The sequence below is a fragment of the Coffea eugenioides genome, chromosome 11, assembly GCF_003713205.1.
Source record: "Coffea eugenioides isolate CCC68of chromosome 11, Ceug_1.0, whole genome shotgun sequence".
In the NCBI taxonomy this organism is placed as follows: domain Eukaryota; kingdom Viridiplantae; phylum Streptophyta; class Magnoliopsida; order Gentianales; family Rubiaceae; genus Coffea; species Coffea eugenioides.
In genome coordinates this window covers 27,069,160-27,141,248 of record NC_040045.1, presented here as the reverse complement: position 1 = coordinate 27,141,248, position 72,089 = coordinate 27,069,160, and the positions used below count along the sequence as shown (strand labels likewise).

The 72,089-nt window shown below is 35.3% G+C and overlaps 1 protein-coding gene, 1 non-coding gene and 1 pseudogene across 2 annotated transcripts; 1 reads left to right on the top strand and 2 right to left on the bottom strand.

The window, feature by feature from the left end:
- Window positions 1-20,194: 20,194 nt before the first annotated feature.
- LOC113752159 lies at window positions 20,195-20,972 on the bottom strand. Its single transcript, XM_027296291.1, has 2 exons — window positions 20,922-20,972; window positions 20,195-20,593 (listed from the first exon to the last, which is right to left on the bottom strand). Exons 1-2 carry the CDS (start codon window positions 20,970-20,972, stop codon window positions 20,195-20,197), a joined length of 450 nt encoding a protein of 149 aa, XP_027152092.1.
- A 31,991-nt stretch (window positions 20,973-52,963) lies between these two features.
- Window positions 52,964-53,070, bottom strand: LOC113754585. Its single transcript, XR_003465267.1, has one exon. It is a non-coding gene; the product is annotated as a small nucleolar RNA R71 (small nucleolar RNA).
- Window positions 53,071-55,740: 2,670 nt separating this feature from the next.
- Window positions 55,741-68,843, top strand: LOC113752158 (annotated as a pseudogene).
- Window positions 68,844-72,089: the final 3,246 nt, after the last annotated feature.

Below are 72,089 nucleotides of genomic sequence, written 5' to 3'. Positions count from 1 at the left end.
TCATCTTCAGTTGCCCAGGTTTTGTAAACTGGTGCCTTACGCTGCTGCTATAAACTGCTTTTACGATATGGGCTGTTTGTTCGTCTCCTTGCTATCCTAACCAATGACCGTAAGGCCCAACGCCTTTTGTTTTGCCCATCGTTCCATTCTGGTGTAGGAACAGTAACTTTTGTTTCTCCCCATCTATTTTCATTGCTCACAATGCTTATGCGTCTCTTCAGTGCACCAATGACAATGGTATTATATATGTATTATATATGTATATTAATTTATGCAATATAATTAATATTATGAATTATACTAATAATTATACATATCTACTAATAGAAATTATTAATTAGTTCGAATAAGTTTAAGAATACATTTGTACTAATATATTTAATTAGCCAATAACTATCAGTTACGATTAATATTTTTTACATCATTTGTACATTTCCATTGGAGTTTACTATTTTACGTAACTTGTTGGCACACGATTAATGAATTTCTTATTATAACAATTATGCAATGTCCGCGTCATGTCCGTAATCTAAATTGCTATTAACATGTTGAAAAAATTCCACATGTTTACTGACACTCCATCCGAACAACTTTGATACCTCTGATGCTTTTTTGGTGACATAGTTAAACAAAAATTGGTATACCCTGTTGGAACAATCCACTTAGGTAGCAATGCTTCGTCAGCCTCCCTCACACTAATTACTGTACAACTGTGTGGAAGCTGGAACACACTAATTACTGTACAACTGTGTGGAAACTTGAACTCATGATATAATGTTGGAGTTGCATTCATACAAAAGGCTTTTCTGTCATGATATAAATAAGTCCGAAAAATGTAATGCAGTAAGTATGATAGATTTATAGTAACAACAACTTGCATTTAAATTGTTTTGTTGTAAATATTTCACTGCAAACTTCAATTGTAGGTGAAGAACAATCTTGGACAGACAAAAAATAAGAACAGGACTATAAATTAGTTGTGGGAAATTGACGGTGACAAATTTTCTATCGAAGCAGTGAAACGGTACAAATTTAGAGAAATAAGTTCAACGTTACCAATTATCTGTGAACTGTTAACATTTTCCGTGTTGGGTGTTCAAATTTTAAATTGTATTAGAAGTACACAACAGACGTGGCGATTGCTCACAGCTCGGCTTTGTTGCTGGGGACTCCCAACTAGTTTGCATGCTCATTCCTCCGGCTACACAACCTTTTTTGCGGTTATGGGCCATGGGTGCTCAGTCTTTGGCATTATGAATTCCCTGACATTCGTGAGCTTTGCCTCTACCAAGGTCTTCCGTAAATGTCTCCGTCCCAGCACTTGTGTTCGGACGCTTAGAAAGACAGGATTCCCAGCCACCAATTCCACCGCGAAGGCAGCGTTTCCCTGCCCCCTTTTGGAGCTTCAATGCACTTTCCAAAATTACCTGTATTTGATGTAGCCTTTGGTCCACCACTTGTGAGTTGGCCGACACATTGGATGCCAAACGAAATATTTCTGCACTTTTTTCTAAGATTTTCTTTCTGAGGCCCATGCACTGAACAAGCAGGTCCTCGTACCAGTGTCTAGGCACCTAAGCGGAAACAAGACAGATGGCTGTATTAATTTTACACAAATTGCTAAAATTAAATGCCGAGTGAAGTACAGGGCGAAGAATGCCATACCACATCACCAACAGCACATGGAAGAGGCAACCCTATTACATCGCCACCAACTCTGTGAATGCCCTCCTGCTGCAGTGATCCATCAGTTTGTATGCACAACACAGACCAGGGAGGGTAATTAATTGGATGTTTCAGTGACGGTGTTGTAGCCTCACTTAGTGGCAACTGGTCACATATATGAATTACGCACTCCTTCCCACTGGGTGGCAACGTGGAGGAAGTCATTGGTTTCATTAGCCTGCTGCGCACAAACTCGTCATACGTAGCATATGGAGGGGGATCTGGGTATAGGCTTGCAATTGGCAGTCCATCAAGCACATCCTGTAGCGTGTTTCCCGAAATTGTATCAGCGCTGTACATATCTGATGGCCGATGGGGAGGTTGCTTTGCACATACACCTGCATACACCTGCCTAATAACCCTCTCGCCCAGGTAGTAAAATCGTCCCATGGGGCCATCCAAGAGCAATCTCGTTGCAGTTAGTTCCTTGGATTTGAGATACCGACTAGGCAATGACATTGCAGGGAAGGGTAGCCAGTTGACCTATGACACACAATTAACAAGCGATGTAACATTGGTTTGTTGAACAGGCGGAACAAATTCATAACAACTGTTAACACGTAGGCGGTAGAAAATGTAAGATGTCGTAAGTACGGGAACTAACGTTGTCCGGGTTAATGGTGTCAATTGCACGGCGAAAATGTTCGATCGTAGACGGTGATTGTCGGCTGGCTCTATTACACGAGCGCCATCGCCACATTCTGGGCAATACGTCCCTCTCGTCCTGTTTCAGTTTATACGGACTTAACTGAAGAATTTCATAAGCCCACACCTACACGTGGTTGTACAAATTATATCCAGCGTTGGAGATGAACACTAACTACCTGAAAAGTTTATTTAACGGAACAGGGTAATGTCGAATTGACACAGAGTGAAGGCAATTCTGGACTTACCTCCCAAACGAAGCTGTAGCCGCCAAGGCTTTTCGTCGGCGTCGGGAGACGGCGGACATAAATCTGTACAAGGTTGCCATCCCCGCCCCTCCCCAGTTATAATCCCCTATACGATCTACGTCCTCCAGCGCAGGCAGACAGCACAGGTGAATTGTTTCGGCCGTGTTGCTAAGTAAAGTGCGGCCAAGCATGTAGAGAAAGAAAGCTCTAGTTAGATGTGCCAGCTGGACGTCGTCATTCTCGTCAATGGCCTTGTCTTTGTAGAATGACAATATATCGGTAACTCTGATGGCACCGGCAGAAGCAAAAGCTGGCACCCAACCCAATTGCTCGTTGATGTAATTGGCATTTTTCCTAACATTGTAATCCCACGGAATGGCCAACCCGCCCACTGCAACACCGGTTATACAGGTGAAGTCCAAGGGTGTCAGTGTCATCTCTCCGAAAGGCAAGTGGAACGAGTTTGTTGAGTCCCACCATCGCTCCGCAAGTGCGACAGGCAACTTCCTATCTCTATCGGCCACGGGCAAGTGGCTCAGAAAATCCCCAAACCCAGCAGTAACAACTTTCGCGGCCACCTTACGAGGCAGCCTCTTCCACCACTCCATAACTTCGACTGACGATCCTCTAGGATAAATTGAATAGACTTCCTATGCATTAATGTAGAACCAATTCAGGCAGTTATATATAAGTATAAATCAAATGAGGGCTTAGGGCAAAATAAGCACAAGTAATTGTCGACATTGATTCTGCAACATGTACTCCCTGTGCACGGAAAATGTGTGATATGTGGGTTTTCCGATCAACCAGCAGTTCTTGCGAGTGTTCTTCATCAGGCGGTGGCCGGTACCGATGGAGCCTGCCCATCGCACGGCTTTTTTGGAGTTGGATTTTATTCCGAATATTGTGATGGCGCAGCTCTAGTTATCACAAAATCCCTGTCGCCCCACCCGCGATTATGAACAGCTTTGCCGTTAAGTGTTGCGGCCTTGTAGGTGCGTAGGCGTCTTTCTTCGCGAGAAATTTGAATTGTTAGACATTTTGGACGGCTGTCGCCAGGTTGGGCGTGCAATGGGCTTGTACCTGGTAATTAGGGTTGCAAATTGGGAAAAATGTGTTACAGTGACGGTCGGCGCGTGTGCTATGCATGATTTCATTGGCCTTGACATACATACCCTTCTCAGTTTTACTTGGACGACTAAGGAAACAGTGTTGTGGCCAACCTGCGCGTCGTAAGCAATGAAATGTCTCCGAACGTTTCATTATAGCGAGGGGGAAATTTGGATCAGATTGCCATGAAATAATTTGAATTTATAAACAGAAACCGCAACCCCAAGACATTAACAGCTAAAATTGAAAAGCACCCGTAATGGATGGTCCGGACGATAAACGAATACGGGTTGCCAGAACTGCAATGACACTATGTTGACACGGGCTGTGCAACGCACAGGCACGGCCCTCTAGAACATTAGTTAAATACATACCACCGGCAGTTTTAGTGCACAATGAATAGAAATATAGGAAAAATATTAAGTATAAAAACAATTAAAATTTGCTGTGAAAAGAACTTTCAGACGGTAATGTTAACCCCAATTTATTGTGATTTGGAAAAAGGATTTGTAACCAACATTATGTGTACGTAATGATACCAAAAAAGAAAACAAAGCAAATCCATTATGAGTGCATGATCGGTTTAAGAGCAGCATAGTTTTAATTGTAATTAAATAAACAGTTGTCATAATGTTTCAGAAATTTAATAATTAGAAAAAATATAGAAAGGCACAAAAACCTGTGACCAGCTTCAACATCAATCAAAAAAATACAAACTTGCATATTTTTCTTTCTTTTTTGAGAGAAATAGCGAGTTAATCTATCCATTTAAATCATGTCTAATAGCATTACAAATAGATGAAAACATTATCTAACCAAATAGTTATAGAATATGTATAGCAAGTTTAAATAAAAACATGAATTGCCATATTTGTAAATCTACATATGCAAATTCAAATTCAACAATTTGTTTGATTGCAATAATGTCTTCTTAATGAAAATAGAATTTTCTAATAATATTTTGTATAGTGACACTCTAAGCTAAAAGCCTCAATACTAACTTCCACCACCAAATGCATTCCTTTGAAAACTGCAACTGTTTTAGCTAGTCAAATCAACAAAATATTATTAACTTCTTTAGCCAAATAGTAATGACATGTCCATTTGAAGTTGCCTAACAATCATCTCAAACTCTAATTACATTATCTATCATTATGGGCAATAAAAAAGGATAAGAGTAAGTCATATAGAACCAAATACATAAGTTAAAGATTCTGAAGTCTAATTTTGCACTTTTTTTATTTCCAAGCTATCATTTGCTAAAATTAAAACCATGAAAATAAACTACCTATCATGGATAGAAGCTAGTAATTCAAAATGTTGAATGAAGACATATAAAATATTATCTTCACATTCTAAATTGCTAGCCCCAACAAATATTTTACACGTCATCCACAGTAACCCCAGTTTGTAAGAATTTTTCACAATTGATAAACTTTATATAAATTAAAATATAATTATCTATCCATCAATTAAGAGATTGGGTTAATTTATAATTTAATAAGCATACTTTTTTTCTTCATGATGATCGTTTACCTTGGATTTTCATGTATTAGATTTTTTTCTCCTCTATTGTAGTACTATCACCCTATTATCAAATAACAATTATGTTGGTGAAATTAGAAATAGAATGAATCTGCCCAAATCACTGTTTTTGATACCTCTAACAATTCTTTCATTGTTAGCGTAAAAATTTTTCATGTAATCACCACTCGTCCTGTTGTCAACCTTAGTTTACTTTTTCCAAAAATAAAAATATGAAAAAGTAGTGTGGCCATAAATAAAAAATGAAAAACTAAAAAAAAGTTTCTTTAGATTTGGGGAAAATATTCACAGCATCACATACGTCTTTTGGGAAAAGAAAGTTAGATGAAGAAGAAATAGGTGACAAAACCAATAAGCAAAGGTTGCTCATCAAGACGGAAAAAATGACAAAAAAATACTATGAAATAGTATATACCAAAAAGAGACATTAAACGTAGAAGAGTATGATTCATAATTTTTGGACTACGGACGAAAGGAAATTTCAAACCCATTCTTGATCTCCTTAAATGAACTCATTCATTTAGTTATTTATGGGGGAAAATGAAAGAAAGTGCATGAACTAATACAATAGAGAAAAAACAAGTTCAAATGATTAGGATGATAGGGGAAAAAACGGAGTACAAAGTAGAAAGTATATAAGAAACATGTAGTTCACGTGAGGATTTGTTTAATTACCTTTATCTGCAATCAAAAAAGAGAAAGGAAATAAAGCGAACAAAAGAAAAAACTAAGCAAAATGAAGAAAAGAAAAGGAATGGACCACGTGTCAAAGAAAAAGAGATCCACTTGGCAATCATTGGAGTTGCTATAGTAACTCCACTCTGTTCTTATATAATAGGTAGATTTTGTGGTACAAAATCTTGATTATTAATCAAATTTGCCATGTTATCAGTAATAATTACTATTTATGTATAAAAACTTACTACTACTTGAATTAAACTTACTAAGGTATATTATGAGTGCTTACTAACTAAGGTACTAAGTTTTAATCATTAATAAAAACATCTTATCATTATTTGAAATAAACTTCGTAATACTACTTTGAGATAAGGTTTTAATGTAAAAATTGTACATGCATTCCAAAAAATGGTAAATTTTGATCCTTAATCATTTTTATTGCCATGTTATTAGTAAGAATTACTATTTATGTATAAAAACTTACTGTTATTTGAACTAAACTTACTCTTTTAAATGTAAGTTTGGGATATCAAGTAGTAATCTATTTATTTAAAAATTAAGTTTAATATTTATTCCAATTTACCTTTTGAGGTATAAAAGTTACTAATCTATTACACTTAACTTACTATTTTAGATAGGAAACTTACTTCCATAATTTTAGGTGTTATTTTATTTAGGCGAATATGTTCAACAATAAATCAAATGATCGCTAAAAGTGCAACAACGTGTTATATCAGGTAAAAACTATTTCGCTATCATAACTATCGTTTAGTATCTATATCTAAATGTATTGCTGGGGGTTTTGGATAAGGAGCTTCAAAAATTATCAAAAGTCTGAATGCTATTTGAATAGAATTTTGCATTTTTTTAATTAAAAAATATTTATCTCTTAACTAATCATGTAACCGGCCCTACAAATCCTATAATCATACTTATATTTTTTCCACATTTCCCTTATGTTTTTTCCACTACCCCATAAAATTCAAACTCCTAAACTTTAACTAACGGATAATAACCACCCCTGTAAAATGATATCTGTAAATTCCAATTCACATCTCACATTTATTACTGACACTTACCATATCACTTAGAGTAATAACTAACCGTTAATTTAAGAAATTCGCAACTACGAAAGTCAAATATCCAAAATATAGGAGCCTGTTTAAATTACAATTTTCACAATTCAACGTATCTTATTGTCATAATATATTTTACTCTCACAATCATTCACAAATTATAAAGGCATTAAAAATAAATAATTTTTTTAATAAAAATTAATTCAAAGGTAGTTAATTCACACGCACACACATATATACATACATATATATATTCTCATAATGCATAAATATATAAGATTATCAAATCGAATGCATAATACTGGTAAGTATTTCATTTTAAAATAAAAAAACATGCAATTACATTTATTTCTATCCATATATCATTCATTTTCTAATATAAATTATTATTATTACTTTAAGATCCATCTTTTGCAAAAACACAATTCTTGAATGATTTACAGTTTTTGTCATATTTTGAACTATTGTTAGACAAATCTTAAATTTTAATTATGTTGGTGAAGTTTTTTAACTTTTTTGAAATTAAAATGGTATAATTTTTTAATTTATTTTAATAATGTAAGTACCGTGCGTAGCACGGATATTCACACTAGTTGTCCTTGTATGACCGAGCCTGAGAGTTTGAGCATGTTTTGGTTGAATGTTATAATTCAAAATTTGGGGTTTGGAGGGAATAGGTTATATCCATTGTAATCAAAACTCAAACAAAAGTGGGGATAAGCCTGGTTGTCACAACGAACTATATAAAGTGGATTTTTTTCAATAAAAATAAACCCATTTTTCAATAAAATCCTAACTCTTTATACCTTTCCTCTATTATAAGAACCGTGAACCCATTTTACCATAAGACAGGTGGTCAATCATCATCTTCGAGGAATGAACAAGACATTGTTAGTAGACCTCGAGAAGACATGAAACACCATCACCCAGCTCAGGTAACCGGTCCTTTTAATAGTCTTGAACCAAAATTTGATATTCACTAAAAGTTTCTGACCAACAGAAATGTAAAATGTCATTTTCATTTGATTTATAATCTGTAGTGTTGATAGTATTGGTTGTAATATATTATTGCTCGTTTTGTATTTGTAATGACAAATTGGTTTGTTATTTGGTATACAAATTTTGCTATATCTCAATATTGACATTAATGATGATACCTCTTGCTAAAAAAATGGTTGAAAAAAAATTTAGCAACTACAGTCACAAAGCTGCTTTCGGCAACTTTCTTGCAAGAAAATCATTTAGCTGCATTTGATCGTCTTTGGTAAGGGGTCGATGGTTTTCAATAAAACACCAGGTCTTTGTGACTTTCCTCCATAAATTTTCTATTTTTCCTTTTTCCCCTGAAATAATTTATTACTTGGATAAAATCAGAAACTCCATTATAAGAAAAGGTTTGGAGGGAATAAGTTGTAAGCAATCCATGACAATTACCGTCTGATAGTAACATGTGAAGGAACAGGGGCTATGACAATTTGCTATATGTACTGTGCAAATCTTATCCCATTGAAAATCACATTGAGAGGTGGGCCAGCATTTTGCTATATCTCAATATTTACATTAATGAGTTTATGTTTATTTTATCCGATAAACAAATTCCTTTTTGCCTTCAAAATGAGTACTCTATTCTTATTCTTATAATAGAGGAAAGTCATAAAAAGCTGATGTTTTATTGAAAAAATGGGTTTATTTTTATTCTATCTGATAAATAAATTTGTCTAACAAAAAATGGGTACTCTGTTCTTAAAATAGAGGAAAGTCATAAAGAGCTGATCTTTTATTAAAAAACGGATTTATTTTAATTTTATCCGATCAATAAATTTATTTATGAAAAAATGGGTACTCTATTCTGATAATGGAGGAAAGCTATAAAAAGTTGGTCTTTTATTGAAAAATAGATTTATTTTTATTTTATTTGATAAATATTTTTATTTATGAGAAAATGGGTACTCTATTCTTATAATGAAGGAAAGCCATAAAGAGCTAGACTTTTATTAGAAAATTGATTTATTTTTATTTTATTTGACAAGATAATTTAATTATGCAAAAATAAGTACTATGTTCTTATAATGGAGAAAAGCCATAAAGAGCTAGGCTTTTATGGGAAAGTGATACTTTACGGAAAGTGACCAGGATTTGGTTTATGAAATAATCCCAAATAAAAATTTAGAATGAATTTATTTGTTTTGAAAGTTGTATAACGGTCGTTAAAACTCCAAAAATATTAGTTTCATTTTCAATACAATCCCAGGCCTAGAATTGAAATGAATACTTTAAAAGAAAAATAATATGCTCTAGAATAGTTTAAAAATATGAAGGAAAAACAAGGTCCACATACCATTAAACTATTACTATTATTTGTAAAGGGAAAATCCATAAATTATATAAAAAATAAAAAATGGAAAAATATTTAGAAAAAACCCAATCCACCCCGTTTTTAATTCAGTCGGTGTCAAAGTAAAAAGTGCCATATAATTTTCCAAGGATTCAAGAAAAATCATTCGCCAAAATTGGCTAACGGTTTCTAAAATTATCCTTTGAAATTAGAAATACATTGGTTTGTTTTAGTCCGAAAGGTTGAACTTGATTCGTTTGTATTGCTCAAAATAATTTTTTTGTAAAATTCAAAATAAAAAATTAGAAGAAAACAAGTAAGGACATCACCAATTGTAAAATGTCATATACACATTCCTTATAATTCTTTTTGAGACCTCTAACCAGTGCTTATTGTCCAAGGACAAGAAAGAAATCTAGTAGCTTTACTTTTTTTTTCTTACATTTTCTTGACGAAACCCAAGAAGCTTGACGAAATCTAGTAGCTTTACTTCTCACATTGGAATTCACATTGGAATTCACAGTGGAAGGTGGGCCACCGGCAACGAAATGAAATGTGGGCCACCAGCAATGAAATGACCGCTCACATATCTGTCCATCCGTCCACGAGGCTGTAATTCTTGTGCTATAAGCAAGACTGACGCCAGTCTACCGCCAGTCTTGTCATCTTCGGGACTAACCCCGCCTGTGAGGACGCGCAAATTTCTTGTATTTTTCTCAAAAATACCCTTTTATTTGAAAATTATTATTTATCAAAGGCCACTACCCAAATATTTCACACTAAGTGTAAATAAACCTAGAAAATAGGGTTTTACGCTTCGGTTTCAAGTTTGGAGCAAAATTAGGGTTTTCGCGATTTTTCGCCGGATGAATTTTCGGTACAGAGTAAGAATTAATTTGGGGATTAAAAGTGACTTTTAAGTGAGAAATAATATGTGACTAGTGGCAATGATATAAGGTTAGTGAATGGGAAGAAAAAACCCTAGTACGTGAGTTTTTAAGAAAAACGGCGCGATCCGGCGGGTCCCGCGTATTACCGATTGAACGCACTGCTTGACCACCATTTTTCTTACCCAACAAGTTTGTTGACTTTTGTACATAATATCTTCTTAAATTGCAGCAAGGTTGACCGAAATTAGTGGCCAAGAAAGGCAAGAAAGAAAGAGAAAAAAAAAAGAGGTGGTGGTGGTGACACTTGTCACCACCTCATGGCTTCTTAACCAAGACAATTACCATCCATTTAACTCCAACACTTAGCCAATTTCTTCTTCATTTCTGCTGTTGCTGGCCGTGAGAAGCAAGAAGAAAAACCCAAAGGAAAACATTTCATTTCATCTTCAAATCCAACAACTTAGTGAGAAAACAAACAAAATAAACCGATTAAACTTGTTCTTGAGTGACTAGTTAGTGACTTGTGGTGTGATTTTTGAAGGAGAGAGCTTGGGCTACTCTTAGTGACCTTTATTCAAGGTAAGAGAGTTTATCTCTCTAAGTTTTGCTTTCAATTTTGTTCAATTAAGCTTGGCAACTTGATTTTGTGGTGAAATCATGGATGATTAGCATGTTTTAGAAGTTTTCCCCAATTTATTTGATGAACTAGGGCTTGTGGAAATTCTGCCCAAATTGTTGTATGATGCTTATATGTTGCAATTGAGGTTTTATAAGGTGTTGTGGTAGTGATTAGACCAAGAAATTAAGGAAAGATTCACTAGAAACTAGAAATTCCAGAATCTGGAAAATTTCCCCAACATTCTGTCCGAATTTTTATCTGTGTGTTAGAGGCCGAATTGGCCTTAGGTCAAAGAAGAAACGTTGTAGAGAATGGCATTTTATAGGTGCATACAAAATTTCAGCTCAATCGGAGCAACGTAGGACGTGAAAAGTCTAAAATACCCTTACTGTTCTAAGTATTTCCCAGCAGTCCGTTTCTTCAGTTAAGTCCAGTTTATCACGTTTTCTGACCAGGATCCATTTTGATTTAGCTTTGGGCCAAAACATGAAAGTTGTAGTGTTCTGAAGTAGCTTTAAAATGCCTCTAAGAACACCTGAATTGGATTTTTGTACACTGAATTATGACCATTACAGTGTTCTGCGATTAAGCAGCCGATGAATTGGTTTCTGGTTTAGTAATTCGAGAATTTGACCAAGTTACATTAGAAACTGGACTAAGTGACCTTCATGAACATTGTAGCCCTGAGTCTTAGCTTCGAAACGGCATAGGTTGCGTCTTAATCCGATAAGCGTAGCCTCGGATAAGTTATTTCCGCTTTCATACGTCAAATCTGTCTTTTGCTAAATTGAATTTCTGCACTTGTTATTACTGTATTTCTTATTCTTATGATATTGTGAGCCTATGGAATGGCTCTTGACTTGAATTGCTTATGTGTGATGTTGGGTTGTGGTTGAGGAAAAATAATGAAGCCAAAATGGCTGGAAAATTAGGTAAACACAAAGGGCGTGCTGCCCAAATTTTCGCTCGAGGGCTAGGTTTCTATTTGAACTTGTATACTTTTGTTTGGCCAATACCATGACCGGTTTTCCATTTTAAAACATGATTTTTCATCCTTGGGTTCAAACAACCCTCTTCTTACTTGAAAGTTATCTTTACACGTTTTACTCCTAATTAGTCGGGTTTCTTTGTTTCCCTTAAATGTTTTGCTCGATAAACTGTAATATGTTCTCTTGTTCAACCTTAGGTTTCATTGGTGATTAAGGGTAATATCCGGAAGGATATTTTGCACGATATTTTGCATTTCTAGGTGAGTGTTCCTTATTTGATTCTATGGCTTGTTGTTATCATTTGCTAATGTGTTAAGTGCTTTTAATGATTTCCAAAATGAGCTTCCTAGGCGAGTGTGTACTTTATCGCACTCGACCTAAATAACTGTGCAATTTTCAAGGATTTAATGATTGAAATGTTACTTGCGCATGAATGTAAGCCTTTTGGGCTGAACTGGCCATTGCCCCTTGTTACCGGTCGTCTCGAGCCAGAAGCGGACTCGGTCGGGCGATTAGGGACTTGGGTGAACGTTTGGTATACTCGAGTATTACCCTGTAGGTTGGTGGAGACTGGCCAATGGCCAGGACGGGGGTGAATGAATGAATGAATGAACGAACGATCGAACGAGGGTTATTGATAAACGAAAAATGCAGTTTCAAATGATTGGAGGAATAAGGGGAAATGTCAGGAGAACGAATGAACGAAATAACGAATTGCTCCTTGTGAGCCGTATCCTTTTAATGAATGTGTTACTATCGCTTTCCATTGAAAATGTTTCTTGAATTATTGATACTCCAGGTTTAATGTATTGGATTGATTATCTGATTATATGTTCGGAACCTCATTGGGCTTTTAGCTCATCCCTTTAGTTTTGTTTTCCTTACAGGGGAAGGCGAGCGAGGACGTGAGCTTGAGATAGACTAGCCAATCTAGTTTTGTTTCTTTTGTTTCTTTTGTAGTGGTTCTCGTCTAGTGCTTGGCACGGGCTGGACGTATGAAGGATTGAGAACCCTTGTATATTTGATGTTTATATTCTCTTTTGGGTTGGCAATGTATATAAGTTCCGCTTTAAGTTTGGATCAATTTCCTATTTATTCTTGTGATTTATTTCAATTTTTAATTGAGAACTGTAGCGAACGACTGAGTCCCGGCGAGAGCTGGGCAGGCGGCCCGCCGAACCCTCTGGTACGCCTTAAGGGGAGGTGGGGTCGTTACAAGTGGCAACCGAGCTAAAAATCTTGGCGCCAGTCTTTGTTTACGTGAATTGAATTAGATTCGCTTTGATACCTAAAAATGGGTGCTCCGATTACAATGGAGCAAACCCAAGAAAACCGTATGTTGAAGTGGACAAGGGTTACTTTATAAGTCAAATACATAATTTGGTGGTGTATGAGTACCGTCATCTTATAACTGTCGGGTTTATTTTCTGTATAGGTTTGTATTAATTGAATGAGCATTATATCTAAAGAAAAAGATTAATAATCAAAACTGAAAATCTTGAATAGTTTAGGCATCACTTATTTTAAATTTTCTGTATATGTATACATATATACGTATGTATATATATTTTATTAATTATTCTGTAGCACAATATAAAAAGATGTAAAAATATTATTTTCATTTTCAATACAATCCCAGGCCTAGAATTCAAATGAATACTTTAAAAAAAAATAATATGGGAAAGTGAATAACATTGCACACCCAACCTGGCGACAGCCGTCCAAAATGTCTAACAATTCAAATTTCTCTCAATATAATCATTTTTTATTTGTTTTGTATTTAGAAAATGGGTATGTTGCTGTGAAGGTTATAGGAATGAAAAGTGGTTTAATTATGAAGACCGGAAAAGAGAAGCAAAAGCAATCACAAGGACCGGGTGTGGGGCTTGCTTTCGCGTGAAATATGACACAGAATCGGTAAAGTATGTGGTGACACGTTTCATTATGGAGCACAATCACCCGCTGGCATCAGAGGCAAGTGTGCAACACCTTAGGTCGCATAGAAAAGTGAGCGATGCAGAATATGCGCAGGCAAAAAGTCTAAAGTTGGTTGGGGCCAGAATATGCCAGATAATGAAACATTTTGTTATCAAAGCCGGAGGGTATAGTAACGTGGGATTTTGCATTAAGGATCTGTATAACCGAATGGACGAGGAACGTAGAAAAGATATTTTTAATGGCGATGCAGAAGGGGCACTTGGGTTCTTGGCAGCGAAGAAGGATGCCGATGACATGTTCTTTTATAAATATCATGTAGATAACGAAGGAAAATTGGCAAGGTTGTTTTGGGCAGATTCTAAATCTCGTGTGGACTTCAGTGTATTTGGAGATGTATTGGTGTTTGATACAACATACAAAACAAATAAATACCGCAAGCCACTAGTTGTACTTGCAGGGGTAAACAACCATTTGAACAGTACTATTTTCGGCTGTGCACTGTTATCAGATGAGAGGATTGAAACATATGAATGGGTGCTAAGTACATTTGTAGAGGCTATGAAAGGTAGAAAGCCAGTAGCAGTGATGACAGATGGGGACAGTGCAATGCGAAGAGCGATAAAGAATCTTCTCCCGGATGCTTGTCACAGGCTATGTTCGTGGCACTTGCATAGGAATGCACGGAGTAATATTCGCTGCGAGGAGTTTAATAACAGGTTGTATGACCTGATGGCGAGAAAGTTTAGCACTCTTGAGTTTGAGGATCGCTGGGCTAGGTTAGTTAATGAATGTGGGGTGGTAGAGAATGAGTGGGTGAAGAAGTTGTACCGTAGGAGAAGGTTATGGGCAGAGGCCTATTTACGCGGTCATTTTTTTGCAGGTATGAGAAGCACTCAAAGGTGTGAGAAAATGAATGCTTTTTTGAATGAGTACTTGAATGAAAAAATGCGACTATATGAATTCGTTAGAAGTTTTGATTTGGCAATAGCATGGCTTCGACATACTGAGAGCAAAGCAGTTCACACAAGCGAAAACACAAAACCAGTCTTAACCACAATCCTGCCCGAATTAGAGGGGAGCGCAGCGGTGGTGTTTACAAGGAATGTGTTCTTCATGGTGAGGAAGCATTTGCAAATTTTTGCAAATTTTCCCAATTTGCAACCCTAATTACCAGGTACAAGCCCATTGCACGCCCAACCTGGCGACAGCCGTCCAAAATGTCTAACAATTCAAATTTCTCGCGAAGAAAGACGCCTACGCACCTACAAGGCCGCAACACTTAACGGCAAAGCTGTTCATAATCGCGGGTGGGGCGACAGGGATTTTGTGATAACTAGAGCTGCGCCATCACAATATTCGGAATAAAATCCAACTCCAAAAAAGCCGTGCGATGGGCAGGCTCCATCGGTACCGGCCACCGCCTGATGAAGAACACTCGCAAGAACTGCTGGTTGATCGGAAAACCCACATATCACACATTTTCCTTGCACAGGGGGTACATGTTGCAGAATCAATGTCGACAATTACTTGTGCTTATTTTGCCCTAAGCCCTCATTTGGTTTATACTTATATATAACTGCCTGAATTGGTTCTACATTAATGCACAGGAAGTCTATTCAATTTATCCTAGAGGGTCGTCAGTCGAAGTTATGGAGTGGTGGAAGAGGCTGCCTCGTAAGGTGGCCGCGAAAGTTGTTACTGCTGGGTTTGGGGATTTTCTGAGCCACTTGCCCGTGGCCGATAGAGATAGGAAGTTGCCTGTCGCACTTGCGGAGCGATGGTGGGACTCAACAAACTCGTTCCACTTGCCTTTCGGAGAGATGACACTGACACCCTTGGACTTCACCTGTATAACCGGTGTTGCAGTGGGCGGGTTGGCCATTCCGTGGGATTACAATGTTAGGGAAAATGCCAATTACATCAACGAGCAATTGGGTTGGGTGCCAGCTTTTGCTTCTGCCGGTGCCATCAGAGTTACCGATATATTGTCATTCTACAAAGACAAGGCCATTGACGAGACGACGACGTCCAGCTGGCACATCTAACTAGAGCTTTCTTTCTCTACATGCTTGGCCGCACTTTACTTAGCAACACGGCCGAAACAATTCACCTGTGCTGTCTGCCTGCGCTGGAGGACGTAGATCGTATAGGGGATTATAACTGGGGAGGGGCGGGGATGGCAACCTTGTACAGATTTATGTCCGCCGTCTCCCGACGCCGGACGAAAAGCCTTGGCGGCTACAGCTTCGTTTGGGAGGTAAGTCCAGAATTGCCTTCACTCTGTGTCAATTCGACATTACCCTGTTCCGTTAAATAAACTTTTCAGGCAGTTAGTGTTCATCTCCAACGCTGGATATAATTTGTACAACCACGTGTAGGTGTGGGCTTATGAAATTCTTCAGTTAAGTCCGTATAAACTGAAACAGGACGAGAGGGACGTATTGCCCAGAATGTGGCGATGGCGCTCGTGTAATAGAGCCAGCCGACAATCACCGTCTACGGTCGAACATTTTCGCCGCGCAATTGACACCATTAACCCGGACAACGTTAGTTCCCGTACTTACGACATCTTACATTTTCTACCGCCTACGTGTTAACAGTTGTTATGAATTTGTTCCGCCTGTTCAACAAACCAATGTTACATCGCTTGTTAATTGTGTGTCATAGGTCAACTGGCTACCCTTCCCTGCAATGTCATTGCCTAGTCGGTATCTCAAATCCAAGGAACTAACTGCAACGAGATTGCTTTTGGATGGCCCCATGGGACGATTTTACTACCTGGGCGAGAGGGTTATTAGGCAGGTGTATGCAGGTGTATGTGCAAAGCAACCTCCCCATCGGCCATCAGATATGTACAGCGCTGATACAATTTCGGGAAAACACGCTACATGATGTGCTTGATGGACTGCCAATTGCAAGCCTATACCCAGATCCCCCTCCATATGCTACGTATGACGAGTTTGTGCGCAGCAGGCTAATGAAACCAATGACTTCCTCCACGTTGCCACCCAGTGGGAAGGAGTGCGTAATTCATATATGTGACCAGTTGCCACTAAGTGAGGCTACAACACCGTCACTGAAACATCCAATTAATTACCCTCCCTGGTCTGTGTTGTGCATACAAACTGATGGATCACTGCAGCAGGAGGGCATTCACAGAGTTGGTGGCGATGTAATAGGGTTGCCTCTTCCATGTGCTGTTGGTGATGTGGTATGGCATTCTTCGCCCTGTACTTCACTCGGCATTTAATTTTAGCAATTTGTGTAAAATTAATACAGCCATCTGTCTTGTTTCCGCTTAGGTGCCTAGACACTGGTACGAGGACCTGCTTGTTCAGTGCATGGGCCTCAGAAAGAAAGTCTTAGAAAAAAGTGCAGAAATATTTCGTTTGGCATCCAATGTGTCGGCCAACTCACAAGTGGTGGACCAAAGGCTACATCAAATACAGGTAATTTTGGAAAGTGCATTGAAGCTCCAAAAGGGGGCAGGGAAACGCTGCCTTCGCGGTGGAATTGGTGGCTGGGAATCCTGTCTTTCTAAGCGTCCGAACACAAGTGCTGGGACGGAGACATTTACGGAAGACCTTGGTAGAGGCAAAGCTCACGAATGTCAGGGAATTCATAATGCCAAAGACTGAGCACCCATGGCCCATAACCGCAAACAAGGTTGTGTAGCCGGAGGAATGAGCATGCAAACTAGTTGGGAGTCCCCAGCAACAAAGCCGAGCTGTGAGCAATCGCCACGTCTGTTGTGTACTTCTAATACAATTTAAAATTTGAACACCCAGCACGGAAAATGTTAACAGTTCACAGATAATTGGTAACGTTGAACTTGTTTCTCTAAATTTGTACCATTTCACTGCTTCGATAGAAAATACAGTATGACAACATCTTGAAGGTGTGCCTTTTCGACCACAACCGGCCCCACCTCGACCCCAGCACACTTCCCCCCCTTATCCATCTTATTTATTTCTTCAACTTTTCTATTCGCGTCCCCAGTCTCACCAATGACAGCATCAGAGGTATAGGATTTCTTCCACATCCAACCACTATCTTCAGCTTTGAATGCCAGTTTTTTGAAGTACGATACTCCCATATTTTGGGCGTAAAATCCTCTGTCAACATGGTCAGCCAAGAATGGCACATTAAAGCGCCTAAAGAGCCTGGTCAGCAACATACCAAATGGGAGATGTGTTCTCTTATTCTCCCTGCTCTTAATCTTCCTAATCCTGTTGAGCATTGTTGCAATGATCAAATTGGCTATGTTGACGGGTTGTTTGTGTAACATATGCCACAATATAACTCTTTCTAATGCACTAATGGAAGTGATACTTCCGACTTTGGGTAAAATGTTATGAGTTATTATCAGATGTAACAGCCGTGGCAACACTTTCATATACGGCGCATAAAACTTAGTTTTTTTCTCCGTGTTCATAACTCTGTCACCATTTTGCCTAATCTCTCGAAGAAATTCTAGGTCATCGTACCCCTTCACAGCAACCTTATCTACATTCTTTGCGCTAATCCGTTTATAGTCAACAGTGTATCCACTGTCAACCAACCCAAACTCTGAACACAAAACCTCAGTAGACACTGACACTTCTACATTCCTAACGACTGAACGCAGAACTGACTTCTGCTTATTTGCCCTACAGTTAGCATAGAATTCCCTAACCATCGCATCATAGCACTTGTCATTATTTGCCAGCAAATTTAACAAATTTTGGGCATTCAGATATTCCGTGATATCAATACACTCACCAGCGAGACCTTCTACGTCGACCCACATGCCTGCATACACTGGAAGACTCATACAGGCCTCCATGTTACTGCCTATGCTTGCTCCGGGATGCGATTCAATTGTTGAGTACTTTGAGCAACAGAGGAAGCGAACGCGATAAATCTACTTCTTTTTTGACCTTGCCGCGAAAAACTTTTCGAAAAGCTCCAAATTTCAGAAGGGGGGGGAAAGCTTTAACCGAAACTGTTCAGTGTGTTTACACAACAACGGAGCTTTTGATGGGCTAAACAGGAGAAACGATGAGAAGTTCAAGAAAGACAAGCTTTTTGTGGGATAATTGATGAGGCGGGGACGGGCGTGGAGGGGAGGCAAACCCGATTTACATATTCGAAAATCAACCCGTTTCGGTATTGGAGCGTGTATTCGAATCGGGTTATGCGGAAGCCAAATTACTTTGGCAGCAGATTACAATCTATTGATAATAACAAATGTAAATATGTTTTTATATAATTTATTAATATTATATACACATATATTATAAGGGATACCCTCAGAAACCTCCCCCGAATTACCTTATGGAAAAATCATGAAATGGATAATTTATGGACGATAGCCAAAAAGAGCTCCCGTTTTATTCAAGAACTTGTTTATTTTCATTTAATCCGATAAATAAATTTGTTTACGGAAAAATGGATACTCTTTTCTTATAATAAAGGAGAGCCATAAAGAGCATCACTTTTATTGTAAATCGAGTTCCCTCTTTACATTATCCGATAAATATATTTATTTATCGAAAAAAGGGTACTCTGTTATTATAATGCAGGAAGAGCATAAACAACTGGTGTTTTACTACAAAGTGATACTTTACAGACTGGGACCACGATTTGGATTATCAAATTATGCAAAGAAAATTATGTCATTATTATATATATTTTTGTTATGCATTGTATAATTATACTAATATATTATATCACTATAAAGTATATTATACATTAATTAAAATTTTTTATAAATGTATATTATAAATACTGTTATAATATATATTTACATATTACTATTTAAATATATTTATAAATGTATTTTATATGTGCATATAATTATAATATATATGTGTATATAGTAATATAAAATTAAAGATTAGCATAATTATATAATGCATTATATGAATATGTATAATAATTAATTAATTAAGTCGACAAAATCATTCAGCAATTTTCTTTGGATAATTTCATAAATCAAATCGTGGTCTATTCATCGTAGTATCACATTGTCTTAAAAGACGAGCTCTTTATGGCTTGCCTCCATTATAAGAACAGAGTACCCTTTTTTCCAGGGGTAAATTTTTTTGCAGTATCTAATCAACCACCATTTCGTTTGTACTTAGTAAACTTCTCACTTCACTACAGTATCCGTCACGTAGATCACTGCTGAGGAGTTCCCTCTTTACCTTCTAACTATCATCCTTTATTCTTACATTTCATACACGTTTGTCTACAACGGCGTTTTATCGACAAAAAGTCAGAACATACAAGGGCGTAGATAAGCTATTTATGTTTTCATACCAGTAATATTAAGAGAGTAAGAAGTAGCGGTCAATTCAGTTGGCAAACATAAAAAAAGCTTAACGATGTGTTGTCAACATTCAATCTTACACACTAACGATATGGCAGGGCAGCACAAATTGCTCGAATTTCTTCATCGCAAGCGCACCCTTCACACGTACTCTCCTCCACTTCATCGGCATCCATAGGCCATGAAGATGTTTTCCTCTCATGTGTCATGGCACAACAAATGGGCGTTGGGTTTAGAAACACAGCATTCTTGACCCATATCATCCTCAGCAGCGCTGGCAAATTCTGACGGCAAAGATTCACTCTGCCTTTAAGAATTCTGGATTTCATGAGCAGTCTCATACCTTTGCGCTTTAACTCGTCCCCACCAACAAAGATGTAAATTATTCCCAACGCATATGCAGCATCGGCATGGCCTGAATTAGCAGCTTCTTCCAGGTTTTCCAATGCTGAGTCCTCGTGCTTATCCGAAAAAAAATCAACCTAAGCAGTTCCAAGGTTGATATTACAGTCTTGCGAAATGTATGAGTAACGAAAAAGTTTAAAAGTGCAGGCAGAACAGTGGCGGCGAGACAACAGTTATTTACTGGGGCCCAAAGCTGCAGTAACCTGTTGTAGGCCAATCTTTTGGGTGAAGTGTGCTGACCAAAATCACATTGAAGTTCAAATGAAAGAGATGATGTGAGCTTGGTGTAGAAATTTTGTAACTCAAGTATGGTTATGGAATGTTAGTTCATTACTATTCCATTTAAAACATTACCGAATTTTCCCATAACTATTGCGTCTTACGTTCCAAAGCAACCCAACTTACCACTCCTTTTCGGTACAAGGCTTCTGGATTTTTGCGAACCAGTACCTTCATAAATAGGAATTATTTATGGGAAAGAGTCATAAAAACACCTAAAATGATATAGTTATTACTCTTTATGGTCTTCCTGCATTATAATAACAGAGTACCCTTTTTTCCATAAATAAATATATTTATCGGATAATATAAAAAATAAACTCGATTTACAATAAAACTGATGCTCTTTATGGCTCTCCTTTATTATAAGAAAAGAGTACCCATTTTTTCGATTACAAATTTATTTATCGGATTAAATGAAAATAAACAAGTTCTTGAATAAAACGCGAGCTCTTTTTGGCTATCGTCCATAAAATATCCATTTCATGATTTTTCCATAAGCTAATTCGGGGGAGGTTTCTGAGGGTATCCCTTATAATATATGTGTATATAATATTAATAAATTATATAAAAACATAATTACAATTGTTAATATCAATAGATTGTAATCTGCTGCCAAAGTAATTTGGCTTCCGCTTCACCCGAATCGGAATACACGCTCCAGTACCGAAACGGGTTGATTTTCCAATATGTAAATCGGGTTTGCCTCATGATGATACGCCCGTCCCCGCCACATCAATTATCCCACAAAAAGCTTGTCTTACTTGAACTTCTCATCGTTTTTCCTGTTTAGCCCATCAACGCCTCCGCCGTTGTGTAAACACACTGAACAGTGTCGGTTTAAACTTCCCCCCCCCAAAGTGTGGAATTTCGAGCGTTACAGAGGAAAAACACCAGCCCTTTATGGCATTTACCCAAACATTTGTCAACACCAGCTCTTTGTGCGTCTTCTCAATTAATGGGTTCGGGTTACGACGTTCGTGGCAGCATACGAGGAGTCAGTCTGGACAAGTTTGAAGGACGCGACCTTTTGGTTGCCATTTACCCCGCCCGACCTGTCTGCCAAATCTGTGCTACCGGCTTCTACGAGTTGGTTGACGACCACAGGTACGAACTAACCCCTCCCTGTTTATCACTGTGGAACCTCCTTTGCTATGCGATTAACGCCCGTAAATTTACGATGTACGTGTAGTTCATGACTGTTCATCTTCCCTTGCTATCGGTGTATTGTTACGGTTCTGATGAATTGACCGTATTGACACATACGTTGGTTGGTTTGAAAAAATGTTACGGATGACAATTTTTTGACGACAGAATGTTGCGTCGTTTGCAGGAGAAGTCGCCACTTTCCCATTTCTGTTCGAACGAACGCTAAGGTTAGTCGGATGTCCAGAAACAGTGGGATATTACACCTGATCTATCATTTTTGGATTTTATGAGGAAGTAGTTTTTGTTTGAAGTTTACTCCATTCTTGGGGCTTTCAGGGATTCACTAAACTGTGCCCAGTAAAAGGAGTTAACCGGTCATGGCCAACGTACAAAAACGGAGTTCAGGAACCTCCATCCTCTCCCTTCCGACCGAGGTGCTATCCGAGGTGCTTGCACGTGTCGCGTCTTCTTCATCCACTGATCTTTTCCGGGCAAAACTGTGGTTCGTTCTGCTATGGATGATACTAACTGGAAGAGGCGTATTGTTGTTTCATTCTGTGCTTTTAGTTGTAGTTTAATGGATCATTTCTATTATTTTGCAGCTGTAAGTTGTTCAACGAAGTTTCCGACGCAAAGAACATTTACCAGCGGGTGTCCCTCGACAGGTTTGAAATCGTTCCGTGGCAAAAAAACCACAAAGTGTCGAGGTTCTTGAAGAAGTGCAGACAAAGCAAAAATCCAGAAGCCTTGTACCGAAAAGGAGTGGTAAGTTGGGTTGCTTTGGAACGTAAGACGCAATAGTTATGGGAAAATTCGGTAATGTTTTAAATGGAATAGTAATGAACTAACATTCCATAACCATACTTGAGTTACAAAATTTCTACACCAAGCTCACATCATCTCTTTCATTTGAACTTCAATGTGATTTTGGTCAGCACACTTCACCCAAAAGATTGGCCTACAACAGGTTACTGCAGCTTTGGGCCCCAGTAAATAACTGTTGTCTCGCCGCCACTGTTCTGCCTGCACTTTTAAACTTTTTCGTTACTCATACATTTCGCAAGACTGTAATATCAACCTTGGAACTGCTTAGGTTGATTTTTTTTCGGATAAGCACGAGGACTCAGCATTGGAAAACCTGGAAGAAGCTGCTAATTCAGGCCATGCCGATGCTGCATATGCGTTGGGAATAATTTACATCTTTGTTGGTGGGGACGAGTTAAAGCGCAAAGGTATGAGACTGCTCATGAAATCCAGAATTCTTAAAGGCAGAGTGAATCTTTGCCGTCAGAATTTGCCAGCGCTGCTGAGGATGATATGGGTCAAGAATGCTGTGTTTCTAAACCCAACGCCCATTTGTTGTGCCATGACACATGAGAGGAAAACATCTTCATGGCCTATGGATGCCGATGAAGTGGAGGAGAGTACGTGTGAAGGGTGCGCTTGCGATGAAGAAATTCGAGCAATTTGTGCTGCCCTGCCATATCGTTAGTGTGTAAGATTGAATGTTGACAACACATCGTTAAGCTTTTTTTATGTTTGCCAACTGAATTGACCGCTACTTCTTACTCTCTTAATATTACTGGTATGAAAACATAAATAGCTTATCTACGCCCTTGTATGTTCTGACTTTTTGTCGATAAAACGCCGTTGTAGACAAACGTGTATGAAATGTAAGAATAAAGGATGATAGTTAGAAGGTAAAGAGGGAACTCCTCAGCAGTGATCTACGTGACGGATACTGTAGTGAAGTGAGAAGTTTACTAAGTACAAACGAAATGGTGGTTGATTAGATACTGCAAAAAAATTTACCCCTGGAAAAAAGGGTACTCTGTTCTTATAATGGAGGCAAGCCATAAAGAGCTCGTCTTTTAAGACAATGTGATACTACGATGAATAGACCACGATTTGATTTATGAAATTATCCAAAGAAAATTGCTGAATGATTTTGTCGACTTAATTAATTAATTATTATACATATTCATATAATGCATTATATAATTATGCTAATCTTTAATTTTATATTACTATATACACATATATATTATAATTATATGCACATATAAAATACATTTATAAATATATTTAAATAGTAATATGTAAATATATATTATAACAGTATTTATAATATACATTTATAAAAAATTTTAATTAATGTATAATATACTTTATAGTGATATAATATATTAGTATAATTATACAATGCATAACAAAAATATATATAATAATGACATAATTTTCTTTGCATAATTTGATAATCCAAATCGTGGTCCCAGTCTGTAAAGTATCACTTTGTAGTAAAACACCAGTTGTTTATGCTCTTCCTGCATTATAATAACAGAGTACCCTTTTTTCGATAAATAAATATATTTATCGGATAATGTAAAGAGGGAACTCGATTTACAATAAAAGTGATGCTCTTTATGGCTCTCCTTTATTATAAGAAAAGAGTATCCATTTTTCCGTAAACAAATTTATTTATCGGATTAAATGAAAATAAACAAGTTCTTGAATAAAACGGGAGCTCTTTTTGGCTATCGTCCATAAATTATCCATTTCATGATTTTTCCATAAGGTAATTCGGGGGAGGTTTCTGAGGGTATCCCTTATAATATATGTGTATATAATATTAATAAATTATATAAAAACATATTTACATTTGTTATTATCAATAGATTGTAATCTGCTGCCAAAGTAATTTGGCTTCCGCATAACCCGATTCGAATACACGCTCCAATACCGAAACGGGTTGATTTTCGAATATGTAAATCGGGTTTGCCTTCCCTCCACGCCCGTCCCCACCTCATCAATTATCCCACAAAAAGCTTGTCTTTCTTGAACTTCTCATCGTTTCTCCTGTTTAGCCCATCAAAAGCTCCGTTGTTGTGTAAACACACTGAACAGTTTCGGTTAAAGCTTTCCCCCCCCTTCTGAAATTTGGAGCTTTTCGAAAAGTTTTTCGCGGCAAGGTCAAAAAAGAAGTAGATTTATCGCGTTCGCTTCCTCTGTTGCTCAAAGTACTCAACAATTGAATCGCATCCCGGAGCAAGCATAGGCAGTAACATGGAGGCCTGTATGAGTCTTCCAGTGTATGCAGGCATGTGGGTCGACGTAGAAGGTCTCGCTGGTGAGTGTATTGCTATCACAGAATATCTGAATGCCCAAAATTTGTTAAATTTGCTGGCAAATAATGACAAGTGCTATGATGCGATGGTTAGGGAATTCTATGCTAACTGTAGGGCAAATAAGCAGAAGTCAGTTCTGCGTTCAGTCATTAGGAATGTAGAAGTGTCAGTGTCTACTGAGGTTTTGTGTTCAGAGTTTGGGTTGGTTGACAGTGGATACACTGTTGACTATAAACGGATTAGCGCAAAGAATGTAGATAAGGTTGCTGTGAAGGGGTACGATGACCTAGAATTTCTTCGAGAGATTAGGCAAAATGGTGACAGAGTTATGAACACGGAGAAAAAAACTAAGTTTTATGCGCCGTATATGAAAGTGTTGCCACGGCTGTTACATCTGATAATAACTCATAACATTTTACCCAAAGCCGGAAGTATCACTTCCATTAGTGCATTAGAAAGAGTTATATTGTGGCATATGTTACACAAACAACCCGTCAACATAGCCAATTTGATCATTGCAACAATGCTCAACAGGATTAGGAAGATTAAGAGCAGGGAGAATAAGAGAACACATCTCCCATTTGGTATGTTGCTGACCAGGCTCTTTAGGCGCTTTAATGTGCCATTCTTGGCTGACCATGTTAACAGAGGATTTTATGCCCAAAATATGGGAGTATCGTACTTCAAAAAACTGGCATTCAAAGCTGAAGATGGTGGTTGGATGTGGAAGAAATCCTATACCTCTGATGCTGTCATTGGTGACACTGGGGACGCGAATAGAAAAGTTGAAGAAATAAATAAGATGGATAAGGGGGGAAGTGTGCTGGGGTCGAGGTGGGGCCGGTTGTGGGGGAAAAGGCACACCTTCAAGATGTTGTCATACTGTCTGAACAAACCAGAAAAGGGGCAAGTGTATGTGACAAAGTTATTTTACTCCTTTTTGTTTCTTCTTCTCGATGGCAACACAGGAGCATAACCCAATATTTGTATGACTAGGTTGCGGATAAAGTGACACAAATTTTACAAAGGGTTGGTGCCATCGAAGTGAAGGACTGCGGAATTGAGAAATTGCCATTTCTACGAGATGTAAGACATGCTCTTGCGCTCTCCTGTAATCCCCTTTATATATGCTAATACCTTTATTGTCCAGTGTCTACCACAAGCTTCCGGCGTAGCACCTGATGAATTGAAAGAAGCCGGCTATTTATTCTAAAATGCATTCCAATATGGGTACTGCGTTGTTATTATGGACGAAAGAGTTGAAAATTGGGGTTGTTTTAATAAAGTTAACGGGTTTTTTTTTACTCCTTACCCCATTATATTTATGTTAATTCCGTTTCACCCCAATACATTTCCAACATTTGCCGTACGCTACATTCACCGCGGTTATAGGTCACCACTTACTTTTTTAGAAACATTCCCTTCATCTCCGTACATGTCAGGTTGCTACGTGCCAGCTTCTTTGCCATATAATTTACTTTCCACACCTGTCTTTGAAATATGTGAATACACTACAGAATTTACCTTCAAAATGCTCACATCTGTTACATTATTTATTATGATAAGTTTCCCTCAATTACTCAAGGAATGCAAGTGAAGATCTGTACGCGATAAAAATTTCAAGTCTGCAAAACGACAAGAAAAAGAAATACACGACAAATATATATAAATTTAGAAAAATATGTAGGTACAATCTCTGGGGTTTTCTCGAACTTGTGGAGGGTTTCCCTCGATTCTTCTCCTCGAACGCCAATCCAAGGGCTTCGCAGCTTGTTCTTGGATCCACCACCGATTCGTTCAAATCTTGATATAGAAGATTTGAAGAATTTGGGAATATTTGGAGGCTCAAGCCTTGCTATATGGAAGACTTGAAGAGTTTGAAGACCCAACCCTTCGTAGCTTGGAACTTCACCACTTGAGTGTATGAGATGCTTCTTGATATCTCTGTGTATTTTATTTTTGTGTCCCTAACTTGGTTGAGAGACCTCTATTTATAGTTGTAGCAAGAGGTGGAGGTTGAGATCATGTACACCACTCTACTTGCCTAGCAAGACGTACAGTCATATTAGGACTGTGCCAGTTAAATATTATCTCTTCATTAATAAAGAGATAAGTAATTTCTCGATTGGCTAGACTTGCGGGGACACGTGACGTGGCGCTATTTTACTGGCCAGGCCATTGCAGTATATAAGAGATATACTTGGATTAAATAACTCTAAATATTATCCCTTTAATAAGAAATAAATACTTAGATATTTATCCAATAGGTATGTGATATGATATGATTTGGTTGGTGAAGGTACCCCTGCGATTTGAATTGGTTTGGAACACCTCAACTTGACACGTGGAGGAATATAATTGGCTATTTAATAACCAAACTTTCCAAGTGTACATGCCATATGGCAATATCCGATTGGATAAAAATATTTTATAGACCAATGGTAATTTTTAGAATTTAATTAAAATTCCATTGTCTACAAGATCAATCATGCTTATGCGGCAGCAATTTTTTATTTAATCTTTTAAACATAGATTTATCTATTTACACTGATAGTGTATAAAATTATAGTTTAAATTTAAGTTGGAATTAGTTAGCAAGCAAACGAAAAGTATATTTTCTCCTTTAATTCTTTTTTTAGATTCTATTTTGCAAAAATTTCTTGTTTTACACAAAGGCCCCCCATAATTCTATTGATTAGTTTTACATCAAATTAGATATGTTCATGCTTATTGTTTGTCAATATATTTGCTTCAAAGAGGATTGCCACCAGTCGGCCAATATGGATACTCTCGCAACACAGCTATTATATCAAGATTTTTTTTTTTATCGCAACGATAATATTTGTATAATCTACTCTAATCTAGTCTAAGGAAAGGGCGAGCCGACCAGATTTTCCCGAGGAAGCCACAATTAAGTCAAAAAGGATTAAACAAGGGTCCGTTGAACCCTTGTCAAATGCACTGTGAATGACTTTTTTCAGGTAGGAAAGAGTTATTGGACGCAAGGACGTAGAAAGTGTCGTAAATGAGTATTTCTGACGAAGATTATTCAATGTCCATTGCATTTCGCCATTGAAAAGAAAAAGCTAAAATGAAGCAAGCAACTTGATAGAAAGACAGACTTGGTGGTTGGTGAGTTTAAAACTAATGATGGGTGCAAAAGATAGTATAAATTGATGGGTGCAAGGGGTGGTAAAAATTGATAATTTAGTTTGTAAAAATGAATTTAAATAAGTTTACAAAAAGTTAAAATAAATGGGTTATAAATGGGTAATTAGGTTACCCAATTCATTTTTCGACTTACCCATTTATACCCATTTAATTAGATGGATATAAATGGATTGACTCACTTATACCCATTACCCATTTTAACCAACTTAAACCCGCCCAAGTCACCCATTTTGACACCTCTAAGACAGCGTATGAAATTATAGTTTAAATTTAAGTTGGAATTAGTTAGAAAGCAAACAAAGAGTATATTTTCTCCTTTAATTCATTCTTTAGATTCTATTTTGCAAGAATTTCTTGTTTTACACAAAGCCTGCCCATAATTCTACTGATTAGTTTTACATCAAATTAAATATGTTCATGCCTATTGTTTGTCAATATATTTGCTGCAAAGAGGGTTACCAGTGCATTTCGCCATTGAAAAGAAAAGCTAAAATGAAGCCAGCAACTTGCTAGAAAGACAGACTTGGTGGACGAATTTTACAAACCAACAAAAGCAAAACAGAAACAAAAAAGAAGAAAGAAGAAAAGAAGAAAAAGAAAAGTAATGGTAGTTGGTGATGCAATAGCCGACATTGATTCAATTTGGTGCTGATCAAAAAAAAAAAGACAAGACAGACTGACAAGTGACAAAAAATTGTCCTGTGAGGTGATTACTCAAAAGTGTACTATCTCAAGAAAAGGGAAAGAAATTTGCAAAATTTTGGCCGAAAGTAAAATAAAGGTTGTAAAACATGGTATTCTGGTTTCATGACCGGATGTGCATTCCGAAAAACTCCTTGCACGCTTTTATTATGTATTTTTATCAAATTATACATGTTTGATATGTATTTTATCAAATTATACAGGTTTGACCTAAAAGTTTCTGAAAGTGTTTAAAATGTTGAAAAGAATGTGAAAGTATCATAAACCTTTGGCTTTGTGAGACTCTCCATATGCATGAGCATTCGTGTGAAGGCAGCCAAAGACTAAAAATTCTACTTTTGACTCCGGGGAGTCTCTGTTTTTAAACTCGGACCGGACTAGCCGGTCCGATCGAACCGAAAATCGATCAATTGTCCGGTCTGAATTAACCTTAAGTTAAAAATTCAGTCAAATCAGGTCAAAAATCGACTTTGACAGAATTTGACCCGATTTGACTGGAAAAATAAGAATCGGGTCTCTTTTTTTTTTTTTTTACTTTTTTTGACAGGTCAAAATATTTTTAACGTTATATTTTGCCCCCAAGTTGTTAAAAATTATTAATATATCTCAAATATTTCAAACTTTATAAATATTGTCTTAAAGTTTGGTGTTATTTTTCAATTAAGTCCATAATTTTAATTCTAAACTTATTAATGCTCATTAAATAATATAAATTGTTACTTGATTGTTCTAATTTCTTTATATTTTCTTGTTAAATATATTTGAAACATGAAATATATATGAATATACCTTTATTAATATTAAAATGTTATTAGGTATTTTACATATAATATTTTAATTTTTAAATAATTTTTATTTATGACGTCATCCGATTGAACCCCGATCAAACCCGATTGAACCCTTTGACCACTGAGTTCGACTGAGTCGATACCCGGTCTGGTTCTGAAACATAGCGGGGAGTTTCATTGTACCTGATCAGGAAGTCTTGGTCGGTCACGTTAGGATAAGAATCCAAGACCTGTAATTTGGGGTCAATTTGAAAGTTTCTAAATTTTTTGTAGGGCCAAGTTTTACATTTTTCTTAAAGATTTTTTGAACCCTCCATTTCATATCCACTCGATCAGTTACCGTCCATTCGACTTGACATTAGAAAGATTTAAAAGTCATCCCCTAACCACATGAAAATCTTTTAGAATTTCGGGGACAAATAACATAAATTTTTAGACTTGGAATTCTTACTTTAAATTATTGAAAAATAGACCCTCTAAAATAATATTATAATAGCAAAAACCCAAATTTAAAATTTTTTCCATACTTTAAAAGTAGTGTGTATAATACTGGTGGTTGATTTTTCTCAAGAAACTTTACTCCCTTTTCAATATATTTTCTGAAAATTTGTATGTTTTGAAATTATAGATGGTTTTTTTTTTATGAAGCTCGGCTTAACTATAGGATCCTTTTCTGTAAGGGATAGAATAGATATATCAACCAAAAATTGATTATAAAAAACTATTTTCAGCTACAACGAGTTGCAAAACAAGTGCGTGTGCCTCAAACACATTAATTTTGATGATTTTCATTGATTTTTCAGTTTAATTCGAGCCATGAGATGTCGGATTATATGTTTGGAAACCACTGGTGGTTTTTCTGCATGTTCACTTAACCACAAGTGCCTTTTTTATTTTTTGTCCTTAGTTCAATATTAGTTCTTGATTTAATTGAGGTTTTCCCCTTGTAAAACTTTATCAATGATCGTAATAAATTTCCTTCTTTTGCTAAAAATAGTGGTTGTAATTACCCTATTTGACGAATTTTAACAGAAATCAATAGAATTTGCAAAATTTGGTAAGGAATTGGAGAAAAATGAAGCTTACGGTCAAATGATATCGGGCTTAGTACTTAGTAGTCAGTCCAGTACTGGATGAAGCTTCAGTGCCTGTCGACTCCTTTTGATGTAGACTCTGTGCTCAAAGTTCGTTGTTGTCCCACAGAATATACAGAAATTCTACGAGTAAAGAAATTAGAATGTAATCTGAAAGAAGATAATGGAAACTGAACAATACATGGACCAGAGAGCAAATGTGTGGCAAACCACTGCACTGAGCCCTTTTGATGGTGGGAATATATGAACTGACCTGGGAGAAAAAAGTTGTCCTTTGATGTGATTAATCTACAACACTCCGAAAGTAGAAATTGATTCTTATGTGACAGTAACTCTTATTCAAAATGCACCATCTATTATATTATTATGATAAGCTTCCCTCGATTAATTATTTAGGGAATGCAAGTGAAGATCAATCATGCTTATGCGGCAGCAATTTTTTTTCAATCTTTTAAATATAGATTTATCTATTACACTATCGGCATATAAAATTATAATTTAAATTGAAGTTGGAATTAGTTAACAAGCAAACGAAAAGTATATTTTCTTTTTTAATTCTTTCTTTAGATCCTATTTAGAAAGAATTTCTTGTTTTACACAAAGCCCGCCCGGCGCCCGTAATTCTACTGATTAGTTTTATATGTTCGTGCTCATTGTTTGTCAATATATTTGCTGCAAAGAGGTCTGCCAGCAGTAGGCCAATATGGATATATTGTCGGGACACAACCATCCCTTAGATCAGGATTGAGTGGTGGAAAAAGAATTTGCATGATGTCTCCAATTATTGAATTAGCTGAATTGTCAAATGCACACTGTGAATGACTTTTATGAGGCAGGAAAGAATTATTGGACATAGAAAGTGTGGTAAATGAGCATTCCTGACAAAGATTATTCAATGTGTAGTGCATTTCACCATTGAAAAGAAAAGCTGAAATGAAGCAAGCAACTTGATAGAAATGCGGACGGGTTTTTCAAACCAACAAAAGCAAAACAAAAACAAATGGTAGTAGGTGAGGAAGTTAATTGACAATTTTTTTTTTCAGAGGCGGTAACTATTGTATAACATAATCTATACTATATTAGGGAAAAAGGGTGGATCGAAAGAGGTTCAGGGATACTTCGGAGGGGACTGAATCATCATCGGATCAGACGGATACACTACATATTAATTTGAATTTTTTTAAAAATAAAATCACTTTTAATGTGATAATTGGTAGGAGTGCCCCGTTTGGATTGCGATTTTTCTCAGAAAAATTGTTACGTTTTCAGTGAACATATTTTTCTATCACATTTTTATCTCACATATATCAAATCGCTACAATAATTTTTTATAAAAAAATTCAAAAAACAAGGCTTAATGCTTTAATGCTTTAATGAACCTTTGCTTCCCACCCACCAAATCCACCAAACTTTAATGCTCTGGTGGTGCCGCCAGCCGGACGCGGGGCTGGAGCGGTTGTCAGAACAACCGCTCCGGAAGGTGTAACACTATTTGTACATGGTGTAACATCATCTGTACAAGGTGTAACAATAGAACAACAGCGAGTAAAATAAAATAACATTTTTGTGGGTCTCACACGGCGTGAAAATCGAGTTACAAAACGTGATCTAAGCCGTACAAATTTTTGAGACCTCATCCAGGCCGTGAACTGCCTGGGACGGTTGTCCTCGTCCGCCGCCAGCCCGAAGGCCTGTGGTTAACGAAGTTAATCGACATTGATTCCCTGGTGATCAAGAAAAGGACACGACAGACTGGCAAGGGACAAGAAATTGTCCTGTGAGGTGATTTCTCGAAAGTGACAGCGGGACCTATGGTACTATTTCAAGAAAAGGGCAAGAAAGTTGCATTATTTTTGGCCGAAAGTAAAATAAAGGTTGTACAACATGTTATTCTGACCAGTGATCTGGAAATGGAAGGCCTTTATAGTTTCAGAGCTCGAATCAATCTCCATATAAACACAAAATTATTCTCTTTCTAAAAATCGTATGGGCATGGGATCAAGAGTTTGAAAATTAAACTCATTTCATCAATTTCAATTCCACTTGATCCAAAACTTACACTAATAAGCGCGTTAACGTAACCATAGCATGACCTAAAGAGGGAAAGGGTGGGGGAGGAGATTCCTAGTAATAAGGCCCTATTTGTTCTACGAATTTAGCAAGGAAAAGGAAATGAAAGGAAAGAAAAGTAAATTCCTCTGGAAATGTTAAATCCCTCGTCTTGTCTGGTTATGAACGAATGTAGTCAGGAAAATGATCTCTACAAAAAAAAAAAAAAAATTCTGTTTGATTTGTGGATTTTGAAAACGAAATCCTTCGCTTTTCTTTTTTCCTTTTTATGAAAGTTAACTAATAAGAAGATGAATTTTGAAAAGGAAATCGAAACGAAAATCTCCTCTTTTTTTTTCTGAAAATTGAAAACTTAATAGACAATCAACTAAAATAAGTTGGCAAAATATTTTAATTTTGCTGCCAAACTTTCGAACTAAAATTGCTTAGATCACCTCATTCTCAACCTCAAACCTTCACTTGCAAACTTGAATGGAAACTGGAAACTAATTGTAGACTCTATAAAAGAATATTAATAATAATAACAAGCAATAATAATATTTTGCAAAGAGCATACGACACAAATTTAACAAAATGCCAAGAAATCGCAAAAATTGAAAGTTAAAAACGCAATGAAGGCGAATCAAAATGAAACTTACGGTAGCAGACAAAACAAGTTTGCTTCAAATGATTTCGGGCTCTCTATATCTTCTGCCTCTTTGGTGAATTGGTGGGCTCTGTATCCCTTCTGCTCCTTTGGTGAATTGTAGAGTGTATCTCTTCTTTCAGTCCAGAGGTTGATGATGAAGCTTCTCTATCTATTGTGCTACTTGGGTGAATTGGTGGTAATGAAGAATGGTGCAGTGAAATGAGAAACGGTGACGAGTGAAGTTGGAGAAAAGGTTTGGAAATAAGAAGATGTTTACCAAGTCATCAGAAAACAATATGAAACTGGAATGTAGTCTGCTGAAATGATGAGAACATAATATGCGTGAGTGATAACACAATGGACCAGCGACAAGAAATTGTCCTTTGATGTGAATAATCCAAAAGAGTATGGGACCTATAGCAATTATGTTTATTATTATTTGGTGCAAGAAAGAAAGTGGAAGTTTCTACCCGCTTTAGCAAGGGAAAATGCATTCAAATAATTCTAAATTAATGATTGCATAGCAATTAACTACAGTCCAAATCCCATTAACACGCTCCTTTCCGATCTTTGTAATATTGAAATAACATTTAATATGGCTTAAAATAGAATTAGAATTGGTTTTATTTCCTACCCTACTGTTTTTAGCTTCAAGTTTTGCATAGGGTGGAAAAATATTACTTTGCTATATATTAATTTGAGAAGTTTACTAAAGCATGGAGATGTAGCGAAACTTACTGAATTACTGACCAATTAATTAAGAAATACTTTTCATTCTTTTTTCTTAAAAGAAAAGCCACAATTTGAAGAATTAATATGTAATTTACACGGTTTGAAAGCCAGTTCAAAGGACAAAAGTGAACAGAGGAATTTTGGAGGCAATAACCTTGCGGAAAACGAGAGGGCGAATGCGGTCTCAAAGAGGACGGACTTTAGCCCGGAAACGACGAGGAAAGGCAATTGAAATGAAGAACGGTAGCCTCACAATAATTACTCCTATTCAAACTGGCAGCAGTTAGTTGTTGACAAAATAAAACAAGCTTTTAGGACTTTCGTTAATTTAAATTTAGCAATTGTTGTTATATTAAGTAATCCCGTATTTGAGTGGCTTCTCATCCTTTTAAGTTCATAGGGTTATAACTTATAAATAGGCTATTTTATGGTATTTTTCTATGAGATTTTTTTTAGCAAAAAAAATTTTACCTTTTTCACCACTCTCCACACCCTTTCCATCTCTTAGTGTCAAGTCCAATATTCAATGGGTAAAATACACTTTAGCCCCTGTGGTCTAGCAATTTTGCACATAATCTCCTATAGTTTCAAAAGTTATACGCAACCCCCTCATAATTTGGATTAAAGTGTCAAAATGATAAAAATGATCATTTGTAACGGAACCTATGAAAATATCGAAATCACCCTTGTTTATAAACTAAAATGGTTGAAGTGATCAAAATATATAAACATAATATACATGACACTCTAACCCCGTATGATTTTATATTTTACCATATAACTCCCTTATAGTTTAGTATTTTACCATATAACCCGCTTATAGTTTTCAAAATATATATATATAACTCCCTGTGGTTAATAAATAATTTTCAACTTTACAAAGGAGTATTTTTAACCATTTAGTTGATTCTGTTATGGAATACAAATTTCGTCATTTTGACACTTTAATCCAAATCATGAGGGGATTATGTATAACTATTAGAACATTCAGCCAACTTCTCGCCTTGAACCTTTATTTTTCCCCATAGTGGATGTTAACAAATACTCCTCTGTTTTTCCAACCTCCGGTGTGCATTTCCATTTTAGCAGTCCAGATGGGCTCTTAGTTTATAAAAAAATTTCAATAGTTTATGCTTTACACAAACCCATATTGATTTTCTTTCAATATTGCTAGTCAGTGAAAAAGGCAATTGAGGTGGGCAAAAAGTTAACTAGTTTTATGGGTGCAGATAATTACAGTTAGTGGTCCAACAATGAAATGTTTTCTTTTTAAAATTTAAAATGTACTTTGAAACTAGAAACTCACAAATCGTAGACGTCAATTACTCAATGAAACTAGAATGTAGTATTTTCAGATTATAAGAAGATAATGGAAGTAGAAGTGCCATGGCATCTTTTGAGGGTCCATTTAGGATTGTTGTAAATTATTGAGAAGTATTTTACCTAATAAAGCTTTTAATAAAAGCACTTGTTAAGTATTCAAGTACTTTTAAGTATATTGTTTAGATACATGATTCAATAAGTACTTATTATACTAGATAATGTGTAAATTTAAATTTTTTAAATGTATTTATCTCTTTATTTAGTTCATAATATAGGATAAAATAATTAAATTTAACATTTTATTTTTTAAAACATAAAATCTATTATAAAAGTATCAAATTTTAGCTTTTACTAAAAATGCTTTTAACATCAGAAATTTCACCCCTAATTTTATGGAATAATATTTACCAAACATTTCAAAATTGCTTTTAGCATCCAAAATGGCTTTTTTTTTTTTTTTGTAGCAAACTTTCGTGGACAAACAAAACACGAGAATATCAATCATGCTTTATAGGGAAGTCTATTGATGTGGGTCTTGCAAAAATTAATGGGAATCTTTTGACTGTGGACTATGAAGACTATTTTTATACTTTGCACTGTGGACAGCATTATTGAAAGAGACAGCATGAAGAAAAAGCAACAATAATTTCTTCGTTTTTCATTTGATCATTGACCACTGTGAAGTCTTGGCCTATCAGCTTAGGATAAGAATCCAAGACCTCCAATGGTTGATTAAAATGAAATTCGTGAAATATGTATTTCTCTTGTTAGAACTGGTTAGTTTAGTTTCACCATTGCCTCCTTTAAATTAAACTCTCTATTATCATCACTTTCAATACTATCTCGAGTTTGAATCTCCGTAGAAAACTCGATCGCTGTATAAATGATGTGGAACATCAACTTGCAATTGATCTTTGATTTCATCATTACATGTGATAGTGGACAAAACTTATACTTTTCAAACAATTTTTTGGCATGAACCCTTTTGTCAAAAAATTCAAACATGTTCACCCATTCCTTAATTGCAATTCTATTACTCAATTCATCCATAACATCAAGAAAATATCGCAAAATCACAAAATCATACTTTCCACCATCAAAAGTTTCAACTTCATCATGATCTTGTTCTGATTCATCCACACCAACAATCACATTAGTTTGAACAATGCCACAATTTGCGACTAACTTGTCAAGTCCACAATTAATCTCATCCAACTCCAACGTTTGATTTATCTTTTCAAACAAATTATCAGTTCCAATAAAGTTAATATTTTTTATCTCGCTATGATCTTCAATCACAGTTTCAATTTCACTGGTAAATTTGTTTTCTTTCTCAACCACTTACGAAATTTCCAAGTGTACCCACAATTTTTATAATTTAATCTTTCTCTGCCTCATTAAAAAATTCTTTTCCTTCTTTCTCATCATAAATTCCTTCTCTATTGTGAGTCCAAGCTTCTTTTGCCATTTTTGCATGTATGAATTTTTTAACTCTATACAACTAAACTTTCGTACTGAGATAATGGAATGCCTTACAATCCAATTGTCTATTTCTCTCAAACTCTTTAACTATATTGCTCGATAATTTTGCTCCTTCTGCAGGTTCTATGAACTCCATTTGGATAATATCCCAAACTCTAATAGCTTGAAAAAAATGTTCTTATCACCATACTCCAAATCTCAACTTCGTTTTTACCTCCAAAGATTAAAACTACATAATGTCGTAAATAATAGGGATTTAATCTCTGCTCAATTAGGACTAATTTTGTGTCCTAATTAATTTCATATACAAGCCCAGGATCAAAGTCTAGAATTTTAATACCACTTGTTGGCACAAAAGCACACATACAGTGGAAGCAATTTTAATACATATAAAAATATGATGGAAGAGAAGGAGAATAAACACATAACAGCAATTTAATAATTTTATTATCTCAAAGCTCAATAATAACAATATCAAGTCATAATTTTTTACTCACGATAATTTATAAAATCTTAATTTAGAGATTTTCTCTCAAACCCACAACTCACAACTCAACTCAACTCAACTTTTCAAGTAACAATGTACTAAATTAGTAGTATTTCTAGATTGCAGAAGTTTCTAAACAAAAATAAAATTGTAAATTGAAATGTATTTGGAAATTGATTTGAGACTTCCTAAATTAATATGGAAACTAAACAAACAGGAACCAAAACAAGAAACTAAAAGAATTAGAAAATAAACAAATAAAATAGCTTACTAAAATTCCATCATAATTGAAGAATTAATGTGCAATTTACACGATTTGAAAGCTAGTTCAAAAGACAAAGTGAGCCAAGGAATTTTGGAGGCAATAACCTTATGAAAAAGGAGGAGGCAAAAGTGGTCTCGAAGAGGACAATTTCAATCCCTCTAATATCCTGGAAACTACATAGAAAAACATTAAAAAAAAACAAAAAAGAAGCCGCATCCTGGAAACGGCGAGGAAAGAGAACGGTCTCAACTATTAACTCAATGAACCACAAACCAAAACCTTTTATCAGCACAAGGCTTCACAACAATTGTCATATTGAAACTGTTAGTATTTGTTGACAAATTGAAACAAGTTTTTAGGATTTTTGTTAATTTAAATTTAGCAGTTGGTGTTAAATTAGGTGATCGCTTATTTGAATAGCTTCTCATTCACTAAGTTTAGTGGGTTGTAAGTAGGCTATTTTTATCTTTTATGTATTTTTTGAGTTACATAGCGTATTATTCTCTTGATTTTTCATATTTGTAGTATCTAATTTTGTTCTTTAGATCTATTTGTTCATGTGTATGATTGATGTAATTTCTTTCATTAGTGCAGATTTAATGAATGATGGTGTTTTTATTAAAAAAAGGCTATTTTATCGTATTTTTCTATGAGATTTTTTAAAAATATTTTTGACATTCTCAACCATCTGCATTCTCTTCTCACAACCAAGTATCAGGTCTAAGATTCGAATCTTAAACTTGTTAGCGGAGAAAACTCCAATTGCCCTCACCTGGCCATCAGATCAACTGCGATGGGTAGAGTTTATAGAACTTATTGGTCACAATTTATGTGACATTCTTCATTATTTTAGATGTTAAAAATATTGTGATTCAATTTCTTTATTCCCTCCCACATAATTAGTATGTGATTATGTAATTTCTTTAATTCTGTGGTCATGTGAAATATTAATATTAAAATTCTAAAATTTGAGATCTATAGTATATCTTTTTCTTTCTGGTAACTCTTGTTTTGTTTTTTTGTGGCTTCTTTCTGGTGACTCAGACACTACATAGTCAAGCTTCGGTATGGCAGAAAAGATTAAACTTAGAAATGCTAAAATGAATCAGGGAAAAATTGCCATTTTTATTGTTAATAGAGGAATTTATAGACCTTGTGATGAGGAAATAAATTACAGTCGTAACTTGCCACCCAAAGTCAAATGACACTTTAACTCTCAACAAAAATTGCAATTCGTGGAGAAAGCAATAATCATAAAAAAGAAAAAACATATTGCAGATATAAAAAAAAATGGAATAGGAAAAGTTGGGGCAGTTTATTCTAGAGGAAATTATACTAACAGCCAAAAGTTGTCGTGATCAGAGTCCTAGATGAACATGACAACAATAATTCTTTAATGCAACTAGTGGAGTGACGATGCCATTTATGATTGAGATGTACGCCAAACTTGGATTCCAAATTCCAAATTATCAGACTAGTTTAGTTTTTCTAGCCAAAAAGATAAATGAGGTTGGCTATTTTGTTAAATGAACCTGCGATAGGATGCGAAGAGTTGGTTGGTTGATAAGGTGAAAAAAATTATTAATAAAAATTTTGAATTCAAAACCTCCAATCTACTAAAAAGAGAAAAAAATGCAGTAAACAAAATGACGAATGCTCGTTTCATGTGGTTTGATTTCAATGGAAATTACAGTGTACAATGACATAGACTTCATAGAACATTCACAAAGGAGAAACGAACAAAGGTTGAAAATAGGAAAAGTTTACGTAGTGGAAAATTCGTTGGTGCCATTCATAATTGAAATATAGTCCAATTAGGGTTCTCAATTATCTAATAATCAAATGCAAGTTGTGTTAATGTTGGTGTGGCACCTCAGCAATTTCTTTGCAATTTCGGCTTTGTTTGGATATCAAAGATTTGATGAAGGAAATTACAAGTAAAATATGGGGAAGATACTCCGCATATTAGAAGACACAATTGATTGAAAATTACGACTGCTAAATGGTAACTTTAATTGGATGTATAAGTATTTTTCTACATGGTTTCGAAGAAATTCATTTGCTAATCTATGCACCTAATACACACATATATTATATATTGTATTCAAAAGGATCCCCGCAATATATTGTACACACACATACACATATTATACAATATATATATATATATATATATATATATATATATATAGTCATTCGAGAGGATCCCACAATATGTACTCAAAAGGATTTCTCTACTACATTTACTCAAATCATTCTCTGTCGACTTCAATGGAATCAAATTAAAGACATAACTTGGCCAAAAAAAAAGGCCAAAAAACAAAATACATATGTAATCTATTTTGTCTTCAAAACTTGGAACAGATAAGGAACATATTACCTTGCAAAACAACTAATAACACGATGTTTAACATTTGAATTTAAGACTTCTAATTTGCCACCCATAAGCTGTGACAAAAATCCAAAACAATCATCGTTCCATTCCTTTTTTCAGTATTCAGTTCTCAACAACACCTCCGGAAAAATCTTTATTCGTGGATTGATCCAAATCTAATATTCTCCCATCTTCTAAAATTGTAGGTTATTTGTATGTTTAACGAAGGTAAGGAATTTATTTATGTATCACCTTAAGCCTCTATAAGTATTTGCTTTAAGGAAAACAATTTTTGGGATGATTATCAACAGCAACTTAAATATGCAATTCCTGATTTCTATGAAGCGTCATATTGCAGATGACTTGATAGAAATATTCAGTCACCAATGTAACGATCTTTGCCAAGTGCGAAGTACCATGCTTCACGAGGTTGCACAATTGCCATCCACCCCTGCAAAATTAATGAATAGGCTCTAAATTTTTTCTTACACTTGTCTCTCCTTAAATTTTGGAAAATATTCTTCTTTCATGACTAGAGGTACCTCGGCTGTGCAACGCACAGCCAGGGCCCTCTAGAACATTAGTTAAATACATAGTAACAAATGTTTTAGTACATAATGAATAGAAATATAGGAAAAAAATTAAGTATAAAAATAATTAAAATTTGCTGTGAAAAGAAATTTCATATATAAAGTTAACCCCAATTTATTGTGATTTGGAAAAAGAATTTTTAACCAATATTATGTGTACGTAATGATATCAAAAAAGAAAAAAAAGCAAATCTATTATGAGTGCATTATCGGTTTAATAGCAGCATAGTTTTAGTTGTAATTAAATAAAGAGTAGTCATAATGTTTCTAACATTTTAATAATTAGAAAAAATATAGAACGCCACAAAACCTGTCACTATCTTCAACATCAATAAAAAAAAAATAAAAACTTGCATATTTTTCTTTCTTTTTTGAGAGAAAGAGCGAGTTAATCTATCCATTTAAATCATGTATAATAGCATTACAAATAGATGAAAATATTATCTAACCAAATAGTTATAGAATACGTATAGCAAGTTTAAATAAAAACATGAATTGCCATATTTGTAAATCTACATATGCAAATTCAAATCCAACAATTTGTTTGATTGCAAATATGTCTTCTTAATCAAAATAGAATTTTCTAATAATATTTTGTAGAGTGACACTCTAAGCTAAAAGCCTCAATACTAACTTCCCACCAAATGCATTCCTTTGAAAACTGCAATTGTTTTAGCTAGTCAAATCGACAAAATATTATTAACTTCTTTAGCCAAATAGTAATGATATGTCCAGTTCTATGCCTAACAATCATCTCAAACTCTAATTACATTATCTATCATTATGGGCAATAGAAAGGGATAAGAGTACAAAGTCATATAGAACCAGTTTAAGTAAAAGATTCTGAAATCTAATTTTGCAATTCTTTTATTTCCAAGCTATCATTTGCTAAAATTAAAACCATGAAAATAAACTACCTATTATGGATACAAGCTAGTCATTCAAAATGTTGAATGAAGAGATATAAAATATTATCTTCACATTCTAAATTGCTAGCCCCAACAATTATTTTACCCGTCATCCATCTTATCCAGTTTATAAGCACTTTTCACAATTAATAAACTTTATATAAATTAAAATATAATTACCTATCCATAAATTAAGAGATTTTGGTTAATTTTTAATTTAATAGGCATCATTTTTTTCTTCCTGATCATCATTTACCTTGGATTTTCATTTATTAGATTTTTTTCTCCTCTACTGTAGTACTATCACCCTATTATCAAATAACAATTTTAATAAATAAAAAATTAGAATTAGAATGAATCTGCATAATGGTGTTATTTATTTGGGAAAATCGTTCAAAACATCCCTTACATTTTACAAAATGACTTTTTGCGTCCGTCACTTTTAAAAGTATATTTTTACATCCCTTACAAATTCACATTGGTTAAATGTGGTCCTTATCTAAGTTTCTGACTAGTTTTTAATCGAAATCCACCATGTGCCTTGCTTGTAATCATTTTTTAAGGGTAAAATTGTCAAATCAAAGTTTCCATAGTCCCTCAAATTTCACAAAATGAATTACTTCATCCCTCATATTTTAAAAAATAAATTTTTTCATCCCTCATTGATCATGTGTACGAATAACTTTTTTTAAAATTAATATATATCTATTTGATTTCACCTGCACAATATGAATAGTATTCTCTATTTAATTTCACTTGAACATTTCACCTGAACTGTTCAAGTGAAATTAAAATAGATATATACAGGGGTTTAAAAAAAATTGTTAGTTTTTTACTCATGTTCATTCCTTTTACTCAAAATTGAAAACAAAGAAGATATTTAATTCTAAACATTATCAAACATTTATATCGAATTAAATTTGGACAGAAAAAATAAACAAAGGAAAAGTATGACCAAATGAAGTAAGTGATTGACACTTTTAAATTTTAAGATAATCATAAGGTAAGAAATTCAACTATTAGTCTTAAAGGTAGCGAGTAAAAATTTTAGATTTAAATTGCAATTTGTTAGCATGACTATAAAATTTGAATTAACATTGATTAATTAGATGGTCTTATTATGCAACTTAATAAATGAATTATTACCAAAATCGAAAAGGTTGCAAATATTAAATAAATTTACATGGTGAAATCAAATATAAATATATGGGTTTAAAAAAAATTATTAGATTTAAACTCATGTATATATCTATTGAATAACATATGCACAACTACAATTAGTCTGTTTAAGTAAAATAAAATAGAGATATATTACAAACTATTCATATTGTTCAGGTGAAATCAAATAGATATATACATAAATTTAAAAAAAAATTATTTGTGTACATGGTCAATGATAGATGAAAAAATTCATTTTGCGAAATGTGAGGGATGAAAAATTTATTTTGTGAAATGTAAGGGATTATAGATGGATTGTGTAAATTTTGATTTAACAATTTTACCCCTAAAAAATAATCATATGCAAGACACGTGATGAATTCCGACCAAAAATTAGTCGGAAACCTAGGTAGGGACCAAATTTGACTAATATGAATTTGTAAGGGATGTAAAATTACACTTTTAAAAGTGAGGGACGAAAAAAGTCATTTTACAAAATGTGAGGGACGTTTTGAACAATTTTCCCTATTTATTTTATTTTATGAGGGAAAAGTAGTTACAATTCTTTCATTGTTAGCCTAAAAATTCTTCATGTAATCATCACCCGTCTTGTTGTCAACCTTTTCCAAAAATAAAAAGATCAAAAAGTAGTTTCAGAATAAATAAAATATAAAAAACTAAAAAAAAGGTTTCTTTAGATTTGGGGAAAAATATTCACAACATCACATACCTATTTTGGGCAGAAAAGAAAGTCAGATGAAGAAGAAATAGGTGAGAAAAGCAATAAGCAAAGGTTGCTGATCAAGACACAAAAAATGACAAAAAAAATATCAAATAGTATATACCAAAAAGAGACATTAAAAGTAGAAGATCATGAATCATAATTATTGGACTATGGAAGAAAGGAAATATCAAACTCATTCTTGATCTTCGATAATGAAATCATTCATTTAGTTAATTATGGACAAAAATGAAAGAAAATGCATTAACTAATCCAATAGAGAAAAAATAGAATAAATGATTAATTAGGATCATAGGGGAAAAAAATGGAGTGCAAAGTGGAAACTAAATAACAAACCTGCAATGTACATGAGGATTTGTTTAATTATCTTTAATAAAAAATGAGAGAGAAAATAAAGTGAACAAAAGAAAAAACAAAGCAAAATGAAGAAAAGAAAAGAAATGGGCCATGTATCAAAATGAGAGGAATCCACTTGACAATCATTGGAGTTGCTATAGTAACTCCACTTTCTTCTTATATACTAATAGGTAGATATTGTACCTAAATCTTGAAAAACTTCTGATGGTCCATTCAATGTCTCCCTAAACAACTAATTGGTCAATCCTGGCGGCCACATGGAGGGATATGAGTATCCTCGAGTTGAATTAGCTGCAATGAATATTGAACTAGTTAGATGTTGACCTTTTTCAATTGAATAATTTCTGAAGGACTACCTGATATTGTATAATAAGTTGTAAGACTGTTTAGAATTATGTTTTCCTTTAGTTTCATCCATTTACGTCAGGAAAAGATTGTGCGTGTTCAAGGGTTATGAACTCTTCCCTTTACTTTCCTCTTTCCTTTTTAAGAATTAAAAAGTTCTCGCAAAAGCTTGCCATTCAAACGCACTTAAACTGATAGCTATCCATAGCCTATCAAGGAACAATTGATTTTTTTTTTTCTCTCTGAATTTCTTTGGTAGGGATGAGAGATAAACAAACACTAAATTTCTTATAAAATGAGAATGTAAATGACAAAAATTGCCCCCGAACTACCCCTTGTAATGCTATAACTTCAGTTGTAAATTACCCCACTTCATTCACAAAATACACAAATTGCCACTTAAAAATTATGAAAAGACTGTAATGCCCTTATTTTTATTTTTTTGACAGTTTTACCTTCTGACACCAAAAAACTAAATTTGTATACCAAATTTAGCCTTGCGGTTCTAAAATTATGTAATTTTTTTTTAAATTTTACAGAGAATTGTTTCGTTTATAAGGGTAATATCTCATGAATAATTAAGCTAGATACCTAATACAACTTACTGTTTTTCTTCTTATTCAAAATATAGCTTATAGTTCTAATCTTAGCCAAATTTGTCTCGTGCTTCCTCATACTTGTAACTCACAAAAAATCATGGAAATTCAATTGATAGAAATAAAACTCAATATTTTAACTGGAGAATATATCTTTTAGTTTTTCCTTATTTTTCCCTTTATTGTTTCCTTTTCTTCTCCTAAAAAAATATAAGCTATTTTTCGACATCAAACATAATCGTTCATTAGATTTTACTCTTATATAAATATAGCAATTCTCTGTAAAAAAAGAAAAGAAAAGAAAAGAAAAGAGAGAACATTATTTTGGAGCTAACAGGTTAAATGTGGCATACAAATTTAGTTTTTTAGTGCCAGAAGGTTAAAACTGTCAAAGAAATAAATGTGATAAATTTTAAGATGATATCAAATGGTAAAGTACTAAAAGTATCCCGGTTTTGTATAAACAGGGGAAGCAAGGTGTAAACCGTAAGATTGGGTATAATAGTTAAACGTCTATTTAGTATTAGTTTGTCAATTTGTTGTGTTCTTTTCTTTAATTCTATTTTATCTTTATTTGGTCTTCATTTATTCTTTGGTTTAGAAACATTATACTGCTAAGTTATACATTTGCCATACATGATTCCATTGTCTTTCAAACCAAGAAAAAATTAAATCAAGACTCATGCAGTCATACTTTCCCATCGTCTCCATTTCTGCTGTAATACAACTGACCTGTACTAGTACTATGAAGGGAGGAAATTTTCTACATAGGATTACACGATTCTGAAATTCCTTCTGTACAATTATCAGGCTTGGAAAGCCACAGACTCTAGAGTTCACTTGGTGGAATATTAAAAGAACAACATTATTAATAAGGTAAATTACTTTGTATCCTCGTGTAATTTGGAACATTAGCATATAACATCCTATAGTTTAAAATTTTATACATAATCCTTTTATAGTTTGAATTAAAGTGTCACAATTAGTTTTTTCATTAAACTAATGGTAAATATTAAAAATTTAAAATCAAACTAATAAATTGATAGATACAAAACAAAAACACAGTTAAATATTTGGTTTAGAAATCTATAATGATATTTGCAAAAGATTAAAGATTTGGTATTTTCTATTTATTATTTATTTATTTTTGTTTCCCCTTGTTCTATTTTGTATTTGAAAAAAATTAAGGTTTATTAATATTTAATTCCGAATTGTGTGCAAAATACAAGCACCACTTCCACCAGTGAAGATGGAGATAAAAATTAAATTAAAGTTGCACATGAGTTATACTACTAGAGAGACTACAATGGCAATTGAAACTCACAATGACATTAGAAATGGTTTAAGAGAGATAATGTTGACAAAAAAAAAAAATTTAACCAAGTCAATTTTAGTTGTTTTAGAATTAGATTTAATATTCGGTAACTATATTAGAATTGGTATCAAAATTAGTGTAGGAAATAGAGTTGAATTGTTATTAAGTATTAGTATTGAAATAGGTTTTATAGTTTTTATGTGTTTGTTTAAGGGCTTGATGTCTGACTATTCTTGTTAAGAAAAGTTGGTCCGTCGACTAACTAATTGTCGTGCCCCTCCCATATCTTTCTTGTTCCTTCCCCGCGATTCCATTCCTATTTGGCTTATATTCAATTTGTCAAATAGTTTGTTGTGATTATTCAAAGGCTTCGGTTGAACCTTTTGTGATTGATCAATTATGTTTTATTCTTATACCTTTCCTTCATTGAGTGATACAAATCAAAGTTCTAGGCTTCACGAGCAAAGACAAACCACAAATCCATTATCTAGATAGTTAGTCAACACTCAACATTTTGTTGAAGGCCAAAGTTATATCTTTTGCATTAAATAAAAAGATACCAAAATTTAATAAGTTCAATTATTTCGTTTTACACTCTTGTACCAAGGATCATAAAACTACAGCCTACTTAAGTCTGTTAAAAAAAAAAAAACTCCTACTTTAATTCTATAAAATTTGGACCTGTTAATGGAAAAGAATTAACTCAAAAATTTTGAGAAAATGATCAATTTCATCCCTAAACTTTTATTCCTGACTAATTTAATACATGAACTTAATTTTTGGATCCAATTAAGACCTTCTCTAATGGCTCCACCATCTAAAAGAAATTTGGCTTGTAATTTAACAATTAAGCAAGGGCATTTTGGAAACATTGAATTATCTCCTCCCTCCACTACCAACCTAAATCACCAGCCGCACACCTCCTCTTATCCTTCTCCTTCCACCTCTCTCTCCCCACCCTCTTTCCCCCACCTTTGAGTTTACATTGTAATTGAGAAAGTTGAAGAGGGAAATCTGCAAATGCTTTCTGGCCCAAGTAAAAATAGCATGAATATGCAAATTTTATCACATTTGCTACCATTATGGCTTGGCTGATGGAGAAAAGAAGATCCCAGCCATTTGCGCAGTCGTTGCTGGAGCATTCGTTAGCTACAATTGGTGCACTGTCATAATCATCACTCCGGCCTTTTGTTGATGTCCTCCACTTTCATACTAATAGTTTCACAATTTCTAAAAATCATCTTTGTTTTTCTACATATTTAGCTCACACAATAGGAAAGCTTTGTCTAGCTCACTAACAAATTCTTACAAAATTCATGCTGCTTCGTCCTAGAATACTTCAAAATTTTCATGACGGAGTTTAGTGACTTACAGAAGTTACAAATACAAGAACTTTTATATTCGAACAAATGAAATTTGAGGACCCCTAATCCTGCAGCTCTTGGCTTCTCCTGGTTCATTTGAACTCCGCAAGTGATGCGAGGTGGATCTCGTATGGGTTGTCCATTGCAGCTAAAGTGGGCCAAATTTTAATGTCAAGTTGTTAATAGTATGCTACTGGATATTTTAGTTAAATTAGTAGCAATAAAGTCAGTCCAAGGTCTCATGTTGAGTTGGATCCGAATTACATGGTTAGACCATAATTAGCGAGTCGGATTGTTTAATTTGGTAGGGTTTATTAAGTCCATAATAGAGTAGTTAATTGGGTCAAGTCTTAGTCCAGCCTATCTTAAGTATTCGTAGAGTTATTTATAGTTGTATTTTCTTTCATTCAGGAGGAGATAGATTCGAGAAATTTTCAGCAAACTTGCTATTTGAGGTTGCCCTCTTCTATAGCTTGCAAAAGCTAAACTTGAGAATCTTAGTGCTGTCCTAAAGTGATCGAAGACTTATCGATTGAGAAACGCACTCAATCGTGGCGTTTTTCTACTGTTGGTTCAATACTAAAGCGGTTTCTCGTGTCATTCTCAACTCCATCTTTCCAACGTGTTGCCAATCAATCTTCTAGATCCTGGTCTCGTTTAGAGTTCGTATCAATTGGTATCAGAGCTAGTTGAAGAGGTATCACATATATCTCTTGTTTTCATTTTGTTTATGTCAAAATTAGGGTCATGTTTCCTTGTTCTTGTTAGCCATCGTTAGGGTTTTATTCCTTCTATGTTAGTCGCTTCTTTGTGTCAAGAATCTGGTGTTGTTTGTGTTTTCTTAAAAAAAAAAAAAAGAAAAAGAAATACTGTTTACAAGGGGATACTATAGTGCCACTGTTCATCACTACTGTAGTACAACTGTTCATCCCGAAATCACTGTTCACTCATAAACTTGTTTTGTTTTAGTTGTCAATCTTTCTCTTGTTCATTGTTTCATTTGTGTTTTGAGTCCAAAGAAAGAAAAAAAGACTGGTCGTGCATCCGAAGTGTCTTTAGTGTTTCTTGGAGTTTTGTTGTCGCATTTTTGAATTGTGTAGGCTGTCCGAATCTGATTTGCATTGTTTCTTGAATTCTTGAATCAAGTTCTTGGATTTCTTGATTGATAAAACAGCAATAATAAAGTTCTTGGAGCCATAAACTGGTTCATAAAAAGTTCTTGAAAGAAAACCTGGAAATTCATAGCTATCCATGTAATTCTTGAAGAAACTCTTGAACATTCTTGACTGTGCTTGGAATTCTTGATTAAAATAAAATTTTTTTGGAAAATCTAGAATATCTTGCTGGGTTTCTTGGGTTCTTGAATGAAAATTCATCAAAGAAAGTCAAACCTTAATTGGGTTACTTGACGGCACCCTAGTCGCCAAAATTTTCCTTGTATCGTCGCTAGTTTCTTGTTGCTGTTTAAAATAAAAAAATTTACATCAATGAAATTCAGTTGAAAACATCCTAAAAATTTCCAGATTTTGGTTGCCAATTATAGTGGAGTACACAGCTGCATAAAAGAAAAGGAATCCAGCAGCTCATTGTTTCCTAATTCGAATTGGATTCCTTATCATTTGTTTCCAAAGTGGCTACCTTGCCCAAAACTCTTTGGGAAATCAATCAACTGGGCAAACCAACTCCTTGTCTAGGTGGGAAACGAAATATTTCTAGCCTTAATTTCCAAATTCCAGCCCAAGTTATTAAATTCTAGCCGTGCAACATAAATTCTTGTTAGGTAGGATTGCATCTCCTTGTTCTTGTTTCCAATCTTTTTCCAGTTTTATTTTCTGTTTGAGTCATTAATTCCAGTAAACTCTGGGTTTTTTTTTGTTGTTGTGTTTTTCAGTGTATTTAGGCTCTATTTATGTGCGAAATTCCGTTTTCAAATCATTCAAGTGTTATGTGTTAAAACAGCCCCTTAGTTTACCTAGCTTCCAAACTGTTTTAGCCCCAATTCTTGTCAGTCAAATCCCATTCTTTTCCATATTTTTCCAAAATATATTGTAGTGTTTTTCTATTAGTTTTGAGTCCTTTAAGTTGAGCTCTTGGGGTCTTAAATTTCTGGTTATGTGATAGGGTGCAATTAGTTGGTATAAGTGTTCATAATTTTCCTTTTATTTTTGCCAAATATTATCTTATTTGATAGATTCTACTCATATTTAGTATTTTGTACTTATTTTAGGAGCGGGAATGAAAAGTGCTTAAATGAAGATTTTCTAGTGAAAAATATCTAATGGTTGCACGTGGGCACGCCTAAACTCACTGCTCAAAACCAGAAAGTCGGGATTGAAATTTGACAGTCTCCCAATCCGAATCAACTTCCTAATTTGTTAGTTGCCACGACTTTCCTTATTCCGTGGCGTCATTCTCAAGAAAAAGGAAAGGTTGAGGAAATTGATTTGTAATATGAACCTTTTTAGGAAGTTGATTGGTATGAGGAGGCCAATCCATTTAGAAGTCAAAAAGAGGGGAAATTCGGCAGACATCAAATGATCATCTTTTTGCTAGAGACGAGGGATAGCATAGTACTCTTGTCTTTACTTTTCCTTTTGGCCTTTGAAAGTTTCAAACAGATTTTTGCATGGCTTGTTCTCTATTAATGAAGAACTAATTTCATCATTCTAGTCAAGGGGACAACTGAAGATTTGGTTCAACAATAACTGTGAGATTTAAATTATTTTAATTTCTTCCTTCATTCATTGGTATTTGTATGTTTTCTGCCTTTAGTGGTTATGACTATTGTGTATGATTGAATAGTTGCGCAATATTTAATTATTCACGTAGTCTATTTGTTAATTGAGGGTAGTTGAATCTGTAATTGTTTAATTACTCTCATCCCGATAACAACTGACATTAGGGGTGTGCAAAGTCGAAAAATTCCGATTTCGAAATCGATTTCGATTTGAATTCGGAAGTTCGAATTCGGAAGTTCGGTAATTCGGTAGTGAATTCGGTATTTCCGATTTCGAATATGTCGAATTCGGGTCGAATTCGAAACTATAATTTTTGAAAACGGAATTACCGAATTCGAATTGGTAATTCGAATTCGGAATTCGGAATTGAAAATTCGATATCGAATTCGAAGAATAATATTTATATATAATATAATAATTTTTAACAATACATATATAATATATATTATAATATTATATAACATAAAATAAGTTAATAATTGAAATTAAAATTGAAAGCCAAAAACCCTAATCTTTTCAGTTTTCACTTACTCACCAGTCACCTTAGCTCTTCCGCCGCCCTCTTCGGCTCTTCCTCATCGCCTCTCCGTCACCTTCGTCACCTTCCTCATCGCCTCAGCCTCTTCATCACCTTCCTCTTCGTCACTGGCAAAGATTTGGCTTCTCGAGGTAGAGAGTTTGCTCAAGGGACTACTATATAATACTATCCCTGTCATCAAGGTCTCCAGCAAGGATCAGATCCATGCCCTCAACGAGGAGCTAAATAACTTCGAAAAAATTTTCAGAAGGTCTACCGAGTACTAGAAGCAAATCATAGCAATTTGGCAAAGAAGTGGTCAGGGAGTTAGCATCGCTCGCATCATCCTTTGGTGTCAAAGAAATCACAAGCTAGGGGGTAAGAAAATTACTCTGTGTGTTGCTTTAGATGTCGTCCCTTCAAAGAAAACCACTGGAATTTGGACTGGTTTGGACTGTAATTGCTGGAATTGTTTGGACTGGTTTGGACTGTAATTGTTTGGACTGGAATTTACATAGTGATTCTGATTTGGACTGTAATTGTTTTTTATTATTTCCTGGAATTGTTTTGTATTTCCTGCATTTACTTTGAACAGGTTTCTGTTTTTGATTTGTTATCCCGACTGTTTTTGAACAGGTTTCTGCATGTATCCCGACTGTTTTTGAACAGGTTTCTTGAAAGAAATGAGAGGGCCAAAAAAAAAAAAAAAAAAGAATTCGGTGAATTCGGAATTCACCGAATTCCGAATTCAATTCGGTAGCGAATTCGAATTCGGAAGTTGCCATTTCGAAATCGAATTCGGTCGGTGAAATTGAAGCCAAATTTCCGAAAAATTCCGAATTCAACTTCCGAATTACCGAATTCGAATTCGATGCACACCCCTAACTGACATAATTGGATTTGTGTCGGAAAAACGTATAATCTAATTTAAATAAATCCTTATAGCGTGTTTATTGATTAGAGTAGGGTTTCTCTAGTTTCTAATGCAATTAGGGAATCAAATCCTATGGTCGTCCCTAGGGTTATTCCTATATTAGGAAAATAGTCAATGATCGTACATTGACTATCGAAACAGTAAGGAGAAACTGACTGTCAGATCCTATCCGCAGTTAAAAACCTACTTATTAATGAATGTTGGGATTATAATTGCATCAATGATCAGTTACTTGAACCATCTCTGAAGTGTAACCTTGGCTAGAGTTTTCTCAATTATTTCTCTCTATTAATTATTTTTCGCAGTTGATTAATTTAGCTAACAATTCATTAGCGTTTAATTCTCAAACCCCCCGTTTCACCTTGACTTGAAAAGGAACGAACTTTTCCCCGGTCCCTGAGGATACGACCCTACTTGCCCTATATACAAATTAAAGATTTCTCGTGAATAAATTCTGATATATCGGATTTATCAAACTCTTTGGAACCAGGATGAATCTAGTAACCTATTGCACATCTAGAGTCCATGCTCCAGTACTAGAATTGACAAGAAACTGCTTTTGTTGGTACTTAGGATTATTATTATTATATAGGCATCGACACCTGTCAATTTTTGTCTCCGTTGTCGGGGATTGGTGCCTGATTTTTTTTCCTTCACTTTTGAGTTAATTTCATTTCATTTCATTTTTATTTTTATGGTGTATGCCTCGTTCTTCCTGCACAGATGAATTAATATAAGACCTTGAAGTTAAAAAGACAACACGTAGGCAAAGACAAGAGACCAAGAAACGCAAAGAAGGACAGTCATCTATTGCAAACGATTCAGAACAAGAAGAGTATATGATGGCAAATAACAGGACACTAAGGGAGTTGGTTGCTCCCGACTTAACTCAGCAACCACTTTGCATTACCTTCCTTAATCTGAATGAAAATACCTTTTTTGAGTTAAAATCTGGATTAATTCACCTCTTACCTTCTTTTTATGGTCTTTCAGGTGAAGAGCTCCATAAGTATCTACAAGAATTTGAAGTAGTGTGCTCAAATACGAAACCTCCCGGGGTAACTGAAGAGCAGATTAAACTAACAGCATTTCTTTTTTCTCTCATGGAATCAGCCAAGGATTGGTTTTACTACCTGCCGGCAGGTAGTATTACCACCTGGGTGCAACTGAAGAAGAAATTTTTGAAGAAGTACTTTCCTGCCTCCCGAGTTGCTAGTTTGAGAAAAGAGATATGTGGCATCAAGCAACAACCAAGAGAGACCTTATATGCGTACTGGGAGCTGTTCAACAAATTATGCACCAGATGCCCCCAGCATCAGATAAGTGACTAGTTGTTAATTCAATATTTTTACGAAAGTCTTATTTTGTCTGACAGGAACATCATTGATGCCGCAAATGGTGGAACACTGGTGAATAAAACCCCTGGAGAAGCATGGGAGTTGATTGAGGAAATGGAGCACAGCTCACAACAATTTGGCCCCAGAGATAATGTCCCCACTCGTCAAGTGGATGAAGTGGAAAGTTCATCTATTCAGTAGCAGTTGTCGGAGCTAACTTCAATTGTTTGACAATTGGCTGTAGGAAATATATAACAAGTTAGGGTTTGTGGGATCTGTTCCAACACAGGACATACTACTGATATGTGCCTAACGCTTTAAGATGAGAGTCCTAAACAAATCAACATGGCTGGCAACGTGCCCGCGCCAAGGAGGCAATATGATCCATACTCCAACACTTACAACCCAGGTTGGAAGGATCATCCGAACTTCAACTACGGAGGGAACCGCCAGCAAAATTTTGGTCAGAATAGGCTGCCAGGGTTCCAGCCTCAAAATCAGCCAAAGGTCTATCCCTCATCCTCTAATAGAGAAAGCTCCTTGGAAGATTTGGTCAAGAACTTGGCCACAATTACCACCCAATTTCAGCAAAGCACTGCTCAATTTCAACAAGAGACAAGGTCTGGCATGAAGAATTTGAAAAATCAGGTAAACCACATGGCAATTGCAATCAATCGTCTAGAGTCTCACGTTTTTTAGAAGTTGCCATCTCAACCCAAAGCAAACCCAAAGAACGTGAGTGCCATGACCATGAGAAGTGGTAAAGAAGTTGAGGGCCCCGACTAGTAGTCCTTAAAGATAAGAGTGAAAAGCAAATAAAAAAGGAACTTGAGGAAAAAGGAGGGGGAAATTCAGATGCCAAGGTAATCTCTGACTCTCTCATGAAGCATAAGTCTAACACTCCACCTTTTACTAGCAGGTTGAAGAAGCCAAGGAAACCAGAGAAGGAGAAAGAGATTCTGGAGATATTCAGAAAAGTGGAGATAAACATTCCTCTATTGGACGCAATCAAACAAGTACCAAGATATGCAAGATTTCTAAAAGATTTGTGCACCAATAAGAGGAGACTAAGGGGTGATGGGAGAGAACGTATTAGTTGTACTCCAAAGGAAGTTTCCACCCAAGTGTGGGGATCCAGGTATGTTCATGATCCCATGTAAGATAGGAAATACTACAGTTAAGAAAGCAATGCTAGATTTGGGAGCATTTATAAATGTAATGCCTAAAATTATTTATGCTTCCTTGAATCTTGGGCCATTTAAAGAAACTAGCATCATAATTCAATTAGCGGACTGTACTTATGCTTATCCGGATGGGCTAGTTGAAGATGTCTTAGTGCAGGTAAATGAACTAGTGTTTCCAACTGATTTCTATGTCCTGGATATGGGAGATAAAAAGTCTGTGAATCCGTCACCTATCCTATTAGGTAGACTTGAGTACTGCTGGGACTAAAATTGATGCAAATAAAGGTACGTGGTCAATGGAGTTAGATGGAGAGATTGTGTATTTCAATATTTTTGATGTCATGAGATACCCTGAAAAATCTAACTCAGTTTTGGTTGGGAGTGTCATTGACCCACTTGTGCAGGAAGTTTTTGAGTTTGATGGTAAGAATGAACTAGAGATAGTTTTGACTAAACATCTTGAGTTAGGAGCACCTCCTGATGTAGAACTGAGTGATAAACTAAGACATATGGTTGAAACATTACGTTCACTTTCATCTATTTCTCTAAGGTATGAGTTTGCCTTATTTTTTACACCAGAAACTCATCAAAAGTTGTTGTCTTCTGTTGTACAGGCACCAGAGTTGGAGGTCAAACACCTCCCAAGCCACTTGAAGTATGTGTTCTTAGGGAACAAGGAGAAACTGCTAGTCATTATCTCTACACACTTGTCACCTTTCAGGAGGACAAACTGGTTCAACTTCTTTGAGATCATAAGGAGGCGATTGGATGGACCATTGCAGACATCAAAAGAATCAGCCCCTCCTTATGCACGCACAGGATTAGACTAGAAAAGGATGCAAAATCAGTGAGACAGACTCAGTGAAACCTATTAATGATGGAAGTGGTTAAAAAGGAGATTTTTAAACTCCTAGATGTAGGCATTATTTTTGCTATCTCAGATAGTCTTGGGTAAGTCCGTTCAGGTAGTTCCGAAAAAGGCAGGGGTGACAGTAGAGAAAAATCAAAAGGGCGAAATGGTCCCAATTAGGAAGCCTACGGGATGGCGCCAATGCATTGATTATCGAAAGTTGAATTCCGTAACGAAAAAAAACCAACTTTTCCCTTCCCTTTATTGACCAAATGATTGAAATGTTGGCTGATCGATTTTATTATTGTTTTTTAGATGGCTTTTCAGGATATTTTCAAATTGTTATAGCACTGGAGGACCAGAAAAAGATCACTTTCACCTGTCCATTTGATACTTATGCTTACCAAAGAATGCCTTTTGGGCTTTGTAATGCCCCAACAACCTTCCAAAGATATATTGTAACTATTTTCTCTGAATATGTAAAAAAGATTATTGACGTGTACATAGATGATTTTAGTGTCTACGGTGATAGTTTTGATGAATATCTTGATAGTTTAGGTTTGATTTTGAAAATGTGCATAGAAACTGACTTAGTGCTCAATTGAAAAAAGTGTCTCTACATGATAGAGCACGGTATAGTTCTAGGGCATGTGGTGTCTGCTAAGAGTATAGAGGTAGATAAAGCAAAGATAGATCTTATTTCTGCTTTACCTTATCCCGTGAGTGTACGGGAAGTACGTTCCTTTTTGGATCATGCAGGATTTTATCAGAGGTTCATCAAAGACTTTTCAAAAGTTGGAGTGCCATTGTTCAAGTTATTGCAGAAGCAAGTGACCTTTGACTTCAACGATGAGTGTAAAATGGTGTTTGACAAATTGAAGGAGCTCTTGACATCACCACCCGTTATTCAACCCCCAGATTGGAACCTCTCATTCGAGATAATGAGCGACGCAAGTAAGTATGCAGTGGGGCCTGTACTGGGGCAAAGGGTTGATAAGGCAGTACATGCGATCTACTATGCATCAAAAGCTTTAATTGGGGCTTAGCTTAATTACTCTACCACTGAAAAAGAATTATTGAATGTTGTTTTTGCCTTAGAAAAGTTTATGTCTTATTTATTGGGTGCGAAAGTAATAATTTTTTCTGATCATGCAGTATTGCAGTATTTGTTCACCAAGAAGGACGTAAAATCAAGGTTAATTAGATGGATTTTGCTCCTTCAAGAATTCGACTTGGAGATTCGAGATAAGAAGGGGGTGGAAAATCTAGTGCTGATCACTTGAGCTATTTGTGCTCGGCTAAGGAGGATCCTCGCCGAGGGAGATTTTTTTCGAAGAACAATTACTTTCTGTTAATTCTTCTATTTCTTGGTTTGCTGATATTGTGAATATTTTAGTGACCAATCAAGTACCTGCAGGTTGGCCAAAGGCTAAGAGAGAAAAATTGAAGAGTGATGCTAAGTATTCCATTTGGGATGATCCCTACCTTTGGAGGGAGTGCTCAGATCAAGTGTTAAGACGGTGTGTAAGTGCGCATGAATTTCATTCTATACTCACCTTTTGTCATTCTTTTGCATATGGAGGACACTTTGAACCTAAGAAAACAACTCGTAAAGTGTTAGAAAGTGGCTTCTACTAGCCTACCCTTTTTAAAGATGTATATTTACTTTGTAAGTCTTGTGATAAATACCAAAGGGCAGAGAATATTTTGCGTAGAGACCAAATGCCTCAAACTCCTCTGTTTTTTGTTAAAATTTTTGATGTTTAGGGTATAGATTTTATGAGTTCTTTTCCGTCATCCGATGGTTTCTTATATATCTTGTTTGCAGTTGACTATGTGCCCAAATGGGTGGAGGCGAAAGCCATCCGAACTAATGATTCTAAAGTGGTTACAGAGTTTATTAGGTCTAACATCTTTGTTCGCTTTGGAATGCCAAGAGCTATGGTGAGCTACAGGGGAACACACTTTTGCAACAAGACAATTGCTGGTTTATTCGGTAAATATGGTGTGCTCCACAAGGTATTCATGTCTTACCATTCGCAAACGAATGGTCAAGCTGAAGTGTCAAATAGAGAGATTAAGTCGATTTTGGAAAAGATGGTTCGTCCGGATAGGAAGGATTGGATTTCAAGACTGAAAAATGCACTATGGACGTATCGAACCGCATACAAGACGCCAATTGGGATATCACCCTATAGATTAGTATTTGAAAAGTCATGCCACCTCCCAATGAAATTTGAGCATAGGGTATTCTAGATGATTAAACACTGTAATATGGATCTCGAGGAAGCCGGAGTGCATAGGAAGCTTCAATTGCAGGAGTTGGAAGAATTGAGAAATGAAGCTTATGAGAATGCACTCATTTATAAGGAGAAAAACGAGTTTTTTCATGATCAATAAGTATCGAGAAAAATGCTTGTGATTGGGCAAAAAGTTCTTCTTTATCGTTCGAGACTTAAACTTTTTCCAGGTAAGTTGCGTTCTCCGTGGATTGGTCCATTTGTAGTCACTAATATTTTTTATTTTAGTGCAGTGGAGATCCAGAGTTTGAAGATAAAAAAAAGTTCGTGGTGAATGGCCATCGTCTCAAACCTTACTATGAAGGATTTTTTGTTGAGGAAGTCGAGTTCAAGCAACTCAAGGATCCAATTTATCCTACTTAAAGTTCTGATCAAGTCTAGTCAAAGACGTTAAAGAAAGCGTTGCTTGGGAGGTAACCCAAGGCCCTTTGTTTTAGTTTTCTTATGTTTCTGGAGTTTTTGTTAAGTGTTAGTTGCGTTCAGTGATTTGTTGCTTTTGTGACGAAATTTTTAATTGGAGAGACAGAAGACTACCCACTAGTTAGGCGTGCCCACGTCAAGTGGTCACGCTTAAGGAACTTAATTTTCGAAAATTAGTCAGAAAACTCTCTAATAGTTAGGCGTGCCCACGTAAGGAAGTCACGCGTAAGGAAGTTAATTTCGGAGGGTTGGTCAGAAGACTCAAAGGCAGTTAAGCGTGCCAACGCCTAAAACAGTGGTTCAACTAAAAAAAAATCACAGTTACCCTATTCTCTTTCTTTCTTCTCTTTTTCTCCCTTTCCCACTGCTGCTTTGCCCACCGTCCGCAACGCCGCCAACCGCTGCCGGATCGTTGCCCCGCCACCGTGGCACGTCTGGCATCGCATCACGTCGCATTTCGTCGACCGCCACTCACCACTCAATCGCAATTGCTAGTCATCGTGTCGCTCTCGAGCACCACAGTGTCGCTCTTACACACCGTCCTCACGCAGCCCTAGCGCGCCGCCTGTCCTTTCGTCGCCTACCCGTGCGCTGCAGCCACTTGCACTGCATTCAAGCCCCCTCATTCCTTTTTCCTTTAGTTGAGGACAGACGTTTAATTGGTAGCTGATGACAGATATTTGGGTGACATTTAGGGGTTTTGCTGTTTTTTTCTTTCTTTTTAATTGCTTGGATTCCCTGGTTGTTGGTTGCAATTTAGCACGTTTGTGCTTATACCCCGCAGATTTGACTGCCCTGAGCTCCACTCGGATAGTTGGAATTGTGATTGAGGACTCCCTATTTAATTGTCTTGCCAGTTGACTTATTTTTAGTGTTTGTGCCTTGTTCTCTCCCTGTTTTACTGGTGTCAATTGCTAAGACAAAGGATAAAAAGAAGAACCGACCATCCACTCCTACCCCGCAGCCCACTATCCCTTTAAGTGGACCTTCCCAAGCAACTATATCGAGTGGTCCCCGGTCCCACCTTGGGAGGAATAGGGAGGTTCACCTCTCTTCCCCGGCCCACTTTAGGGGATATTTGACCTTCACTAAGGCAGCTGATAAGGAACAATATGTCGCTGTTTGTACAAGAAAAAATTATTCCTTGTAAATTCATCCATGGTTCCATACTCGACATTGTGAACATTAGGGATGAGGTCACTAGGAGGATAGCTGCCATTGGTTGGACCAATTATGCTTCCATTGTTTTGTCTGCTTTTACTGATTTAACATGGAAATTTTATGCCACTTTCGAGTTCAATATACCTGATGAATTTTCTGTTACGACTCCTGATATAGTTCATTTTCGTTTGATGGGTAAGGAATTCAGGCAGTTCATTACTGAATTCAATTTGGCTTTTGATTTTATTGATATATCTTATTCTCAATCTTTTGAATATATGGAGTGTGGCGACCCCACTTCCCCCTAAGGCGAACCAAAGGGTTGGCGGGCCGTCTGCCCAACTCTCGCCAGGACTCACGCAAGCATTCTAACCCAAATCCTTTCGAATAAAAACCTAGTCTATTACAAAACAAATTTCCCCGAATAATATCATCACTAAAACCACATTAATTTCAGAGATAGCAGTGATATAAATAGTCAATCGAGGCTCTTAAACGTTCCATGCGCTACATACCAAGGTATAAAGTCGCACTCATCCGGATAGATAAATACATACATCCATAATACAAACTTACAAGCCAAGCAATCGAATTAGGGTTTACACATTTTTCAGTTTCAAGTGGCAATCCAAAAAAAATGAAAGTACATTATCCCAAATAACACATTACAGCCCACAGAATAAGTCATAGTATTCAAATACACTCCAAAAGAGAAAACATAAGTAAGCATCCAAGCTTTCAGTTTCCAGAACCTGCTAAGAAAAACAATAAACGTGGGGTGAACTAAAATTCAGTGGTGCCCCAAAACATGCAGTCACGTAAATCAAACAGCGAGTAATAACTGAACCAAATTGAACGAGTAATAACCATTCATCGTAGTTGACCCTCCGTCAACTCTCACTACTTATAGTCCATGTAGATCCACTCATTTTAATCCTAACCCGTCACCGTTCATACCCCTGTCCCGGTCCCGCTCGCCGACTAAGGACGTAGTTGACCCTCCGTCAACTCTCACTACTTATAGTCCATGTAGATCCACTCATTTTAATCCTAACCCGTCACCGTTCATACCCCTGTCCCGGGCCCGCTCGCCGACTAAGGACGCAGTATACTCGAGATATACCCGTAGATGATTGGTCGAGAGATTCACCCAACGACGCAACTACATTTAGAATCAAGGATTCAGGAGAAAAAAAAAGTTTTGCACAAGTCACCACTCGAACGGCTAGTGCGATAAAGTACACACAGCTCACTTCGATGGATCAAAAACCAGTTTTGCAACTTATCACATATCGAGTCAAGAAAGCACTTTAACCAGGTAAGCATAGAACAAGCAGGGACACTCACCAAGAGTGGAGTTCAGATATCAAGTTCGGAATCGAATTCCGCGTCCTCGCAATATCCTAAAAACCAAATTTTGAAACTATAAGTTTCTATTCAGTTTTTAAGCTTATACACATCGAGATATACCTAATATACTACTAGTTTACTTTCACTTAGAAAAATCAAGAATCTCCTTAAGTTGAAACTTGACAAAAGTATAAGAAATGTTTCTTATAGTTTTCCTTGAGATACTTTTCTTTATAAAAGGGTAACTAATATTATTTTCTTGAAATAAGTCGACAATCCTCTTAACGTCAAAGTTAGGAAGATACTTTGAACATTTCTTTAAAGCTATGGTTCTTGCAAAAATTATCACTAAAAACTATTTTATTTAAAATAAGGTTTCTTGTCGAGCAAGTTTCTATGCTTTTAACTAAAATTATTAAAACTCGTATTTTGAAACTTTTCCTATAGTTAACTAGCCAAGGACAATTTTTTTTAGAGAAAAGAAAAGGAGTAAAACAAGGCTAGAGTTTTAGAAACTAGGAAAATCATTTTCCAAAGGTAATAAGGCTAGTTTAATCTTAAAGGAAGAAATATCGAGTTGGCAAGGTTGAGAAAATCCCTACATGACGTTTCTAACGTTAACATACAGTGCTAGATTTTTATCGCACTCTACTAGAGTGAAGATATATGTAAATAGATTGTTTTAGAGCTTTTCTCAAGTTCACAGGACCAAAACGGATTTCCTACGATTCCGATTTGTAAACACGTAATAATTTAGATCCATCAATATAACAAACCAACATTTCCAATGAAAATCTCACTAGGGTTTCGTCAATCATTAGCCCTAGATTTCAATAGGTTCATATCAAATCAAGAATAAAATAAATGACCAAGGCTTCATCAATCATTAGCACTTGGCTCTTAGCAAGTTCATATCATATCTTGAATAACTCAACAATGAAGGTAAAGCCTCCAAGGAATTCCAGCAGTTAAATTTCATCACCCAGTAATACTTATAAAATCATTCAAATGGCCAAGGGTTTCATCAATCATTAGCCTTTGACAACATCAATCACTTCCAACCACAATTCAGTCAAGAATTTAAACCACAAGTAAGCTAAAAACTCAATCCAAATCCAAATTCAGTTTCACAAAGAAACAAGACATTCATACAAAATAGTCTACTTTGAGGATTCACAGACAGCAGTACACATGGAGGAAAAATACGAAATTTCTACAGGACAAAGGCCTATGATTCTAGTTTCAAATGCCACTGACGGCGCCTTAAACGGATTTTCCTACACCAAGATATAAACCTTTTATTGAGACTGGTCAGGGACATCCGAAAATCTGAAATTTCTTTTTCCACTTGTGAAAAACTCCTTTTTCCCTTTTAACACCAAAATGTTTTTTTTTTTTAATTCAACCATCCATCATGTTTCAAGGAAAAATTTAAAAATCAAGCTAAGATTCCATCTCAACCTTTGACTATCACATAAGAAATTCCAGCAACTAATATACTTTAGATCAAATTTTCCTTTGGTTTAAACATGGTGTTAGGTACTCAAATTCAGCATTTAACACTTAGCTAGCTAGTAAAAATTTCCACTTCAAAACCAGATTCATTCAGCAACTAAATCATCTAGAAAAATCCAGAAATTTGTCCATCAGCCACTGATGAACATGCATGAAGAGACGTTCTGTTTTCATTTTATTTTCTGGATTAAAACATGCTTTTAAACTCTCAACTCCCTCATGCAATTACTTAGCTAGAAAATAAACATTTCCAGTTCAGAAATCGAGTTCAAACAACAACCATTAACATCAAAATTTTCTAAAAATTTTCCTGCTTGGCTCGGATGAACATGCACGGGCAGATTTGCACTTTGATTTTATTTTTCTGGTTTAAACTAACTAATTAGCTGCATGCAGAGCCTAATTAACTTGTTATTAACTATCTAATTATGGTTATAAGCTCAAACTACAACATTAAACCAAATCAGGCTGCAAAAATCAAGCTAAGCTCTCGGCAGTTTCCATACTAGCACATAACAGAAATTCTTTTCTTAAAAATCTCATCCGTATGCCTAACCCCCACATTCAAGTTCTTAGATGACGTAACCTTATTGTTATTAGTTGGTTAAACACTTAATTGAGCTCAGATTATCGCAGGAAGTCAGAAATAAAACTACAATCCCAAGCCAGCTCCTCGGCAGAAATTTTTAACCACAACACAAATTTTTCTCTGCTTTAACCACCTCATCCGAATGCACAAATCAACATGCATGGTCTTAAACTTCAAGTTTTCACTCAGCTAATGACACTTAGGTGTTCAGATGGTCACGGAAAAAAAAATGGAGTTTCATTATCACTTCAGTTTCTCGGCAGCAACATTTTATCAAAACAGAAATTTTTCTAATGGTTTGATTTCATCATCCGACTGCACAATCCATACATGCAAGCCCTGATATAGCTTCCTCTACTAATAATCCACCTAATAAGTCCAGAAATTACCTTAGATACCAGCTAATCTCACACACGAAATTTCCAGAATTTTCTCTCCTTGCTCTCGGCTTCAAGTGCAGGTCGGTTGTCTTGGTTCCTGAGTTGCGGCTGAGAATTGGTTGCAGCTGGTGGATTTGAGTTCGGTTGGTTGGAGTTGGTGGAGATGGGGGCGCAGAATGGTGAAGTTTCACTGAAAATTTCTCCCTGGTTTTACTCCAGTTCACGGCAGAATCCAGAAAATTTTTGCAGCTCACGTTCCCTCCTCCCTTGCTCTCGGATGCAGCTCACCAGGTAACCCTCTCTCTCTCTCTCGTATACTCTCGGTCTAGGCAGAGGAAGAGGTGAGGGGTGGTTGTAGAGAGGAAGTGCAGTGGTTGCGGTGGAGTTGTGCAGAGGAGATGGAATTGGTGAAGAGGCGGTATCTGGTATTAAGAAGGAAGGAAATGGTTTGCGGTAAGTGATATGAGAAAGGATTGAGTGATATTAAGAGTATTGTGGTGCCGTGGTTTAAGATGTGAAATGGAGGTAATGGTATAAGGTGCCGCGGTTTTAGGAGCAGAGGTTTCGTGTATTAGAATCGATTTGCGTATAGAATTGGTGATAGTTGCGGTAATTGAACTTGCGGTCAGACGTCTTGTTTGGTTTGCATGGAAAGGTAAGGGTATTTTGGTCTTTTCACTTTGTTCCCTAACCTCAACTTAATTTCTCAATTCTAACTTACTTCTAAAAATTATCCCCAAGCGTAATTTAAACGCCTAATTATATCCTAATATACCTAAACCATTTTTATCGAATAATTATCAATTAAACTTGAATATTAAGGTTCCTAGTAATTCTTATATTATTTAGCGATTAAATTAGTTATTAGAATTTCCAATTATTATTTCTCAGGAATTAGAATTAGTCTAACTCTAAATTTATCGATTTAGTAATATAAAATCAAGTGAAATAATAATTTAATCCAAGGGTGCCAATTTGCATATAAAAATTATTTTTACGCACTTACTGTGAAAACAAAGGGAGATAAGGATATATTTATCGAAATTTTCACGCCTTAAGTATATTTAGTATATTAGTACTATATCTATCTATAATTCATTGGTTTTCATCTTAACGCGGAAATTCTTATTAACATTTAACATTAGCAACTAATTGGAATTAAACATAGGAATTTAAATAATTTATTTAGGAATAGTAGGTCTATCGACTCGAGTATCATTAATTTAGCATAAAGGAATTTAAGTATTCTAAGTTTTTTATGTTAAGGCAAAAATTAATCTAACCCTAAAGATATTAATTTAATCAAATAAAACCAAGAAATTTCATAACTTAGGAAAATTATATATTTTTTTTTTGTAAACCTATTATTACGTACTTAATTGCGAACAATTAAAAGTAATACTAAAAATTATCAAGGAATAAAAGAAATGCAAATGAAGTATGCACTAGTTTATATATCCATTTTCAGGGTTCTCACATGGAGAGTGCCTGTGAATACTCTGAACCTTTTTTCTCCCATAACACTGGCTACTGGAAGGATCTGTCACTTGACACCCAATTCTATGATCCCAACCAGTCTAAAACCTCTTATCTAAAGAATCTCGTTTCCGTTATCTGCACCGTTTCATGGCTTATAGCTTTTCGAGTAGGAAAGACTGTTCGGGTACGTTGACCAAACCCGAGTTCTTTTTTATTTGGTATATGGTTGTTGAGGTTAAAATTAACTTGGGGTGTTGGTTTCTTCTCACCTCCGAACTATTTTGAGGAAGAAAAATAAGCCATTAATTCTAGGTTCTTATATCATTTAATTGACCGTTAATCTTGGGGTTTTGGATTTGAATAATCATAATCTGTATTTGGTTTGTATTATGGAACCTCTTGATTTGGTTTGTTTGGAGAAAATGAGTTTAGTTCAACAGGTCCATGGTGTCTTCCAGTTCGCTCCTCCAGGGCCGATCCAGCTTCCACCAAAGTGCAAAGCTTCCAAAACTGCTGAGACTGGCAGTCCTTCTACTGATGCCCCAGGGTCTTTCTCTTCTGCACCACCACCGTCATCTTCTGAAGAGAGGCATTCAGCGGATCTCCATTTCCAATTACATCAAATGGATTCTCGATTGGAGCGGATCGAGCGCCAGGTGTCCTGCATGGCCCAGAACTTCGCTCACTATTTCCACCACATGGGTTTCCGTTCACCCTTTCCTCCCGAGCCTTAGTTCATTGGTACCCTCTTTCGTGTTCAGAGAAGTATCGTTGCCCTTTTATTTCATTTCCTTAATCTTTACTGCGTGCATTGGGGACAATGTAAGATTTAGGTGTGGAGAAGAGTTAGCTATGCTTTTAGGTGTTTGTTTTGCATTTTATTGTCCTTATTAGTTCTTTGTTTTAAACAATGATGAATGCAATTGAGATACAAGTATGAATCGTGAGTTCATGCCATGGGGTTTTCTACTTTTCTTGATGATGGAATTAATTAATGAATATGCTGGATTTGACATTAATTCCTGACCACTTGTAAGATTGTTGGACCTGATTGTGAGCATTATACTCTATATTTGCTCTATTTTTCGCTTTTCATTTGTCGAGTAGTAGTACACATGGTTTGGTCATTCTAGAATTTGGTTTGTTATGCATATCGAGATCACAATTTTGTTAAATTAGATGCATTAAAATGATGAGGGCACCTAGGATTGAGCTATTTTTTACTTGCTCAAAAACCTACCTTTATTTTATCTACCTTTAGTGAGCCAAGTTGAGCCTTTAACCCTTTTCTTTGTTTGATACCCCAATTTTTAGCCCGAGACCTCTTTTAGACTTTCTCTTTGTACCTTTATGCTAGAGAAACTCTCAAATTTCATTGCATAAAAATTTGGTGTAATATTTACAAGACAAAGAACGAGAAGAGCAAGTGTAGTAAGTTCATGTGTTTTCTGGGATGTTTGTGTCATAACAAAAAAGATAAAAAAGATAAAAAAAAGAGAGAAAAAAAGAGAAGACACAAAAGAAAAAGAGAGTGAAAAATGTGTTGCAACGTGCTCTCGTGCACACTGCTTGCAATGTGATTATGGGAAATACCGGCAATTGCTTTCATTTGTTTGGTTGATGGAAATGCAGCATGCCTTGGAAGTGCAAACCTACAAAGAAGTTGTGCATTGGACTTTTGGCATTTTCTTTGGCATATTTACATCTTGAACTATCCTTCTATCCTACCTTTACCTAAGCCCCATTACAACCGTGTGAAAATTCCTTTGATTTTTGTATTTGATTCATGGTTGAGTGGTGGAGATGTGACATATGAGTAAGGTTATGGTAATGTCATTCCATTTGTCGATTTGAGAGTATTCTTATATCTTATACACTTTGGAGTGAATGAGTGCATATTAAATGTAAGGAATGTCAGTTTGACATATTCTGAATTTGATGAAGTGCGGAATGTGGGATATCTTTATTGGTATGAACTGCTATGATTTGCTTGGTATCTTGATTACGCTTCTGAGTTGGATTATGCTTGAGAACAAGCATAGTTTAGGTGTGGGGGACATTGATAGGGTGCAATTAGTTGGTATCAGTGTTCATAATTTTCCTTTTATTTTTGCCAAATATCGTCTTATTTGATAGATTCTACTCATATTTGATATTTTGTACTTATTTCAGGAGTAGGAATGGAAATTGCTTAAATAAAGATTTTTTAGTGAAAAACATCTGATGGTTGCACGTGGGCATGCCTAAACTCACTGCTCAAAACTGGAAAGTCAGGATTGAAATTTGACAGTCTCCCAATCCGAGTCAACTTCTCAATTTGTTAGCTGTCAGGACTTTCCTTATTCCGTGGGTCATTCTCAAGAAAAAGGAAAGTTTGAGAAAATTGATTTGTAATAGGAATCTTTTTAGGAAGTTGATTGGTACGAGGAGGCCAATCCATTTAGAATTCAAAAAGAGGGGAAATTCGGCAGACATCAAATCATCATCTTTTTGCTAGATAGTAATTTTTATGTCAGTCACAATATTTGTTAGTCATGTTCACTTGGGAGCACTTTTCGCTCCATTTCTTATTTTTGTTTTGTTGCAGTGTAAACAAAGGGATGAGTATTGATGATTTCAAGTCCATTTATTGGATGGAGTATGCACATCGAATATGGGGAAGAACACTGGGTATCATGTTTGCTCTGTCATTCTCTTACTTTCTTCGCAAGGGTTATATTACTTTACAACTTGGACTTAGATTATCTGGGTTATTTTCTCTTGGTGCCGGGCATGGACTAATAGGTTGGTGGATGGTTAAAAGTGGTTCAAGAACTGGGTTTTCTACTTGCAATGATTAATATCTGACACGTTTTATTCAAAAAGGTCTAATTTCTTTTCCTTTATAGGACCCCGCATCGGAATATGCTGAACCAAGAGTCAGCCCTTTCCGCCTAGCGGCCCATCTTACTTCAGTATTTGTAATTTACAATGGGATCTTCGTGACTGCTCTTTCAGTTGTTATGCCTGAACCTCCTGCTGAGTCAGTAGCTTGGCTTAAGGGTGCTGCAAAAGTTAAGTGACTTGCCCTTCCTGTGAGCATTCTTGTCGGCATCACTGGTGTCTCAGGAGCATTTGTTGTAGGAAATGATGCTGTACTTACCTATTGCTTCTTTGCAACTTGACATGTTTGCCAATAATCAAAGGACAAGCTCTGTATTTTATGATATAGATACACACACACACACACACATTTTAACTTGTGGCTGCACCTAAAATCAATAGGGTCATGCCTTTAACACTTTCCCAAAGATGGGTGATACATGGGTTCCAGAAGATATTTTCAGTATGAAGCCTCTTCTGCGGAACTTCTTTGAGAATACATCAATTGCACAGGTAACCTCTCTTAGTTTCTATCAGACTTCACATTTACAGAAATATTATTGGATTCCAAATGAATTGGTGAACTTTATTTATTCTCATTAGGAAGTGTGCTATCTTTGTTTATTATCAATAGTTTCATTGTAGGAATCTACTTATGAAATGAAATGATGTGGACACTGACACAAGAAAAGGTTGGACATTTGATGTTACATTTATTTTCTTTTTCTTTTTCTTCTAGCAAAATTTAGCACAAGAGATGCTTCTCAGATAATGTTGACCTTCTCCTTTGGGATCATCAGGACAGAAATAGAAGTGTGAATCAAGTACTCAACCTGGTACGTTGACATTGATAATGATTGTAGATGGAAGATACAAAGTCAGATTTACTGTAGTCAAGATGCTATGAGAAAACTTTCAAGCAATGTACGTTTAATAATCTTGAAGTTTTATGGCTTGGCTGCATAAGTATTTACTTTGCGTGATATTTGACTCAATTCACTGTATGACAAACTAGGCTCTCTAATGCTTATGTTCTTGAAAGATGTAAAGTGACCAGATGCAAATATGAAATCTCATCTCTGTTAGAATCCATATTTTGTGCTGGTATGCAAAATTTTCTGATAACAAGACTCGATTTCTTTAACAGCTAGATCATCGTGTACTTGGCACTACGACTTTAGCAGCAATTGGTGGCTTATGGTTCTCAACTCAGAAACTGGACCTGCATCCTGCCATACGCTCCTTGATCGGAAGTATAGTAGGCGTGGCTGCTCTCCGGGTGTGTCCTACTAAGTTCTAGCAATTCTTGTTGGCGAGCTTTATCGCAATTGTCCGGCCAGTTCCTTGGCATGATTGCCTTTGTCAGACACGCATGAATGATTTTACATTTATCTGTTAAATAAATTTTGCTCTGTCGGCAGGTCACTTTGGGGGTATCAACTCTTCTGTCATAAGTACCTGTGTCACTTGGCACAGCTCATCAAGCTGGAGTTCTAACGCTTCTAAGTCTGATGCTTCTGCTCAATCACACCGTACGTCGGCCTTCGGTGTTACTTCTGAAGACTCTGCCGCCTGTTGTAAAAATAGTCACCTAGACGATCATCAGGATAATGTGTATTAGACGGCGGATTATTTTCCGCTTCCCATATTTAGATTACTTAAAAAGAAACTGCAAATGAGAGTTCTGAATGTAGCTGTTGTATGGAAGAAGATTTGGTGCAAAATGGTGTCTTTCTTGCATCTGCAATTTTTGTCATAAGTGGGAGTGCTCATTATTTTAGAACCATTGTGGTCCTTCATGCAATGTTTTTCATTCTTTTTTCCACTTAGGAGTATTCCAACCTTTCGATTTTGTTCCAAGGATACGCATCAAAGTAACACACAGTGATCAATCACGGGCAATGTTTTCAAACTCGGACCGGACCGGCCGGTTCAATCGCAAACTGGTCATGTGTCCGGTCCGGTTCATAGTCTTTGTTGACCTGGACCAAGAACTGGTCAAAATTGTAAAAACAATAAAACTCGTTAAAACCGGTTCAACCCGTGAACCGCGGTTCTCCAACTAAGATTGTGATGAGATTAGGAATTAGGACCAACGAGGATTGATCGTAAGCATTTTCTTTTGAGAGTAACAACTAAGATTGTGATGTGAGTGCTGTGTTGGTTGCTGGTGGACCATTTGTCAAAACACTTATAAGGGTCCATGATCTCGAAAGTATGCTTTGATATGTGAGGATAATCGGATCAAACGCATTCAAACTTTTTTTCAAAAAAAAAAATTAAGACCCTATTTGATAAATCAATTTAACACTTAAATTTAATATTTTATAACAAAAATTAAACATTTGAATTAATTAACTGACACTGAATTTTCTAGGCAAAAATTGCTTCCAAAATTAAGCAATAAATTATTCACGTATCACTGAATGTGATATGCACATAAATGTATTATATTTAAATACTTAACAATTTAATAAATTAATGAATTCAAATTTCAGATTTCAGTTTTATCAAATGTATCCAATGCTAAGTAATAATAGACTATTTTACTCTGTTGCTGTTTTTCTTCCCCATTTTTTTTGGTCACACCGTGTTACAATTTTCACAAAAGCGAAAGGACTCGCACTGGACTTGCCGCACCTGCGTCATAGTCTAATTCTGCTTTTTGAACTATTTTTGGGTTATGAGAATTAATTCTATCGTCGGGCTAATTCCTCGCTGCTCCATAGGCAGCAAGCTTGCTTCATTCTTTGCCCTTGTGGACCCTCTGTCTATTGCTCGAAATTTCCTTGTCGCGGTTCAGAAAACGGTCATGTAATGTAAGATAAAAAGCCATAAAGGCTTAAACCCTCGCCACGAGACTCTTTTGTAACTCAAAACACCAAACTCCTTAAAACCAATGTTTTCAAACTCGGACCGGACCGACCGGTTCGACCGCAAACTGGTCATGTGTCCGGTTCGATGCATAGTCTTTGTTGACCTGAACCAAGAACCGGTCAAAATTGTAAAAACCGTAAAACCCGTTAAAATCGGTTCAACCCATGAACCTTGGTTCTCCAATTTTTGACCGAATTTTCAATTTTGACCGCAATTATCTAAAGTCTAAACCTAATCTTCACTTATTCAGTTCACTCTTCAGTCTTCAGCCTTCACGACACTCTTCGCTTCGCCGCTTCAACTCAATTCATTTGTTTCGATTCTCATTTCTCAGCTGCTACCCATCAATTCATCAACAGCTTTAGGGACATCACGATTCTCAGCTTTAGGTTTAGGGACATCAATTCACCAATGCATCTCAATTCATCTCAGCTGCTACCTTCACGATTCTCAATTCATCTCAACTGCTACCTTCACGATTCTCATTTAAGATTTACTATTGCACTCCTGAAAGGCCTCAAGCTTATACCAGGTTTGTTTATCCTTTTTTCCTTTTTTTTCCTTTCGTTGTTGATTATTGGGTTTTGGTTGCCCTTCCGTCCCCTCGGCCCTCTGTATAATGTATATGGGCCTGTTTGGCAACCTAGTTTTTTACCAAGTTTTTTAGCTACTAGTTTTTTAACAACTTCTGCTACAGGAACCCCAAAAAACTTTTCAAAATTTTTTACCTACACACTTCAAAAATCTATATACAAAAAATTTCTCAAAAACTTTTCTTCCTCCCTCACCCAACCCACCACACCAGACACCGCCTCCACCACCTCTCCCAGCGCTGGTCACTTATTCCGGCGCTGCCGATAACCTCAAAAAAAAATTTTGAATTTTTGAGTCCCTCACCCTCAAAAATTTATTATATATATTATATATTTATTTAAACATATTATAAATATTTTATTTTATTTAAAATATATTTTTATATATTTATATAAATATTATATACCATATAAATTAATATTAATATAAATATGTAATTATACATTTATATAAATATTATATATTATATATTTAATATATATAATACATATTATATATATTACACATTTATGTATATATATTTATGTATATTTATATACAATTATATTATGTATTATGTATAATATAATACATTTATACATAATATTAACACACAATATTAATTATACATTTATACATAATACTAATACATTTATACATTTATATTAATTATATTAATACATTTATACATAATATTATATATTTATATATTTAGAATATATTAATTTATATATTTATATAATATTCATTTATAATAATATACAATTATTACATTTGTAAATATATTTATATTATGTATTATATATAATATAATACATTTATATATTTTTATATACCTATATAAATATATTTATTTATAAATGTATTATAAATGCATAAATATATATAAATATTTAAACAATAAAAATTATAAATTATAAACAATATTAATTATACATTTATACATAATATTAATACATTTATACATTTATATTAATTATATTAATACAGTTATACATAATCATCATATATATTTATAAATTATAATTTATACATTTATATAATATTTATTTATAATATATACATTTATATTAATTATACATTTATACATTTATAAATATATGTATATTATGTATTATATATAATATAATACATTTATATATTTTTATATAAGTATGTAAATATATTTATATATAAATATTTTTAAATGTATTATAAATGCATAAATGCATATAAATATTTAAACAATAAAAATTATAAGTTATAAACAATATTAATTATACATTTATACATAATATTAATACATTTATACATAATCATCATATACATTTATAAATTATAATTTATACATTTATATAATATTCATTTATAATTTATACATTTATATTAATTATACATTTATACATTTATAAATATATGTATATTACGTATTATATATAATATAATACATTTATATATTTTTATATAAATATATTTATTTCTAA

Coding starts and splice junctions, on each gene's coding strand:
- LOC113752159 (XM_027296291.1), bottom strand. CDS start 20,972: ATGAAGGTACTGGTTCGCAAAAATCCAGAAGCCTTGTACCGAAAAGGA. Junction 20,594..20,921: donor CCTTGTACCGAAAAGGAGTG/GTAAGTTGGGTT, acceptor GGAACTGCTTAG/GTTGATTTTTTTTCGGATAA.